The 66,200-nt window shown below is 34.8% G+C and overlaps 2 protein-coding genes and 1 pseudogene across 3 annotated transcripts; 2 read left to right on the forward strand and 1 right to left on the reverse strand.

Moving 5' to 3' along the window:
• The first annotated feature begins 9,075 nt into the window (after positions 1-9,075).
• On the forward strand, positions 9,076-23,346 carry LOC113732469 (crossover junction endonuclease MUS81-like). Of its 2 annotated transcripts, none has more exons than XM_027258245.2 (15): positions 9,076-9,466; positions 9,647-9,684; positions 9,791-9,869; positions 9,969-10,055; positions 10,143-10,268; positions 11,243-11,546; positions 11,825-12,005; positions 12,091-12,224; positions 12,567-12,703; positions 14,660-14,717; positions 16,721-16,879; positions 18,336-18,415; positions 21,108-21,339; positions 21,940-22,026; positions 22,872-23,346. In XM_027258245.2, exons 1-15 carry the CDS (start codon positions 9,273-9,275, stop codon positions 22,974-22,976), a joined length of 2,001 nt encoding a protein of 666 aa, XP_027114046.2. In that variant the 5' UTR covers positions 9,076-9,272; the 3' UTR covers positions 22,977-23,346. The 2 variants fall into 2 exon arrangements, with proteins under 2 accessions (XP_027114046.2, XP_027114045.2); XM_027258244.2 differs by having other exon boundaries at positions 9,077-9,466; positions 9,596-9,684.
• Positions 23,347-24,412: 1,066 nt separating this feature from the next.
• LOC113729236 (pumilio homolog 18-like) lies at positions 24,413-26,591 on the forward strand. Its single transcript, XM_027253558.2, has one exon. It carries the CDS (start codon positions 25,347-25,349, stop codon positions 26,424-26,426), a length of 1,080 nt encoding a protein of 359 aa, XP_027109359.2. The 5' UTR covers positions 24,413-25,346; the 3' UTR covers positions 26,427-26,591.
• Positions 26,592-29,945: 3,354 nt separating this feature from the next.
• LOC113728998 (probable inactive purple acid phosphatase 27) lies at positions 29,946-43,126 on the reverse strand (annotated as a pseudogene).
• Between the last annotated feature and the right edge of the window lie 23,074 nt (positions 43,127-66,200).

A 66,200-nucleotide genomic window follows, 5' to 3' on the forward strand; every position in this document is an offset into this window, starting at 1 on the left:
TTCTTATAATCCTGGTTCTCCTATTCAAAAGCAAAAACAATTAAGGCTTGCAATGTCATCATTAAAAACCAATGAATATTATTTGGGGGGACAACTATCAAACAAATTCCCATATTGGGGGTCCTAGCAAAGTTTATAACCACAAAATTTAATTCATATGAATTCATGTAAAGTGTTTTGAACTAGTAGTAGTATCTCCACATTTGGTATTAGCACAGAATAAGGTACATGGGTCATGAATTATAAAAAAGAGAGATAAAAAAATTAGTCGAAGGGTAAGCATGTGACAGGTACTGAGCTTGTGTAATAATAAAAACCTAACTACCACCAAGACAGTCAACAATCAATTCCAGGTACTGGAGTAGGAACTTTGGATGTGCAATGGATTACTTGATTCACCCTGACTCCGAAAAGTTTGTTTAATCTGATATACTAGAATGGACTAACTGACAGAAAATTATTAATTTGTAGACAGTGGCAAGCAGGGCCGTTTCCTTAGGGAATGGGCAAAATTCGTTCCTTTTCAAGTTAAGAAAATTTATGGGGATTTTGGAAAATTAATAGAACTTGTAAGGATCGAAGACACAACCTAAGAGGGGGGTGAATTAGGTTGATTAAAAATCTAATCAAGTTATGGGCACTTTTTTTGTTCAATATGAAATTTACCCTCTCATCTAAGTGATCACACAGTGAATCAATTAAAGGATGAACAAAATCATTTAAGAGAAGTAGAAGAGATAAGCAATTTAAAGATTACAAACCTAACAATAAGTAATAAAAAGGAAAGAATAGCAAATCAATTAACTACCCAACTCCTCTTGAGCTTGTAGATTAATTCAAACAAACTTTTTCAAATTGATGAATTACAATCACTCTTGTGTACAAAGGAAGGCTCACTTCCTCCTTACCCCAATCTCCACTCGGTCAAGTTAGGAAGTTTTACTATCTCTCAGGACAACTCTCACAGAGCCACACTCATAAAGTATTCACTCACAAATGAAAAGGTTACAATGAATCTCACACCACTAAGATTACAAATTTTTCTTGAAGAGTATTTTCACACTAAAATTACTCTAAATCTTTTGTATCTTCAGTGTGCAAAAGTTGTTTGAAATTTCTAACCAAGCACTACTTATATAGGGCCAAAAAAGTGCTTCATTAATGCTTCCAACGGATAGAAAGTAACTGAAGAGTCAACTAGCCGTTGGAGTATCGGACGTCCAGTACATCCGAAGTATGCGTCCGACAGCAAGTAGTGAGTTTGAAAATTCTTCTTCAATTCTATCGGACGTCTGGTGCTTGCGTCTGAAAGCAGACAATGAGTTAGAAAGAATATCTCAATTCTATTAGACGTCCAGTATTGTCTTTGTGAGCGTCCGACAACTTTCGTCGAGTTTGAAGAATCCTATAGGACGTCTGATGCATGCGTTCGATCGAGATCAGTGAGCCAGGGGGAATATCTTATTTCCTTCGGACGTCCGGTGGTGGAGTTTTTCATGCGTCCGAAGTTGCGCAATGATATCGGACATCCGATCCAAACGTCCGACAGCTTTCAGCAGCTTTTGTCCCTTTCAATTGCACTTGATATTTGAATTTGGTTTACTTCATAATTAAAAATATTTTTTGAAGAAATATTAGTATTATCCATTGTTTTGTAAATATCAAAAGATAGGGATCAAGATCAACATTCTCCCCCTTTTTGATGATGACAAAACAATGGATGGAAAGAAGGAAAATGAGGAGAAACTCCCCCTTACTCATAGCACTCCAAACCGGCATCAAATGAACTCTCCCTTACTAATAACATCCCAAATCACATCCATTTTATAATTTCTCCCCCTTTTTGTCATCATAAAAGTAAAGAGTAATTTTCATAAAAAGAACAGTAGCTACAACCATCATCAGTCAATAACAAGAAAATCACATCAAAAGAGACCAAAAAATAATAATGAACATCAATGAAACCAACATTCATACCCACATTCATATCAACCGAAATCCATTAATTATTAAAAACATCAAAAGAAACTCAGTTCAAAATATCAGAAACATTAAAAGAAAATTACAAAAGAACGTTATGAACAAAAATTTGATCATTCTTACCAACATCTCTTACTTTAATTTTTTGCTTTTATATCATCTCCAAATGTCACTTTGCCACTTGATTTTGGTTTGAATTTGATGAAATGTCATGGATCACCGGTCATGTGTCTTAAGTATCAACTGTCTACGAACTATTTTGATTCCTTAATGATGTTTACCAGGTTCACCTATTCAAGAGTTCAAGAACTAATATTTGGTACCCTTTAATTTTTGGGTCCTTAAGAGTTAGTATCATGTCTAACTATCTATATGCATTTCATACCTCTTCTCATGTTCTTCCTCACATAGCAATCACTTTTCATGTGATCTTTTTGACAACAAAAATTACACATAACCAAAGAGTTATGAACATGTTTAATGAATCTTAATTGTCTTCTTTTATAAATAGCAAATTCATTTTCACCAGAATTCAATTTCTTCTCATGAGTGTCAAGATGAGCCTTTGATTTATTACATTGAAAACAGTCTTATTTTTTATGTTGGAGCAATTTGTTTAAATTATTCATTCTACTTTTCATATCACCTTGTTCCTTTTTGAACATTTCACAAAATCTTATTTTTCTATCAAGCTTATTTTGTAAATCAATCTTATTCTTTTTTAAGAAATCATTTTCAAATTTCAGTTTTTTGTTTTCTTGAAGAAGATGTGCATTGTCTTGAAGAAGAAAACTAATTTTATGTTTTAATTTCTTGTTTCTAACATAAGATTCTTTTAAACTATCATGCAATTTTATAATGAAAGATTCAAAATTATCATCAGTTTCATCATCACTATCAAATTGAGAGTTACAAGTTGTTATCTCATCATCTCTAATGGTCATGAAAGTCAATTGAGCAGATTCTTCTTCCTCTTCAATTTCACCATCGGAGTTGCATTCATTCCATGTGAATTGAAAATTGTTGAATCTTGGTTTTCTTTCACATTTCCTCTTCTTCATTGGACACTCACTCATGTAGTGTCCAAGTTGGCCACATTTATAGCATTTGTCACCTTCCTTTTTGTTGGTCTCATATCTTCCTTTGTTTCTTGCATTATTGAATTGATTAGAATCTGAATTGTTAGGTCCTTCTCTTTTAAATCTCCTTTTGTTGAGAATCCTCTTGAAACTTCTTGTGATGAGAGTAAGATCACTGTCATCAACTTTCACATCTTCTCCATCCAAGGAGGCTGAATCATCTTCATCTTGACATGCTTTTAGAGCAGTGCTTCTTCTTACTTTTGCATCTTCTTTCTCTTGTACCTTAGTTTTAAGTTTCAGCTCATAAGAAGTCAGAGAATTAATAAGTGATTCAATAGGCATAGTATTCAAATCTTTAGTCTCCTCAATAGCAGTCACTTTATTTTTCCAATCTTTGGACAAGGCATTCAGAATTTTTCTATTTTTCTCACATAGAGAGTATTCCTTTTCCAACACTTCTAAATCTGTAATGAGATCATTGAATCTACAATACATTTGATCAATATTTTCATGAGATTCCATCTTAAACGACTCATATTTAGTAATTAAGATAGATTTCTTTTGTTCTCTAACATTCTCACTACCTTCATGAATTTCTTTCAGTTTGTCCCAAATTTCTTTAGCTGACTTGCAACCCTTAACTCTAATAGATTTATTTGAGTCTAAACCATTATATAACACATTCATGGCTTTTGCATTTAAGGTGAGATGAGCTCTATCAACTGCAGTCAATTCATTTCTAGTTTTTGGTCTTGATCTATGAGTAATTTCATCTACTATAGAGGCATCATATGGACCTTCATTAACAATAAATCACAATTCAATATCAATCGATTGCAAGAAGATAATCATTCTTTCTTTCCAACTCACATAATTCAATCCATTAAATATAGGTGGTCTAATCACAGATTGTCCTTCCAAAAACATGACATTGTTGGTTGTCATCTTTACTCCTAAGCCGCTTGAGTTTAATTTCTAGGAGACCAAACTCTGATAACAATTGTAAGGATAAAAAAAACCTAAGAGGGGGTGAATTAGGTTGATTAAAAATCTAATCAAATTATGGGCACTTTTTTTGTTAAATATGAAATTTACCCTCTTATCTAAGTGATCACACAGTGAATCAATTAAAGGATGAACAAAATCACTTAAGAGAAGTAGAAGAGATAAGCAATTTAAAGATTACAAACGTAACAATAAGTAAATAAAAAGGAAAGAATAGCAAACCAATTAACTACCCAACTCTTCTTGAACTTGTAGATTAATTCAAACAAACTTCTTCAAATTGATGAATTACAATCACTCTTGTGTACAAAGGAAGGCTCACTTCCTCCTTACTCCAATCTCTACTCGGTCAAATTAGGAAGTTTTACTATCTCTCAGAACAACCCTCACAGAGCTACACTCATGAAATATTCACTCACAAATGAAAAGTTTACAATGAATCTCACACCACTAAGATTACAATCTTTCTTGAAGAGTATTTTCACACTAAAATCACTCTAGATCTTTTGTATCTTCAGTGTACAAAAGTTGTTTGAAATTTCTGACCAAGCACTACTTATATAGGACCAAGAAAGTGTTTCATTAATGCTTCCAACGGATAGAAAGTAGCTGAAGAGTCAACTAGCCGTTGGAGTATTGGACGTTCGGTACATCCGAAGTATGCGCCCGACAGCAGGCAGTGAGTTTGAAAAATCTTCTTTAATTCTATCGGACGTTCGGTGCTTACGTCCGAAAGCAGACAATGAGTTAGAAAGAATTTCTCAATTCTATCGGATGTCCGGTATTGTCTTTGTGAGCGTTCGACAGCTTTCGTCGAGTTTGAACGATCCTATCGGACGTCTGATACTTGCGTTCGATCGAGGTCAGTGAGTCAGTGGGAATATCTTATTTCCTTCGGACGTCCGGTGGTGGAGTTCTTCATGCGTCCAAAGTTGCGCAATGAATATCGGACGTTCGATCCAAGCGTCCGACAGCTTTCAGCAGCCTTTGTCCCTTTCAATTGCACTTGATTTTTGAATCTGATTTATTTCATAATTAAAAATATTTCTTAAAGAAATATTAGTATTATCCATTGTTTTGTAAATATCAAAAGATAGGGATCAACATGAACAGAACTAAAAGAAAGTAATATATCCGAGCAATAAGAATGAGAGAAATAAGTAATGGTAAAAGCTCTAGCAAAAGATACACTTCAGAAATGGTTCATGCAACTGATTATGGATTTAAATATAATTCCAACATTCATTAATCAACAGGTTTTTAATTGCCGATATGATATGACAATCAGTTCCTCCGTACTGTTTCGATAGTCAAGGTACGACCATTGATTATTTTCCTAATTTAGAAATAACCCTAGGTACGACCATAGGATTTAATTTTCTAACTGCATTAGAAATTAGAGAAACCCTGTTCTAATTAATAAACATGCTACGAGAGTTTATTTAAATTAGCCTATATGTTTCCCTGATACAAATCCAATTATATTAGTTGTTACCGGGATGAGAGTAATCAAACAATTATGGATTCAACTACCCCAAATTAGCAAATAGACTACCTGAATAATTAAATATTGCGCAACTATTCAATCATACACAATAGTTATAGCCACTAAAAGCAGAAAACATATAAATACCAATGAATGAAAAAAATAATTAAAATAATTTAGATCCCATAGTTATCATTGAATCAAATCTTTAATTGTCCCCTTGACTAGAAATAAGAAGTTAGTTCTCCATTAATGGAGAACAATCCATGCGAAAAGAATCCCTTGAAAGCCTACAGCCGTTGTCCTCCCAAAATGTCCAAAGAAAAGCTAGCGAGAAAAAAGAATAAGACCCCTCTAATAAAAGACTAAGTTTCTTTTATATGGCCTTGCCGAAAAAGCTTTCTCCAAAATCCTCAGCCTAATCCCTTTTTTCTAGGGATAAGTTAACTAGTTGAATTGATGGTTTTCTATTACAAATCAATTTCTTCAAACTTTCCCAAACTGCTTGAGATTGACGTGGAGTGCCCAAAAGATAGGAAACCTCCATCAGCAATCAATTGTTTTGGAATTTGACTTGGATTAGGAAACTGTCTAAACTCTTTCTCGATTTTCTGGCCCACGTGCAAATCACTAGGAACTTTTAATTTAAGCACTTTCTGTTCCAATTCCTAAAATTAACACAAAATATCAATTGTGAGTAGAATCAATCAAGTAAGGCGATATTTGGTATAAATACAAGCGAAAATATAAGCAAATGTACCCTATCAGCATGTAGAGTGAAAATATAACTTATATACACGCTATAAGATGTCAAGCCAAAAAACATATAAACAAATTAGTTGTGTTACATATACAGTCATTAAAAAGATTAAGTAGGCATATCTCTGTAGCTACTCAACTTATTTGATCTTTCATGGCACAAACAGCAATAGTAATTCTATATGGTACACGAAACAGCAATCTCCTTGTGAAAGAGGCACAACAAGAAAAAATTAAAATGTTCATGGCTGGATAAGAAAGATGGGTATCTGAGTTATTACCATTTGCAAATTGTTCTACTGAGAATCTTCGGCCAAGAAACACCTCCTATTCTCGTCCCAACCAATACCAGTTTCGGACGAAAGTCACAAAACTTTTAACTTGGCAAAGGCACGCCAAATCTTCTTCAAGCATAGGAACTTAGAATGGTAGATGGTCTAGTTATACTGCTTTCCCCAGGTAGAATTAAGGTGTGAAGCAAGTTTCATCCAATTTGCATCTGATGCGATATTTGGATTCCACTCCTCACTCTTTTTCCATTCAACGTACGTCATACAAAACTGTATCTCCATGTTTTCATCCCAATACACCTTTGCAATGGTGTGGTTTCGAGGCATCTATAGAAGAAACCAAAAGGAGTTGCATGTTTAAAAGTTGGTTTACAAATTTGCACTAGTGTCTGCAACTTCGCCAGATTTGTAAGCTAATTTGGAATTTTTTGAATTACAGTAGCCTGCCTTCTTTGAATGGTCAAGCAGCTTGCAGACCTGAATTTAAGATTTAATAGCAAAAACCTGGCCTATCTAAATTGGTGCTCATATTTGTTCGTTGTCTGAATAACATATAAGCTAAGATGGCACCACTATAATACAATCTGGGTTTACAAGTGCCAGACATCCACTCCTTAACTTAATAACCACTACTTTCTTTTGTAACTCATGCCAATTGCTAGAAATTATTTGAGTAAACTACCTGTTTTGTTATTTTTTTTATAGGGCATAAGTGAAGAGGGTAGCCAATAATAGATGCCACGCCACAAATTCAAGGCAGATGTATGCAAGCAAGTTCCAATATAAGTTATACTAATATTGAACAATATAGAGTATAGGGGAAACCAAAAAAAATGTTCAATTAATCGTCTAAAGATGAATTAACAGAGGTACGTTTGCAAATATAAGTAGGGGCTAAATTTGTTAAAAGTATTAATTCTCACTATTAATAAAGGTTTTATTACAATCAAACAACAACTGTCATGGATGAGGATATTCACGGGACTTATTCTGAAGTAGTTAACTAAGGACTGGATGTAGTCGTTGGAGTCAGTGATGGAGTGTTCGGATGAATCCTCGGAAAGACGGGTGGGAGTAGTAGGACCGAACAGTGATCTCCTTCGCTTGTTGGGCATTTACTGGTCCTCAACATGTAAACAGCAGGTCATGACGAGCTAGACCTTACACAAGTGGGAGCCAAGCAAATTTGCGAATAAGCTGTCACAAATTTGCGTTGGAGATAGCGAGTGGTGAGTGAGACCTAAAATGTAAATCTTGGAGCCATTACTACTCCACGGGACAAGAAATTATCCAACAATGAGGAGAGGTAGCACCATGCCTATTTTGCCCAAAAGCAATTCATGTAGGTCACCAAATGGACAAGAGCAATTAGGGCTAATGGTAACATTACAGGGGGAAGAAGGTGATGTGAGCGGTGTAGAAAGAGGTCCGACTAACCTCTTTGTCAGACTGGGGAACCTTTTGGAGAGCAATTGTGACACCTGCCAATTTAGCTATGAATATAAGTTAATAGACTTCAATTTGCCGTTTAGCAAGCTACAAATCTGGTTAGCAAATTTGGCCGAGCAAATCTTCAAATTCGAAATCACGAAAGCTGGAAACCCAGATGTAGAAATGGCGAAAATAACTTCAGTCGACTTCAGCTTTTCAAACTCTGGGCGGCGCACTGATGTTGGCTCTTTTCATCGATAGCAGAATGCATTTTATGGAGTAAAAAATTACAGGAGGGTGGAGAGGTTGGCAGCACTTGTGCGGAAGAATTGTGAGCAAATTCGGTGCCGGACACTTTTAGTGAACTTCACTGCTCAGCTATCACAACGGAATGAAATCCATGACATTGCATGGGCGATTGGCCCGCAGCCCTTTATTTGATATTAGATAGCTTCCTGACCGTGAACAACTGATTTTAATAAAGTTTAGGGCAAAAAACCTCAACGGCCACTAAACTATTGGTCAGATTATATTTTGGTCATCAAACTAGTTTTCGTTAGTAATTGACCACTAAACAATTTAATCAGTAAACTCGTGACCATTTAGTCGGTAATTGCTCTTAATCTGTGAAATTAGCAGTACACGTGGCAAAGCGCGAGGTAATTTTGTCCAACAACTACGCGACCCTATTTAATAAATTAATTGATAATTTTATAAATTAAGAACAATTATCGACTAAATGGTCACGAGTTTACTGATTAAGTTGTTTAGTGGCTAATTACTGACGAAAAATTGTTTGATGGCCAAAACATAATCTGACCAATAGTTTAAAGGCTGTTGAAATTTTTTACCCTAAAGCTTATGTAGTAAAGTTGGTGGGGTACTCCCAACATTCTAACATATCGTTTTAAAAACCAAAAATGTTTGAAACCTGACATATCCAAACAAAGTTTTGAAAACTTTATTTTCTCAAAAACATTTTCACGGCTAAATTAGCCAAACCAAATATCCATTCCAAACACATCTATTCTCTTTTTATTATAGTATAGTTGAGAGATATGATAGATTAATATTCAAAAAGGAAATCCTGGCGCCATTTTTCGTAACAAAACGACGAAGAGTAGGAAACCCTAACCTTCTAATTCCCATCTCTACGCCTAGCCAAAATCCCAAAATTCTCCCCAAGGAACTGAAGAAAAACTGATTAATTCCATGAATTTCAGTTAATTCACCGGAAAAATGGATTTCCAGCTAAGAAGTGTGTGCCCGGAGAATGAAGATGTCGCAGCCTTCATGAAGAATAAATGGCAAGAAATGGCGGCAAATCCCAAAGGGATTTCTGACAATCTTAACAATACTTTTTATAAGGCTTATTCTAATGTATGTAATTCCAAAACTCCCATCAAATCCCTCCGAGACTTGGCAGAAATCAAGTAAGTAGGATAATTTTCTTCAAAATGAATGAATTTATTTTTGCCTTCGGTGTTTTTATATGGGAAAATATCTCTTTGTTCTTTATAAAGAAGCTCTTCCATTGTGAATTTAGTCATTTAGTGTCGCAGGGGAGTAGGAAAATGGATTCTGAAGCTAATGCAAGGGTTTTTTGATACCAGTTTGGGCGGTTCGGAGAACGAAGACGCGATTAAAAAAGGTGACATTTTGGTTTCATGTTTTACTTGATGTCTTAATAGTTTTTCCCCCCCAGTACCGATAAAGATAAAATTTTCCACCTTTTTTTTTGTTTGTAATAACTATAGGGAAGAGAAGTAAGGGTACTAGACGGTACGTGCCACAAAAAAATTCAGTAGCTTATGCCTTGTTAATTACTCTCTACAGGTAATCTTTGAATTCCATCTGTTTTAATTATTTCTTGGAGATGAATCTGTGAAAGGACTATTTTATTGTTGTTCTTTTTCTTTTTGTCCTGCGTATTAGAGGGACAACAAATGGGAGTGAATTCATGCGCAAGCAGGAGCTAATTGATGCTGCTGAAGCTAGTGGACTTTCTCGAGGGCCAATTGTGTATGCTATATAATCCTTTTTTAACTTTAGTTATTTGGATTGGATGTTATACGAGTGGTAGTGATTGCTTAGATAACTACACTTCAGGCCTGAAAAGGGGAAAGGGAAGCCTGGAAAATTTGGGAGCTCACCACGGGAATGGTATAGTGGATGGAGTTGCATGAAGACATTAATAACGAAAGGATTGGTTGTTAAGTCAAGCTGCCCTGCAAAGTATGTTCTTCTCCTTTTTCAATTATCCTTTGGCATGCTCTTCCTTTTCTATCTGTCACTGGGCTAAGTGGCTTAAGTATTTGCCTTATTATTGTCCATGAAACTTGTTTTCTCTGTCAGAAATTAATTATTGATTTTAGCTTGATCTACAAAATTTGGGAACATTAAACCTTTGTCTTAATATCAATGCGAAGTAGCTCTAGCCTCCAGATAAAAAAAATGGTATGCTGAATTTCATCGTACCAGATCCTGTTTAACAGACAGAATATGCGGAGTAGAACCAATTTTAAACTTAAAAAGTATCTTTTTTGGAGTGTAATAGAACAAAGGGAGCAAAAAATTGGTATTAAATGAGAATTAACTATAAGAATAAGGTACATGATGGAGGTAGTGCAAATTTTTTTATATTGCATATACATCAGATTTTTTTTTTCTTTGTTATGCTTAAAATTATTTACTTTATCAAACTGCAATATTTGTTGGCTTTTAGTACTTAATGGTGACAATCAGATCGATATATACGTAAACTTTTGATGAAGTTAGAGTATGACCTCAAGCTTTTACATCCGTTAGCCTGTAAATTGGCAAAACTTAACCTAAAATCCAGTAATAATTTCCCTTTAGAGGCGGCAGTTTTGATTGCAAGTGCCTGAAGCCTTTACATATAACTAGTCACCTTTATCTATAAATTAGTTTATTTTCCTCTCATTGAGAAATGACAATCTAGTGATGACAATGGAGTATTGAAATTGGCCTTTTAGAACTATTTAATCTGTTTTTTTAAGTTTTATTTGTTCAAACTTATTTATACTTACCATTGCACATTTTTGGCTCATTGAAGAACAATTGGAAGTATGCTTAAGCCATGAGAACTTCCATTAGGCATACATTACTTTATTCATATATAGCAGTTTGTTTTATACTGTATCAGCCTTATCAACGAATTTTAGATCCTCCTCAAATTGTTAGTGCAGGTACATGCTTACAGAAGAAGGCAAGGAAGCAGCAAAGGAATGTCTTTCTAGATCTGGGTTAGTTGATTGCAATGACAACTCAGCTATTGCGCACAGATCTTCGTGTATTGAGCCAAAGGAGTTAGACTCATCAGATATGCTGAGATTTTGTGGTCCTGAACCAAAGGATATAGACTCAACGGAAATAGACATGCCAGAGTTGGCTTCTGCTCAGGCTCGTTCATTAAACGAAGTTGCACTTACTTCTTTTGCTTCCAATAGTGAGAAGAAATCATTTCACATCCCTTCTGAATCTCTTGATAGGGTGTGTATCTTTGGCGCTGTTGCTTTACTTTTAATTTATTGCAATATTTTGTTTATAGAGCATGATAAGGAATATAGATTATGGTTATGCTAAAACTTTGATCTGTTTGTTGCTTTTTATGAGTTGTATTCTTGAAACAAAGTTTCTGCTAGACAAATATATGTATCTCAGTTTTTATGAAAATTTGGTTCTTTCAATAGTGTGTACTTTTTTGTGTTGATATTTAATTAGTGGAGAGATAATGTATTGTATCAACTAATTATTGTCTGCTCTTCTAGTTTGTTAAAATGGGGTATTCTAGGGAACAAACTACTCGTGCTTTTCTTAAGGCATCAGACGCATCGCAGACCCAGGACATGTCTTCACTCTGGCCGGCTGTTCTATGTCGTCTAAAAGAAGATCAAGTCTATGGCCTGCCTATTCAGCCTAATATTACAAGAGTGGATGATTTTGCTGTTGGTACGACACGTAAACATACAGAATCTTGTATTTATTGTTTATCAGATCAATTTGAGATACTAATGTGCATCGTTTTGCTGTCCAGGTAATTCTGTTTCTAACATACATGGTAATAGTTTTATCAATGGCACATGCAACGGGCCACTCGAGGGTGTAAAGTTGCCGCTTCTTGCTACTTCCGGTCAGATGGCTTGTCCTTTGAAAGCTTGCTCATTCACTGTAAGTTAGTATAGGATTTGAGGTCAATCACGCTAAAATTTAGACTTTGGAAAACTGCCATCATGCTAATATTTTTTCGAAAAAAAAAAATCCACCTTAAGTTTTTTCTGGAACTTACTGTTGAATTCCACCTTTCTGTAAAGACCTTTATTGAAGCAAGTAAAGTCTGTCCTCTCTCTCTCTCTCTCTCCCCCCCCCCCCCTTCTTCCTCTCTCCCTCAAGTTTTTATCACCTGTTGATTATGCAGAACCATGACAACATCATAAAGTTATTATGTCTCTGTTTAACTCAGTGTCCTTTGTTATGATACGGATGTGATTGTCCTTTTCTCACTGCAAGTAGGATAAGGAGGGGACAGAAGCTTTGGAATCTAAATCTCATGTATTAGCAATGCCGCCTTTGGATGTCGGAGAACGTTTTGAAGACACTTACGGTATAATCTTAGTACTGGATGACAGGGAACATTTTGCTAGCAAAGGGTGAGAATCTGACATGCTTAATTATTATCGAAACAGTTTGATATCATGGTGAAAGTTGCTTCATGTTTTGGTTATCTCTTTGTTTGAAAAGCTTCGTAACAAATGAGCCTCACCAATTTTGATCTGAATCTTTTTAATCTACCAAGGCCCGGCTATGGTTTTTCAGGATGCATATATAATTCATTTCCTTGGACCAAACTTGGGCAAGGTTGAATGAGAAAAACTGAAGTCACTGGTTCAGATGAGCTGTAACTAGCATGGATTGAGATTATTCTTAGTTTTAACAATAGAAAAGTAAAACTGGTACTTATGCAGCAGCTTTCATCCTGAACTGCATATTTCTGCATATTTTTTTCCTTTTTCATATTTTGAAAGTCCTCACATTAGCTGTTGTCTACCTAATGTTAGGGGTAAAAAGAAGGAAAAGAGATAACTTTTGACTTAATATACCAAAAGTTCAACAGATTACCCAAAAAGGTTACACTGGAAATGAATGGAATGTATTGCTTTGGCACTGAACGTGTCATCTTTATAAAAGTGTGATCATTAGGAATTTTATAATAATAGTAGTAATTTATATTCTAGATATGCCTTTTAGTGGCACCTAAGCACATTGTTTACTTATCATATAACTAATGCTACCTTCACAGCTATTACCACACCAAGACTAGCTATCTGTTTCTTAACTTATCGGTTTCTAATATATTGATTGAAAAAGGAGTCAGCAAATAAGTGGAGAGCAAAAAACACAAAAGAGGGCAAGAATAGCTGTACTAGGACATATTTAAGCAATTTGCTGGTCATGTTAGTGTTATTCAAATTTTGACATATTCAATACCATCTGGGTACCCCTGTTAGGCAGAGTTCATTCTGGTGCATGACACTTGAAGAGTTTAAAATTGATAATTCAGGTCAGATGAAAATAAAAGAAATACACACCTCACAGTGGTTTGTGACAACGCGTTTCAGTACCATCTGTTTTCCTGGGGCTTGGTGGATTATGTCCATGGCCAAGGAGATGCTTTAAGAGCTTGCTAATGTAGCTCATGTGTCCACTGCTGCTAGAGCTAATGATTTTCTTTTTTTTTTTTGTTCTACAATTGCTGTTACACCACTTCTATCCATTCCACATTCCACTTTGTAGGTGAAACTCATAAAATGATGGATATGCTGTGAGCACACAGAAAGATAGCAGTCATATCATCCACCGCTTTTGAGTTGAAAATTTTCTTTGTTGTACATCTAAAAAATTTTGTTTTTCAAATTTTTAATTGTTACGTTGAACTTCTCTGGTTTCTGCACAATTCATATACTCTAGGAGCGATGAATTGATCTAACCATAGTATATTGTTTTCAATGGAAGTGTAGGCGTCACATGCGCTGAGTGCAGTTTGCTTTGTTCCCCTAACAGCTATAACTTGAGAATTTGGTTTCTGGATGAAGACTGTAGAGGTTTCTTAAGTTGTGTTTTTTGTATTGGGTTTCTCTCTCAAAAGTAGTCTTGAGTTGAATACTTGTCTTAAAGTGCTAGCTTTCCAATTTTCTATTTTATCATGCTGGCGAGTTTTAATGGTGACTTAATACATTGTCAGTCTTTCTTTGTCACATCCTCTCCTTAAATGAGCTTGGATAGGAGATTATTTGGAATAATATTTTGAAAAAAATACTGTTTCATTTTTTTTTTGATGTGATGTATGTGAGATAAAAAGGTGGTTGAGAAGATAAAAAAAAGTTGTTAGAAAAGGTGTTTATGATGTAGTCAAAAAAATTTTTGCAAGTAAACCACTATCCAAACACACCCATTGTTATCTTGAATATCTATATATATAGAAATGCTTCCTTCTGTGGGTTGTTTTCTGGTTTCGAATATATTTATGGGTTAGCTTAGAAGAGTTTGTGTGTTCTTCCATTCATGGTGGCTGTGGTTGAGTTTTCACTCTAATGATTTTATTTCAGGTCCCAGTCTAGGAAGATTATTGACAACATAAGTTCTCAATTCAAAATTCAAATAGAGGTCAGGACAAAGTTCCAGTGTTTCAAGTACAAGTCTCTCTCTCTCTCTGCATACATCTCTGTGTGTACGTCTATATGGTTGCATGTATTATTTTAAAGCTCATTGTTTTCAAGCTAAAAATGGGTCAGCCCTGGCTGATACTTGGCTAGTAGAAAACTAGAAATGCAATATTGCAAACTCTTCTGGACTGGGGCTTGACATTCAGGGGAGCAATGGTAGGCTTATGGGTATGCAAACTATCCTTGTCTTATCACGATTTTGAACCTTTGTCTCCTTCCATGGATTGCTTGTGCAGTGGAACTTGTATATGTTGGCATCTCGTCACTAGAACCACTACTATAATGTAACTGCTGCTGAAATTATCTTCCAATTTCACCATTACCTTCAGATTCTGCTGTCTTGCCTTTTTAAACTTCCCTAAGATTTTTGGAACCTAAAGTTTTTTGCCAAGTTTGTCTGCTATAAGTTTTTTAAAAACTTTAGCTACAGTAATCTCAAAAAATTTCTCAAAGTTTTTAAGCTATACACTTCAAAATATTCAAAAATCCACATATTTTAAAAATTTTTTAAAAAACTTCTACAGGAAGCTACAGTAAAGTTTTAGACAAACTCCCAAAAAACTCACCTTCCAAACAGTTGCGTATTTTACAAAATTTTTAGTTACATGGAGCTTGATTTTCTATTGACCATGTATGCTTAAAGCACATGAATTATTTCAAGTCTTTGGGTCCCTAATTAACTTAGTAATGGTGCTTTTGGATTCAAGATTATTTGGGAAATTATCTTCAATTATCAACTCCATCATTTTTTGTAACATGATGCATGAAAGATAAAAGGGTGGCTGGAAAATGTGTTTTAGGGATATGAACTTTTTCCTAAAACATGACATATTCAAGGACACAGTTGTCTTTAAGTATTAATAAATACTTCTTTGGTTGGTTCCTTTTTCTGTTACACTAGCATTAAAGCTGCAAAATATCTGCCTGTACATAAGTGGATAATAGATACAAGTTGTGAATCAGAATACCTCAAGTAAGAAATAATATTCATTCAGGGGCTTTATGGGATGGGTGTAGCTGTTCTGCTTGTCTGAAAGCTACTTATGATATCCATGTAGTTTCCTTTTCCCTTCCTTTTTGTCATATGACATCACTGTCTAGAATTGGTATCCAGCATCTATCTAGAGAATGCACTTCAAGGCTTGCTTCGTTAGTCATGGGAAGAGCCTGAGTTCAAGAAAGAAATACGAGTGCAGTATAGTTAAACCGTTAAAACTTTAAAATAAGCGGCCAAGGATACTGGCACTACAAGGAAAGGAAATACTATTCATGAGCTGACCAGCCTTTACCATGAGTACAAGTAAAGACTGTTTGTAGAAATTGGGGCACTTGACTACAAACTATATTACAGTTCCAAGGGATTTTCCATTATCCTTTTGGAATAATGGAAGGAATCATTTCTTACAAGCATTAAGTAAAAGCAACATCTGGAAGATGAGAATCTGGAAGCCCTTTTATATCATAAGAATAAACTAAAAGCATACTCTGCAAAATAAGAGTCTGCATACGTCACATTGATAATATTGCACCAGAAAAGTCACATGTATTGTTACATCACTGCACACAGACTGTTAGGGACATCAAAGTCTTCTTGACATTTCATGTGAAGTTTTTTTTTGTCTTTTATGCTGCTCGTCTTGTCAATTGGTAATCTTCTTTTACTTGATTAATACCTATGTAAAATTTAGTGGGTAGCTGGTGAAATGAGAGATTTAAAGAAAGAAAAATAGGTTGGGGAGGTAGTTTAAGAAAGCTAGACTGTGCTTCCATGTGATTTGGTAACTGTTGGCTGCTAAACATGTCGTCCTATTTCCAAGCATAAAACACCAATATATACATGATTACCTGATTTTGAAAGCTGGTAAGTCGATCTATAATTTGCAAAACTATCGCATTCAAGTCTTTGATAACCATTTGGGAATTTACCTTTGATCATCTTCTCAGGTTAGAAGACTGCCTGTTGGGGATGCCATTTGGATAGCTCACCATAAACGTATTGGAACTGAATATGTTCTTGACTTTGTTGTTGAGCGGAAAAAAGTTGATGATTTGCGCTTGTCAATCAGAGATAATCGATATAAAGATCAGAAACTGCGACTTCTGGTATTGTTTCTTTTCATAGTTTCAGACACTTTTATATGTCTGTAATTGATTGCGAATAAATTATCACTAAAGTGGTCATTTGGGAGGTTTTAGAGAAGCAAAAAAAGGAGAGATGTACTTTATTTGCTTTTGAACATAAAAGTTTTCCAGCCTGAGTACCTTTTTCTTAGTAAGTTTTGCAAATGTCTGGGATACATTTGCTCAATTCATATTTAGATATACATATGCAAAAGTTTCTTGTATATCTGGAAAATTGACGTCATGCAGATGTACGTTATGCAAGTTCTTGTTATCTTTATTGCTGCGGGAGTGTATATCTATTGTTGTTTGCATATGCTGTAAGAAAATAAATAATGAATCACAAAATGGTAGCTAGAATAAACATCCCTCACACCTTGCTACTTAGCATTTAATGTATAATTCAAAGCCTGGCTCTTCATACTTTATTTTGCAAGTGTATAAGCATGTTTCCAATGTCTTCTGCATCTACTTGAATTTAATTTCGTCACTTAATTGCTAGATATTTGCTAATATTGAGTAACCTGATCACTGTAGAGCTGATAATTGAAACAGAGCTAAAAATTTGCAATTGAACTTTGCTTTCCAATGGGTTTAAAACATACCCAATATCAGGGGGGTCGGGTGGGAAGTACTTTTGATGAGGTCATGTGGTCATGGAAAAATTGAAGTTTCGGGTGAAGATACAGAAGATAAGTAAACTAATTAGTTGGTCTATTGCATCTTAAGGTATGGGTAAAAAGAATACTCCTTGGACATCTTCGTCTAAGGATTCTTTGTTGGAAGGAAACACTTGTTGGTCGGTTCCTCTTATTTCACTAACAAGACTATAAGCTTTGTCCCAGTGGTCTACAAAGAAATGTTTTGCTACCAACTTCTGTATATGTGGATTAGTAAAACTCCTTAGGCCATTTGAAGTCACTTTTCATTGACTAGATTGTGAAGCTACCCTGTGATGCTTTAAATGAGAAATCCTGAGGAAACACAACAGGCTGTTTACTCTCTAATCTCAGAGTGGAATCTCGGCTTACAAATGCCTAAACTGAACTGTCAATCCAATTCTTTGTTATCTGTTGGTTTAATTACAAATAATAAATATGGTTTTAAATTTCAAATCACACTTAAACCTTATCCAGCTTAGAATATCTGAACCACAAAAACTTTATGATGTGCTTGCGACTACCTGATGGAGAAGGTAATAATGTAGTCCAACTAAATTATAATTTTTTCCCACGTAAACATTTTTAGAGTTCATTTTTAGTCTATAGGCAATGGTTTATGATAGGTTGTGCTAAATTTCTATTGATTATTCTGGATCTTATGGTGTATATCCTATCAAGCTTTCATATTTCTCACATTAACATATGTGTGTCTATATAACTTGAACTGGTTATCTTAATTAGTGAGTCATTATTAACTTTCTTTTTTTAATTGTAAGAGGTGTGGACTCAAGAAGGTGATATATCTTGTTGAAGGTGACCCAAATTCGTGTGAAGCTGCTGAAAGTATTAAAACTGCGTAAGAAAAGTTTTTGCTATAACCTCCACTGATTCAATTCTTTGATATTCTTAATCAAGACTTTCTTTTTAATTTTCCTAATAGTATTTTTATACTTGTGTTTCTGAGTTTGACTTAGTTTTGAATTTTTGAACTCTATTATACGATTTGCATTTATTATGTAGTTTCTTCATTTAAAGTAAAAGTTGCAGTTTGACTACACAAATTATTCAAGCGGGAGAATGGAATTACATATATATGTTGAAAATGGAGCTTGAATTTGTTTTGGACTATATATGCATGTTTTAGTTAGTGGGTTAGAGAATGTTAGGCTGAATGCAGTGAAGCCTTTGGTGCTCCAGCACCATTGGAAAGGTAGGTATCACCTCTCCTTGGCTTCGGGATCAGTCTTTGGCTGACTTTGTTTCCTGCCCTTTCTTGAGTGTCAAAAATTGGTGGTCAAGTGGAAAAAGCTAGATACCAGTATTTTACTGAGTGTAGGCTGAAAAAGACTTTAAAAGTATAATATGAAGAAATAAAAAAACAAAAAGAAGTAAAACAAGAGGAGAAGGCTTAGGTTTCTCGACCATGAAAGTGGAGCCCATAATTAGAACTATGCTCCATTGCAAGCTGCCCAAGAAAGCTGTTACGCAGCACAATTATAGGGAAAATAATTTGGAAACCTAGATTTTTTGGTCTTAAGTCAAACTTGGTGACAAATTTGACAGCAGAGAGTTTAAAGCATATTTACAGCTGCTAAATTTATTGGCTTGTGAGAAGGCCTTCAGACTGGGGATATTGCTTTTCCAAATTTTCTGCTTAGTCTTTAGAGATTGTCCTATCCCAGCAATGCGCCAATATCATCTTCACTTTCTGCATTCTGGGATGTCTCTTGGGTTTTATGCTCATTTAGGAATCCTATGGTGAGATAATTGGTCGAGTTTGCATGTCTATTATATTGGATTGGCTCTTCTTCTCATCATTTCTCATTGTACATTTAATTCTCAATTCTGGTTTGGAGGCCACTTACGTTATTCTTCCTTGTAGTCGTACTGTTCCCCCACTGGTCATAGTCCTTTTCTTCTGGAAATGACAATTTGGAAGCCTTCAATTATGTCTTAGCAAAAGTAATATTAATTATCTGTAATGAGTGAGAATGGCTTATAAATACAGATATGTTTTTTTCATGCATTAGCAAGCAAATGAGCTTATGGTTACATTTTTTGTCAACTATTACATATTTCTCATAGATTATACTCTTAGAATTAGGTTTCCAAGTTGTGTTCAATCTTTAGGATGGAGCCAGTGTTCAAAAGATTTATTGCAACTTTCTTTCTGAAATATCTTATATCTGCAAACAGAGAATATGCAACCACTTGGGTTTATTTTGGTTTCCTATATTCTTTGGACTTTGGTACATATTGTTCTGTCTCCAAACGTTGTACTAGTCAATTTTGAAAGTGGTAGTTCACTCTTTATTTATTTATTTGGTTTTTAGAAACAAGGGGTAGTTTACTCTGTTTTTTCCTTTTATTTAATTGCCTCTGAGGATAGCTGAAATAAATTGTGCTTGTTTTTGTCTAAATTTGGGGGGAACTATGTCTTCTAAAGTAGGTGATCATTTAGTATTTATTCTTTCAGTACGTAAACAAATTTTGCATGAACAGCCTTGTGTGTTCTGATGTGTATATTCATTTGAGTTTAGAATGTTCTAACTGAGACTAATTGTGATCATATGCCTCAAATCAAAGAGGGAAAATGCTAACCTTATGCACCTTTTGAATGTCTTGACACTACACATATTCCACTGGAACACTGCTTTTAAGACCTTTGAGAAGTAGCCTCCATCTTAATATTTATGCGGTGGGGAGAAAAGATCATTCATTTTTGCAAACGAACTAGTCTATTGTTTGAACTCAAATTTTAAGACAGAGAACTCTTCTTCTTTGCAGAATATAGTACAAATGCATTCCATTTATGGAAGTTTGTCCATGGACGTATGATTTTGATAGTTTTAAGTATTGGATTGGTTAATTACACTGCTAGAATTGAATGTTGATTGTTCTTGGGCAATATTTGAAAGAATGATCTACAGTGATATATGAAAATTCATCCTTAGAACACTAATTTTCTCTTTGCCTTTGGCTATTTGATTGTGATTGTCAAGGAATGCAGTACTAGGGAATCCATAAATTCTAGTTTGTTCTACTCTTTCTTAGAGGTTTTGCAATAATCTTCCTATGAGTATCCCTTGTTGTCAATTGAGCATTTTCATCTCCTGTTGTCCTTTTTATAGTATCGTGAGAGCATGAAAATCTGCTTTATTTTTTAATTGTTTGGTTTTGCCGTCTATCCTGAGATATGTGTGTTGCTACTCATGTAGTGATATGTGCAAACCAAATCCGGATCTTGTTGAATACCTTGTGACTGTTTTCCATCCCTATATTTGTTTATTTGAGGGCCGATGCTTTTTTATGTTTATATCTCTTTGTGAAACTTGAAATTTTATTATGGAGGGATGCTGGTCTTCGGGTGGTGAATTGTAAGGTCTAGTTTCTATAAGCTAAATGGGTGAGAACACAAAAGTAGTCTCTCTCTCTCTCTCTCTCTCTCTCTTTCTCGTATTTCAGATTTCTTTATTATACATTCTAATATCACTTTGTTTCTATACAAATTTCCCTTGGCTCTGACTTATGTCATTGGATTATGACAGTTGTTTCACGACTGAAATATTGGAAGGTTTTGATGTACAAAGAACTAATGGCTTGGGAGAAACGTTAAGGAAATATGGTCATCTTACTCAGGCCATATACCAGTACTACAAGTCTTTGGATTCAGAGCATAAAAGCTCTAGGGTTTGCCCACAATATCGTGAATTCATTAGGAGATGTGAAGATTTAGACAAGCTGACTGTCAGTGATGTGTTTGCGATCCAATTAATGCAGGTTTGCTTTGTACTAGAAGCAAGTTTATCATATAGTGAAATTCTGATATATTAGTACACATCATAGTGGACAGCTTTGATATATACTGAAGCTCTTATATAGTCAAATGTCTGCTAAGTACGCAGCTTCTTTCTGTGAATGTACAATAAGCAGATTGACATGACCATAGATAAGCGTTTGAAGTCTAAAGTTAACTTTTAGTGATACGAGCACATTTTCATGTTTATAGACAGTTAGTAGTTCCAATTAAGTTTAATGCAGCTTGACATGACTTTGAAATACTTTGTTGAAGTTGCTTGTCCCAGCTCTTCTTATTCTTGATCCTTATTTAAAACTTTTCCCTTCTTGTTGTTCACTTTTGTCTTTTTGGTTTAGTCTCGTTTTGAGGGTTTCCAGAGTATCTTCTTCTTCTAACTATCTTGTTTCAGATATTAGACAGTACATTCATCATACATGTCAGATGTATCTTGTAATTCATGGCACAGAACTTGATTAAGATGCTAGCCCAGATAAAAAAACTTTATATAGTTGTTGCAGGCTTAGGCACCTTGTGGACTTCTTTATTTTTAGCTACTTATGTTCACTTTTTCGTCAATGTAGGTTCCACAAGTAACTGAGGAGGTTGCTATTGCTGTTCTAGAGATGTTCCCAACTTTGCGATCTCTTTCTCTGGCATACTCTGTGCTAGTAAGTTTTTCTATTATTCTACAAATTTTGTGTTGAAATAAATTAGGGGCACAAGTACACTGCCGTCGCCAATCAAATATGTATAAGATTCATCTTATATATTCGTCAATTCCAAAGAACTGGGTTTTTGCCTCTTAATTGTTGATCTGTTTAATGATTACTGCCCTGTTACTGGTTTACCAGGCTAGTTGTTCTAGGGGATTCAAAGGCCAGGGAGAATACCTTTTCCTGTTGAATTAAAAAAAAAAAATGGAATCCAAGGCCAAAAACTGAATGCCCATTAAACTAGAAAAGAGAAAAGATCATAGGCTATGCCAAAATCACAGGAGGGGGATGGAATGCCATGTCAAAGAAAAACTGAGGCTTATTTTAATTTGAAGAACATTTTGAAAATTGGGGACTTGCCAAGGCCAAAAATCACTGTAGCGTATATTATTCAGCATAATGTGATGGCCTTATTATGAACTAATCTTTAGGATAAACATTAGTGTCTTTCTTTATCCTGACGTGGTTCGGTATTAAATTTAGAACTGAAATCTTGGTGGATTTTTTTTTTCCTTTTTTGGTTTTTTTTTTTTGGGAAAGGATTGGGGGGGGGGGGGGGGTGGTTTTACTCGAGGCATTTAATATGAATTGCATGTGAACGAATCATCCGGACTTACTACCTCTAGTAAAGCGCTCTCATGAACTGCCTGAAAAGTTTGTCATGGTTTTGAGCCAGTCTTCTTGTGCAGGGGAAATTATCTTAATGGCCAGATAATTGCTTTTGAGTCAACTTACAGTTCCCGTTTTTCGGTTGATATCATTTGACCTCTAATTTGAGTCTTGTGTTTGATTTTGAGAAGGATGGTGACATTTGTGCTCAAGAGGATATGCTCAAGAAGCAGAGTAACAATTTGATTAGCAGTGCTGCTAGCAGAAACATCTTCCAACTGATTTGGGGCGGTTGACTTTGCATTGAAGTTTTTTCAAATGCTTGTTAGAGTTGATAGAAAGCAAGGATATGATATGGTTCTTAACTGCAATTTTTGCAGTCTGAGGATTGCATGCAAATATAGGATGTTGATGGACTTTCATTTCATATTCCAGTTTCCATTCACCCCCCCCTCCCCCCGCCCACCTCTAGGTATGTGTACTTTTGGTCTGTCTTCCCTGTATTTTGTGTGATTTTTCTACTTTTCTGGTCTATTTTTTTTTTTTTGGTGTTTGGCGGTCAAAATGGAATTTAATCCAATTCTGATTTAATTTACTTTCTTGTTCATGTACTTATTGGATGAAGCATAATGCTCCTACAAGTTAATGCAATTAGAGGTTTATGAAGGGTTTTTTTTTAATTATTTAATAATGCTCACGTGATTCAGTCTTTATCATTATTTACAGTATAACATCTAAATATGGGGAAAATGTTATGCTTTATTGCCTTGAGTGATAGAAAATAGTAATTGGCTATATTATCAATCCCTTCGGTCTATTTTATAAACTACAATTAATTGAAAGCAACATATTACTCTGCACTCTCAGCTTCCAGCAACATATTAATTGTAGTGGGCTGACCATTAGGCCTACTCCAATGGTCAAGTACAAGTTACTTTTGCAGCTCAAGTTTAATTGAAAAGAGATGCTTGAGTGCATAAAAAATATGTACCTTGATTAAGATTTTTGATAGGATTTTGCACCTATACTTCCTAAGAAAGAGCATTTTCATCCTAAGAAAGATTTTTTTGTGGTGAAGCTTGCGTATGTTGTTCATTTGTTAGTGAAATTTCTAAAGCAATGAAAAGCATTTTGAGTTGTAGATGCCAATTGTGTGATCATATTTATGTAAATGAGGAGAGGATTTTTATATTAAAAAAATTTAAGAAGTATTAAATGCTTATTTCTCATTCAGTATGTAGATTTTTCTCGTGATTTTTTGTAAATATTTTCTCTTGCGACTTTGAAGTTAAGGCCTAGAATCAAATCTTCTAATACTCTCTAATCATCTAACCTTTTTTGAGATATGAGAAGTTAGTATTCAAAATATAGTAGTTTCTAAGACTGGGAGTAAAGCTGTAAGGGCTTTGACAAAGAAACTAAAGATTTAAAAACGTCTGTGATATTTTCGTTTAACAAAAAAAACCTCTTTTTTCCCAAGATTTTGTAGTAGAAAAAGTATAGGCAAAATCCAATCTTTGAATAGTTCCTATGTCTCAGTACCAAGAATAAGCATGTCAAAGGTATTCACTTCCAGAACTAATTCATTGCATTAGCAATTTAATTACATCCCTTTTCACGTGTTTACATGTCAGAGATAAGTAATCGTAAGGCCAAAGATGCAAGCATAAAGAGGTTTTTTTTTTTTTTTTTTTTTTTTTTTTTGCGCTTGCTAATTTCCCCAGTCCTACTCGTATTTGGAAACGGTAAGGAGTTTTTTCTTGGAAGCAATTAGGGTTTGCAACGGCCAATACTTTCCTAAAGATTTTTTCATATTCCTTTTTGGTTCATTATTCCTAGTTCATGATCCGGATCCTATTCCTTTTCGGACTAGGCTTCCTATTTATGCTTATAACTGGACAACCCAATGTCGCTCTATTTATAACCAGCAATCGAATCCCTAGTCTTTAAATTGGACTAGATTTGTTCAACAAAGCTCTGTTTAAGTTCTCTCGCTTTCTCCATAAAATTCTTGTTCTTTCTTTCTTGTTTTCTTGAACAATTCAATCCATTCAATGGAGAGTTCAACTTCTGCAATGTCCCAGACAAGGTGCAGGAGTGTCAATGACATGACCAACAAGGAAAACCCAACCAACGTCGATGAAGATATTGCTACTATTTGTTTTGGCAGTTTGTGTTTAAACAGCAACAGCAATGTCTCGACTGATGCTGCTTCTTCTCCTTCTCCTCCAGCAATGTCTCAACAGTTTGTGTTTTGAAAAGGGTTGTCTTCAAATTTTGATAATTTGCGGGCTATTCAAGAATTCTTCCCTGGTGGAACAGAATGGCTATTATCAGGTTCGGTTCCTCGGAAAAATATCTGGGCATGTCATAGTTTGTACAATAGAGAACAGAATCCAGCGAAAAATAGGATCAATGGCCAAGGAAATTCAGTGACTTCTCTGAATTATCCGCATGTGAATTATGTACAAGATAATTCTTATGGAAGCCTAGGAGATCAAACAAGATTCAATCTTTTCCATGAGAATTCGCCATTGTATCGTTCACCAAATCAGTTTGGTGGCTTAAGCAATTTGGGAGCTGATGGGTTGAATGGTACAGGGAATTTCAGGCCAGTGACGGAGAATCATTTTTCAGGAAATATAGGTAGTGGGTACAACAATAGGATGGGTGGTTATAAGGCAATTTCCCCTTACTTTCAAGATCAGAGTATCTGGGGTCATGGTAGCCTGGTTGAAAGTTCATTGCCGGGATTCGACTTTTTTGCAATGGCTATGAACAGGGAGGGTTCGGAGCAATTGAAAAGGATTCTTCGACAGGGGAACTCTTGGTATACACAAGAAACATTCAAAGCTGTTTTTCCCCACATTTTTCAACTGATGAACGACTCCAACGGACATGTTATCTTTGACAGCCTGGTTGACAAATGTGAAAGTTGTCAGCTATGTGCAATCGTGATGAAGTTTCAGTGGGAAACTGACTTGTTTCTGGATTCAACGTTCAATGATATTGCGTCAAGGTCAATTCAGAGGCTAATCAAGAAGCTCAAAAAGACAGGATTGGAATCCATCATTACAGCAATGCTATCCAGAAGATGCTTGGAACTCATGACTCACAAGACAGCCTCTCATGTCATCCAACATTCTTTCACGTACTTGGGAGATGAAGCTAATGAGGTGTTGTATGACCACATATTATCCTATTTCCTGCTATTAGCCACGGATCGTGTCGGGTGCATAACAGTTAATGCTTGCATCGATAGCATTACTGGTCCGAGAAGAGCAGCTCTTCTCAAGCTGGTGGCAGACAATGCAAGTTACCTGTCAAATGATCCTTCAGGAAACTATGTTCTGCAGCGTGTTCTCGGACTAAAAGTTGATCCTGTAACACAGCAAATTTGCTATAGTCTTAGAGGCCAATATGTGGAGCTGGCTCAGAGGAAAAGTGGTAGTCATGTAGTCGAAAAATGCTTGGAATCATCAGAACTTGGGCTCTCTCTTGTGATTAAAGAAATTTTCAACAATGACAAAACACTTAGACTGCTAGCTCGAGATCAATTTGGGAACTATGTGATCCAGACAGCTTTAAGAATTGCAAAGCTTCACGCTAGACATCTGTATGAATCCATGGTTGAAGCCCTGAAGCCACACTATGCCAACCTGATGAATAAACCAATGGGAAGATATGTAAGCAACTTGATCAAAGCTGACCTTGAAGTGCAGCAGAGTGCAAAATCTGACCAGTGAAGACCAATGTTGAGATTATAGGTTGTTACTTTTTGTGAATTTTTCTTATGAATCTCACTTGTTTGTGAGGAGTTTTCTCCATTTGTTCTTAGAAGTAGTGCAAACTATGTATTAATACTCTTTTTGTAGTTGTCGATTAATTGATATGCTGAGACTTTTTCTATACCCATGTGATATGTGAATGTGCTTTGTTAAAGAGTTTGGCTCTTTTTTTTCCTTTTCTCCAGTATATATGGTTGTTTTTGGTAAATTTTCAAGCCCATTGGGTATCAGGTACTAGCATTCCTCATTTTCTACTTTAGATTTGGAGATAGAACAAATATGCAACTGAACAGATCAAGACGTTGGCATTTGAAAAAGAAAAGAAAAGGAAAAAAAACTTGTGCAGTTTGAAGGATATGTCCTTAACTAAAATCAGAACGTAGAAGACTTGGATTAATTCTTATTTTCGTTTAGATAGTTGAAGCAAAGCAAATATCACTCGACTAGTTATTCACCTGCGCAAATGCATCGGCGTCTTCTAATCTTCAAAAAAAAAAAAAAAAAAATTTTTTTTGAACAATTGTTGATACAAAATAACTAAAATCACTGTCTTGTCTCTATAAAGAGTAGTGATATACACTCTCCAATCCAGCAAGTTCTAACTAATTCGTGAGTTATTGAAAATCAGGGGTGGATATATGTTTAAAACTATGGATATATTTTTAAATTATTAGATATGTTTGAAATCTATGCTGCTACTATTTTTTTGGATTTATGTTTACGTTGCTCCGAAATCTGATTTCGGAATAAATATCACTTTCCTTTAAATTTAAGATGCCAAATATAAGAGAAAACATTGACAATAAGTAGAATAAAGAATAGTTAACTTACGAACAAATTAATGACTGTATCCATTGAATTTTATCCCGTGATTTCCTGTCAAATTTATCTTATCATACATATAATGTTTCCATCTAAATGCACGTAATAAATTGATGTGTCCACATAAACATACAATATAGATGTATTTGTACATATATACGTGTAGATAGATCTAGTGAACAAAAATGTACGCTTTGGTGAATATGTGTACGCAAGATGGTGCACATTTCAATTTATGTATGTGCATATTGTACACTCTAATGTGCACGCATGAGGATATGTTCATATAAGCATAAATTCATGATTTTTCAGCATCGTTCATTTATTTACAGCACACCCCACTTACAAACTTCCAAAAAATTTACCCCCATTCTAATGAAGTAAACCTTATTTGGGCTGAAAGCCTGGCGCCCATCTTAGAGATTGAATTGGAATAAGATAAGTCGACCTTGGACATGGGACAATCCTTTATCCTATTTGGGTTGTGTCCTGGGAACTCTAGTTAAAACCGTATTATAAAGTAAATAGAAGAATTGGAAAAAAGTTCAGGGATTACTTGAGCTAGTTACCCAAAAAATAAAAGTAAAATCCCTTCATGACTGACGATATGATGATTTTCTCCCCTTCATGATTGGGGTTGAATTATATGACTTAGATTCTATTTGATAACCCAATTTAGCAAATTTGATGAATTCAAATCTTAATATGTTCAGACACTTTTGATAACTAAAAATTGAACGTCTGAATTAATTAAGTAGCACTGAATTTTCTAGGTCAAACTTGCTCTAAAAAATAAGTGATAAACTAATCACTTATCACTTAATATAATATACTTTTAAATATATCAACAAATCAATAATTTAATGGATTTAGACTTCAGATTTTAGATTTTAGATTTTAGTTTTTAGACTTGAGTTTTATCAATCGCACTCTCAATATAAAGGATTATAATAGATTATGGCCAACCAATAAACTAATGATACATAGTCATTTCTTAATATTGAAGTTCAGTTAAGTTGGGTTAACCTCCTAATATAATTTGTTTATATGGCTAATAGAAACAAAAATTGTAGAGAATTTGTTTTGCTATGTTGGGCAAGTCATACATGTTTTGTTTGGGTTTAGGATCATTTCCATTAGATTTTTCTCCATTTTTTCTGTATTTATTGATATCTTAATTATTATAATATTATACAATCATCATATTATGTCATTATTTTCTTTTAATCTCTATATCAAAATGGAGCAAACTTAGAAAGCAAACTTAGTCAATTTTCTATAGAATTTTCTTACAAGTGATGAAATATATTACGAAAGGTGTTGATTTTTGAAAATAATTATAAATTAATTTGATTGAGGTGTAATGGAGAGAAAGTCTCTCCAATGCAATGGAGAGTAACTAGTCCATTTTATTTTGCATATTCTCATATATAGATTTCCTTGTATAGGGATTTCTTCTTGTAGGTTCTAGTCAAAAAAATATTAGAAGTAATAACTTCTCATATTAAACCTAGAATGATGTCACAAGAAAAAAAAAATGTAGCATTATGGTATTATTAAAGTAATTTGGTATGGGATAAGGAGTGGATTAGGTCATTCTCTTTAAAATGATTCACGTCCCTATAGAGTATTATCCAATGTAGCAGGTCTTATCACGTCATTTTTGGTAGAAAAATCTTTCATATGGTATATATTGTTAGAAAATATCCGTGGTCTAAGATAATTGGTACAAGAATCTATGTTGGAACTCATAGTTGTAGTTTCTAAAAATAGAGGTTACATTCTTGACATTAAATTCAATCATTACACAATTTTTTGTTAGAAAACATAATGGTATAGTTTAATTGTACAATCGGTCAAATTGATATCAATATAAAGGTTATAATCGCTATAGCCATTACATATTTATGAAGAACAAGTGTAACCGAAAAACTCACTAGATTATTTTCTTTGAGAGTTTTGTATTTTTTGATGATCCTGAAGCTATCTTCAACTTTTCTTGTACTTGAATTTGTATACTGCAAAGTGAAAGAAAAGAACAAATTAGACCACTTCAGCTAAGAGTCCCCTTCACAAAATTACTGTGATACTGTCTAAGGAATGTAAAAGTATTAGCAATGCAAGGTAAAGGAAACTAGTCTGCATTAGCATTAATGTCAAGTAGTCCAATATGCATACTACAATGGAGTCATGTTTTCACGATTATGTGGTCATTAAGTAAAGAATTTTCATCTTTCCAGTACAAAGGTCAATGCTTTTCGTTAGTGATTGACAATAAGACGACACACACCCCCCCCCCCCCCAAACACACACACACACACAAAACAAACTTGAATTGGGGCTGGATTGTAAGACTTGGCATGTACAATTTTATTATATGACTTTGCATGTAGAATTTTATTAGGTTATAGACAACCAATAAACTAATAAGAGATAGTCATTTCTAAATGAAGTTCAATTAAGTTTGTTGGCTTCTATGGTAGTGGAAACAAAAATTATGGAGATTTTGGTTTGCTATGTTGTGTAAGCGTGTATGTTCTATTTCGGGTATTCTCTTGTATAGATTTCCTTGTATAGGGATTTCTACCGATCCAAACACACACTTTTACAAAAAGATAAACTTTTGCTTGCTATATTATAAATGCTCAGTGATCTTTATGCTTTGATGATCCTGATGGTATCTTCGACTTTTCTTGTACTTGAATTTACATACTGCAAGGTTAAAGAAAAGAACATGTTAGACACTTCATCTAAGAGTCCTCTTCACTAAATTAACGTGGCACTGTCTAAGGAATGTAAAATTATTAATTAGAAATGCAAGGTAGAGAAAACTTGTCTGAATTAGCATTTTCAAGTAGTCAAATTATGCATACTACAATATAGTGATGTTTTTCATGATTATGTGCTCATCAAGTGAAGAGTTTTCATCTTTCCAGTACAAAATGTCAATGCCTAAGTATGAATATGGTTTCTAGGCAATATTTCTAAGTACACAATACTTGTCCACTCATTTACTTTATATCAAAACATTTTGCACACAAGTTATTGGTGAAGGGTGGTATGATTTTTGGATCACAAGTTGAGTTCTATCTTGTAAAAAGCGGTTCATGTAATTCTTATTATATTTGGTATAAACTCATATAATTTTAGTATTGTAGCTAACTTAAATTTTATAAGTTGACAAATTTAACTATACACTTATATAACACAAGTTTATACCAAAATTGATAAAAATTACATGCATCAATTTAAATTTTATAAAACTCAACTTGTGAGATCTCTAATCCTTGATTTTTGTAGCTTTACCTCAAGTTTCAATTCTTTCTGTGTTGCGTGGACTCTCACGTAACCAAACTCCGAGATACGAACTAAGCTCCAGCTATTCACCTGTTGATGATGAGACAAAAACATTAACATCCCTTCAATAGAATGCTAATGATGACAATTTTACACTCCAAAACTATTATCACATTCGGTTTAAAATTTGTAGTAAATACGAAATGAGATGCTTATATGTTGGTGATTAAAAATTCACGTTTGACAAAAACTATAGGAAATCACTTTAGACATCCCAATAATTTCTCACTACAATTGCCACAGATAGATTAAAATATATAGCCATTGACGGGATCTGAGCATAGTGATTTTCAATGTTCATATGTATATTGTGACATTTGTGATTGATGTAAATCATTCGGAGAAAGATGCAACTGTGCTAGTTGTTTATTTTTACCCTAGAAATGAGCTGATGGGGACAACCATTCTTGGCCCAAAACAATTTAAAAGAGGCTTTTCCTATGGAACAAGCATGAGGGTTGAAGAAGAATTGACATTGAAAAAAAATTCAATCTACTTACATCACTTGGGAATTTGTCTAATGTAAAGCCAGCCATCCCAATAACAGCATGAACTGGTGCAGTGTAGTTGGAATTGTCATACGTATCAATTCCACTTTCATCTTTCTTGGGCATAGCTTTGCAATCACCCTTGTACACAGCACATGTTCTCTCATAATAATGAACATGACCAAAAAGGGCTAGATCAACCTAGAAAGAGGGCAGTCAGGATTAGTACACGTTCATAAAATAAAGAACTATATCATCTGATAAATGGTTTGAACTCTGATCAGTTGCGTACCTCGTTTGCTAACAGCAATGGTTCCACGGCTTGGACAAAATTATTGTCCACATTTGGATTAAGGAGAAGGCCATGATTGGAGGAGTACATAGGTCTGTGTCTGTAATTCACAATGTTCCTTCACAGTTTGAAATACAAGGAAAAGCACATATGCTATAAAGTTGCATGTATGACTCTTTGGTCAACGACCTAGTTCCCTTGTCATAAAACAAAACTAATGCCGGTAGCCCCATCCATTTCACCATTTTTCTTTCCTCATTTCCCTTCCCATAAAGAAAACTTGTAAAATAGGATTTTCACGGGCATTGCAACTTTTAAAGTTGCAGACAACTCATATCCATTACTTTTCGCATTCTGATGTTATTTTATCCCTTATTCATATGTTATAGGTGGAGGAGTATATTCTCCTCTTGATTTGTAGATACTTTCCTATACCTTTGGCATCCCTAGTGATACAAAATTAATTAAATCAAGAATTGAGAGAGTTGTAAATTGTTTTGTGACTTTCACAGTTACAATGTCTGTCATGCTACTATAATGCAATAAATTTATGCACGCAATATTGGTCTTTCTACAAATATTTGCTAAATGACACAAATATGATGTTGCAATTCAGGTCACATTATGTTAGTATAAAATAAAAGGGCTTTCCGTATGCCTCTTCATCCTTGATTTTTTTTGGGTTATAAGACAAACTCTAGGAAATTAAATCCAAAAGGTAACATGGGGGAAGGCCAAAGTGTACATAGATGCAGGAACACGAAGAACATTGGTGATGCATTTCAGCAGGGATTTCATACCACTAAAGTACTAAACCAACAACCAAAAAAAAAAAAAAGAAAGAAGGAATAAAAAGGAGAAGAAGAATGTTGCAATGCTAAAGAAGATATTTACTTGCTCAGACTTTTCTGTCCAATCATGTTCGGTTGAAATAACGGTAAAGTGAACACTTCCTTGTTCTATAGAATACCATGGCTTATCTTTTTCTGCTGTTGGCATTGGAAAATAAGTTTCATAGGGCACACCACATTCTCCTCCAGAATCTGGAGTGATATACACTGATCCTGAGCTCACATAATCCCTGAAAATATTCCTTATTAATTCATATATAGCATGATAGGCAAAGTATATGTCCATGTAGAAGGACCACTGTAATTGTACCACAATCACTAACAAGACCTTGAAGGTTCTAAAACTACTTGTGTAAACAAATTTATGTATGTAAATTATTAGGTACATACCTATTGTGAAAATATCTAAGATGGTCAAGGGAATTGTGAAGATAATGGACCTACCTCTCATGATTTCCAATTGCTGTCATGTATGAAGTAGTAGAAGCCACAGGGTGGATGAGGTGAAGGAAGAAATCCCATTCCACTAGAAAACCTGTGGCATAGCTTATGTCTCCAATATGAAATATGGAGTCTATATATCCACTTGATACTTCATCAGCTATGGCCTCAATTACTGAAATTGATCCTGGCTGTATATGAAATAAAAAGAATTCCTTGAGTCATTTTGTCAGAGAAAAAATTGAAATGCCATTTTCTTTTGGTTGAACTAGTACGAGAACCCGTACTTTGTACGTCGTACATATTTGTTCTAGTGATATCGCGTACAAAGATAATCCTTTAAAGTTAGAAAGAATAATAGAAGTTTAACTATTTCTGATATTGTATTGCTGCCAACTTTTTCCTCTAATAGAACATATAGAACACTTCTTTACATTAAAAAAAATCTTATTGATTGTATATCGTAGCAGGGGAGCATAGGAAAGCAATAGGAAAGTAAAAAAAAAAAAAAAAAAAAAAGAGAAGTGAAAATTAGAGAATAAGACAATTACTTACTTTACCTCCAGTATTAGCAAAATCTTAAAAAAACATTTGTCAATTTCCAAAAGTTTCAACAGCTAAATACTCAAGCTAAAAGGTTTATTTTCAGAAAGAAAAAAAAAAGGAAATCTTATTAAGAAAAAATTACTATCACCTCACCTACTAATTTGCCTCATGTCTGTTTCCTTAATTGAATCTGATTTGCATGAGAATCAGGAATGGGTGATTCCCAATCACATGTTGAAACATTTATAAGCCTAAATCGGAGCTTAGATTACATATTATGCTGCTTTTTATCTTTTACTGAAGACTTCAACCTAAAGTTCAAACAAATTAAGTTACGTAATAGATATTCCAAAAATAACCTCAAAAGTCAGTAATATGTAAATATTCCCAGCAATAAGAAGTACATTCATCTTTGGCATTTCAAGAAAGTAACTAAAAATTATAATCAGGGACTCAGGGTAATCGACGAAAGAAATCTTAATTACTAAATTACTAAAGAAATTTCCCAAATTTACGCAGATAAAAATTTATATTTAGAGCAAAAATTGAAATATCATTTTGTCTTACCTGAATAAAGTGTTCAAGAGAAGGATCACGAGGGGCCTTGCCCATATCACCAAAGGCAATAAACATTAGTTCATCTGATCCCCCAGCTGGTGGTGTTCTAAATGTGATTCGACCACTCCAACCAGCTGAATCACTGCAACATGTAAGTATTAATGGTGAAATATCTGACAAGAAACTAAAAACAGCTTAAAATGGTAGTAAATGCCCATTGAATTTAGTCCAGAAGAAAGTATGTCTCAATTGTTACATTGTAGATTCATAACAAGAGCCCATCTACAATGCGAAATAGAGTTTATTCTTCCTAAGCTAGACTAGCTTTATTAAATGGGAGAATTTTATGGCACATTTTTATTTCACTTACCAAAATAAAAATAAAATATTCCCATCCTATCAATATTCAAGCTTCATTTCAACTGGAAAGTTAGGATTTTGATAGTTGATGGAGAGATGGATTAATTACCTGCCATATCTGTAAGTGAAATTGCTTGAAGGATAAAGTCCTGTCATCACTGCTGAATGAATGTAGCCTGGATCATGCCAGCCAAAATCACTTGCTGGACTCTTCAGAATTGAGCCTTTAATAATGAAAATAGAGTTTAATCTTGTATGTTTGAATTATACCGGTCTGCAATATTGAAAAAGAAAAATTCCAAGGACTAACAATAGTTCAAGCAGACATCAATCATTAACCTATTGAAACTGCACGTAAACCTCCTTTCCTTTGAAAAAAAAAAAAAAGTCGAAGAGAGGTTTCTTATGTTCTCTGTTCTTTGTTCTCTTTAGTGCTGATATCATCGAATTTTGCATTTATTGTCCATATTAAAGTTATATAGTGGTACAATTAGCAATGATGGATTGACAAGGAAATTTTGGAGGAATTAGTTGCCAAAAAAATAATTGGACGAAAAAAATGAAGTGCATATATGAAACGTTATCTTTCACACTGACACATGCATTAAAGGCTTATATTATTAGCACAAAAATTTCTACAAAACTCGAATTTAGGCCATCTCCAAAAATTTAAAAGACTGTAAATTACAGGGAACATGGAAGAAACATGCATAAACCTGTTGAGTGGAATGGTTTGCAAGCATCTGATACTTTTTCTTCCTAAACATTGCAAGTTGAGTACAAGCCTAACCATAAAATTTGAAGGCAGCTAAGAAGGTTATGGGCATTCAGTCACTTACTACACATGTCGTGTTGAGTAAATGTAGTCACTTGAGATGTTTGGGATTGCCCAAATCCATACTGAACTTCTTGTGGCTTGTCATCTCCACTTACCCATGTTACTCTCATCTGTATTCAAAAGACAACCAAAAAATTCTTTTGTATGTCCTCCTGTGCATAGATAATCTAGCTAAGATGTCTTCAACTAACCAAAAAAAAAAAAAAAAAAAAAGTAAAATTGTTAAATTTTGGAAATACTCCTATATTATTAGACTAATTTCACTTTGCACCCCCAAACTTGTATCATTTTTCCACTTTGCACCCTAAATTAAATTTTGGATGCTTTGCACTCTAAACTCTCAATTTTGGATATTTAATACCCTAAACTTTCAAATTTGACCCATTCAAGTCCAATCAAGGACAACATTATAAAAAGTAAGTGCAAATTAATGATAATGTATTATTTTGTTCTACCTATAATCCCTTGGCTCCTTTTGATGATTTTCAGCAAATTGTCATTGATTTATATGGTCCAAACCACTAATATTGTTAGGAAGATCAGCGAGATAAAAGATGATGCAAAATTATGAAAGTGTATATTTTTTTTAACTACGATATCTTGACTCTTTTTGACTACTTTTAGCAAGTTATCATCAGTTTATATAGTCCTCTATGTCATTAATTTTACTAAAATTGTTATTGATTGGACTTAAATACAACAGACTTAAGAATTTAAGGTGCAAAGTGAAAACGCGTACAAGTTTAGAGGTGTAAAATGGAGTTAGTCCTATATTATTTTCACAAATTATAATTTGCGCCAAATCATTTCATTTTTGACTAGACATGGTAAATCTTAGGCCTAACAAGCTATTTTTACTGCCAAACTTTTATTTTAGTACTCATTAAAAATCGGTTCATCACAAATCAACGATGATCTTATTACGAAAGGATAGAATTTCCACTATATGTATATGGCGGCGAGATTGTTGTATTATTGAGTAGCAATTTCCACTACTTGCAGATTAGTTTGTTAAATATTTGATTAATCATTTAATCGCACCATTTTGGCTTCCTTACAATCTTACGGAAAAAAAAGAGAATAAATTAACAATATACACTTCCTTCTTTCATTAGTATAAAAATCTAACAAGTCCTTAAAATGTATGGGGATTAGTTAATTTGTAGTGTTCTTAACTTGTAAATTTTACTAACTATGGATTAGTTTGTTGATTGTATTACTCATAGCATTATGGGTTCCTTATAGTCTTATAAAGAAAAAGGATAAGATAAAAATATACACCTCCATCTTTCGCCAAGTATAAAATCTCCCAAGTCCCTAAAATGCCAAAAGAAATTTAAGCATGCATGGTACTATCCAACCATAAAGTTTTTTTAGATAAAGTTTAGGAATGCAAATTAAGAATTAGTGAAAATATTCATGGTACCAAGTAAAACTAGTCCAACCAAAAAAGCCACTCTTTTTTTTATTATAATACATTATTTTTTTCAAAAAAAATCCTAATAATATTTGAAGCTTCAAAAGATATATAAGATTAGTGACTTACAGATGTTCCTGTTGAATCAATGCTGGAGAGATGTCCATATAAAGGTTTTTGGGGATTGACAAAGCTAGCAGAATCAGACATGGCCAAGATGCAAGGAGTCTCAAATCCACCAGCAAAGAAGACAAATTTTATGTCTGTTCTGATGTTAATAACATCAAATGATAGAGTGGCTCCACAGGTGCTAACTACGCACTCCCCATCCACATATTTTTTGCATTCATTTTTCTTGCAACTCAAATAATCTGGATCATTGCTTGCATATTGTGCCTGCATTATTGTCGTAAAGTTATAATTTCCATCCTTCATTTTCCTTTTTTTTTTGGTAATTTAGTATTAGGGCACAAAAAAAATGGAATTTAACAGCTAGCTGCTTTTGTTAGTTTTCCTGTAAAGATTAGTGTCTGTTCAATGTATTTGAGGTTTTGGCATCTTATAAATTTTACCTTCTGATTTTTTTTTTTGTTAATAAAATTGTTTGTTTGGATAAAAAAAAAAAGAGGGAACTGAATATCCCGGTTACAAATGTTTAAGTTTTGTTCTTTTAAATTACTTGCCTGTGAAAATAATTTAATTTCGCCGTATTCTTCATACATCCTATTGTTTAATTCTCTTATGTAAAAGTGGCAGAAGAAATTACTTAGTACTGACCGACTTGAATATTTTTGGATACTAAATTTCTATACAAGCTGGCAAGAAAAATTAATTGAAAAATAAAAAAGGAAAAAAAAGAAAAATATTTAGAGATAGAGAATTATTGGACAAAACTCTAGATCAGCAATATCTTAGCAATTAAATTTTCTCCAGCTTTGTACCTTGATCATAATGTCTTCGAAATAAAACAAAAATTATATTACTATGTTCAATCTGGTATGCTTTTGAAATACTATGGAAAAAAACTATTTTAATTTGTCTTTTAGCTAGAAACTTATACATATAAAGAATATTTTGGAAATTAAAAAACATACTCAAATAAATTTATCTTAAATTTATCAATTGTTATGGTGCAATTTCTCTGACAATAGCAGAGAATTCTAGTCCCAAAATTACTTTTTCTCATTACGAGAAAACAATATTACTTTCTTTGTCAATATTTTTTAAAAAAAAATCTGTATACTTTATTTAAAATCAAATAAAACTATTTTGCGCTTAACTAATTGTACTGACTCCGTAAGACATGGCGAGAGAATATTAGATAGAGCACCCAAGCGGGCCGTAATACATGGCGAGAGAATATGATACCACAATCTTACCGGTAAATGGATCCACTTTTGACGGATCTGGCACACCAGGCACCAGCGTATCTCTTACCTAAAGGCACAAAAGATTTTGTTGCGTGGCCCTTGTTATGACTGAAATATCTGCATACATTTTTTTCTTTTGATGGATTGTCAATGGAGCGGATCAGTCCGAGCTTGGCCCAAAAAAACCTCACCGAGCCTAAGGTTTAATTGCCTTGGGCAGAATTTGAATGTAATTATTAATGCCGAACTAAATGTGAGTTGAGTTTAAATTATATTAGATTCAGACCTGATTCAAGTTTAGTCTATATATGAGTATAATTATATATATAAAATATATACAATAATATCTATAATTTATAATTATCTATACTATGAATAAAGGGAGAAGAAGGGGTTTGGAGTAAAAAAAAAATTTCACTTTATATGCTTTCTAAACTACCCTTGATGATGAGGGAATTTTTGGTATAAACAAAAAGTTATCTATCTTTGATAACTAAACACTACCAATATGCTTTTTATTAAGTAATATGTATTTTTTCATATTCTATTTTTAACTTAATTAGTAAATCCTAATTTTAATTAGCAGCCACCAATTATAGTTATGAATAACTACCAAATAACTACTTTTTATAACTTTTATGTTGGTGAACTTTTTATGTATGTATTTTCAAAATATAAAACCAATTTTCTTGAAAATGATTTCAATAAATATACTCAAAATATTTCACAAATATTTTCCTATTAGTTGCACATACATTAGTGTGTGCCTTGACTACTAGTACATATTACGACATAAAATGTTAATAATTTATATGTAAAATTGTCTTAATTCATAATTATAAAATATATATTATATATAATTATGTATTTAATTATGAGTTTGGGGCAAACCTGATTTGAGCCCGAAGTTTATATAATAGTGTGAGTTGACTTCGAGGCTTTTTAATATGAGTCCGAGGTTTGAAAATTCATATAACTTGTGAGTCAAGTTTGGGATTGTTGGAACCCAACTCAAAAAACCTAATTAACACCCCTAAAAATTACCACATTTCTGAGGGATAAATACAAACATAGAAATACCTAAAATTAAGGAGATGGATTATCTTTTGATTTATTTCTATAAGTTGTATATTGCTTAATATAGGATTTCATTTCTTCTTTTTAGTGCTTTTATAAGGTTAAGGTGATGTTTGTTCACCCAAAAAAAAAGAGGAGTTCTCTCACTGTATAGGTAGTAAATCTGTAATGCAATACTAAGAAAATTGAATTGATCTATTAAGCTTATATTGTTAATATTTCACCATCTTCTTTTTTAACAAATAAATAACTATAATATATATACGGACATACATGGAACAAGAAAATTTGCTTTGAGGGATGAACTTCAGTTTTTCTAAAACTATATAACATACAATATTTTCAAGTTTTTGTGGCGGGAAAACCTTTAAACCTATAAAGAAATTTTTTTTTAAAATTATTTGTGGGAATATAGCTCTAAATCCTGGAACCAAGACGTAATCTTAATACAAAATTCGACGGAGTGTGAGAAATGTCTGAGTAACCTAGTTACAAGAAAAAAATAAGGGTAGACACATTTTACCCTTTTTGTGCGTAATTATGTTGTCATTACAGTAAGTTCTCATCCTAGCTAGAAAAAGAAAATGTATGAAATACTTATGTACTATTGTTATCTGGTTGGGGCGAATATATAGGTGAGTACCATGCCTAAGAGGCAAATGCTGTCCAATTAATGCAAATTCTTACTGGTAACTGAATAAAGGATTGGATAACTATGTTGATTGTCTTAGATTAAGTCCTAATGATTGTCAAAACTTCTACTTTGTATTGAAACTAGTTTTGTACCCATTCGTTGAATGGGAATTGTCTAAAAATAATAAATTATTTAGTGTAGTTCATAAAAATATTTTCATAAAATACAAACTTATTGTATAATCTATTATAACCTTTCTTAAATACATTGTTATTCAAAAATAGTCTTATAATGTAAATTTAAACATCTAATTCAGTGATTAATAATTCGAAATGCAAAAAAAAAAAATCGACAATATGATGACATTCAAAAACTTGAAAATAGGGAAGATCAAATCTTGGCTGATCTTATGTAAACAAAAGAATGGCCAACCCGTTACCAAAACATCAATTTTGGTACTTAACATAAATGGCTTAAAGGTTAATATAAAAAGAAAAGAAGCCGAATGAAATATTAATAAAAGATAAGAATTCAGAATCAATCAAGTCACAGGAACATAGCAACCTTCTAAATCTGTTCATGACTAATAGAAACCAAAACGAAAACATAAGATGTATTTTGCTATTAAGTCAAAAACATAAAAAATCTAAATAGTCTGATGTATATTGCATGACGTGAACTGCTGTATGACAATGAACTTGATGCCTTGCCATTTATGTAATCAATGACACCTTCTTGTTCTTTAGAAGCTTTCTATCAAAGTCTAAAAAAAAAACATTGAAAACTGCACAAAATTTTTTTAACCCCAAAAACCTAGAAAATAAAAAAATTTAATACGTTGTTGAAGACAATTAATAAATTGTCAAAGGCAATTAAAAAATCGTGTGAAAACACATAGTTTAAAAGGCCACTTTTAAATCACTAACCAAAAAAACAATATTTGTTCTACTTGAATTGAAGAGTACTAAACTGCAGTCAGGTTCTTAATATGATACGCTATCAAGGTTTTGGTAACTTATGGCTGGCAACTCACTTGGACGACATAAAAGACTTTTGCTCAATGTTTAGGAAATGCTCATTTGATAGTTTGCCTGTTGCTATGGATAGACTCAGTACTAAACTGAGTAGATTAGCTATGATTATACTTTGAGGATGAAATTTCAGTTCATCAGTGGCCTAGTCCACTTTTGTAAAGACCAATTTGAGCCCTTGCTCAACCTATGTAATTTTACTTCCTTATTATAATAAAATTCTATCGTTTCAGGAAAAAAAAAAAGAATTGAAGAGTGAATCCATAAATTGAAATAACAAATTAATTACAAAAACCTTGCCAGAAATAAAAACCAAACTGTAACTTTTGAAGACTTGAAAAATTCAAATTCAATGACCCAACTATGAAAAAGGTGTAGGAAATTACAGACCACATACAGCGAGCACAAACAAAGTCCAAATGCGGTCCTTGCATTGAAGGGAATAAAAATGAAGTTCCAAATCCGGTCCTTGCATTGAAAAAAAAAATTCCAAAAACATTGTGGAAAAGTGTAAACATCTGCATTGCTTGATAAAGTAATAAGTAATAGATCGATAACCATATATATGAGTAAAAATGTAGAGTATCTTCGATAGCGATAATCTGATAAAGATAATCTAATATTTGAATTGATATTTCGAACTTTTGAGTTGAAGATGAGAGAGAGTTAAAAACATAATTCAAAATTATTTATACTAATCCCCTAGAAATTTAGGCTTGACGATTAGGGTTAAGGGAAAAAAAGGTGAGAGAATGGAAGAGATAATTATGGAAGGATTATCTAGAATTGTAAAGTCAAGAGAAAAAAGAGGGATAGAATAGCATAAGTTATTAGGGGGTTGACTCATAGAGCGCGTTGCACCTACTTGCTATGTCGATAAGCCACATAGGAAAGAGATAAACTAAAAGGATATGGATGAGAATAAGACTTTATTATATATATATATATATATATATATATATATATATATATATATATATATGATTTATTAAGAATCCTATTAGGAAACTACCTGCCGTCTCGTTAAGCCACGTAGGAAAGAGAAAACATGAAGGGATAAGAATGAGGATACGACTTTATTATATATATATATATGATTTCAAGATTTTCACTGACCTATCCTATTATAATTGACCTATCTATATTTTTTTCTTAACTAGAGTAATTATGTGCTAAACTTTTTGCGTTTCATGTTGGTCCTTGTACAATAGAAAGCCAAATTCATAGACCTATAACAAAACTTCCAAGTAATTAAAATGTATTACCGATAATTTAAGACTGTGATTAACAAGTTCTTCTATTGGCAAGGCATATAGAATTGGATTAATCTTTTTTACAACGCTAAAGTATACATCAATTAATCTGAATGCATGTCACATTATTTGAATTCAAATTTGAACATTAAATTTTATACATGTGACATGTATCAAGATCCGATAGTGTATTTACTATTAGTATATAAAAAATTTACCCTATAAAATTTTGTCTAAAATTATAGCAAAATAAATTACGGCCTCTAGTACCTTCACGGGGTAATGGCAGAGAAGTGGAAGTTTACTTAGGTCCCCTGTCTGCTGATATTGAATTGCGTTCAAGGGACAGGCTGATATGCTGCAAGTTCAAAAGTTTATTGCTTAAACAAGAAAGAGAATATCAAGTGTCAAACCAAGCTCAAGTGCTTTATCTTTGAAACGATATTTCCCAAATTATTTCTAGTTTCGTGCCATGCCTTCATGCCAGATTTGAAATCTGCGAGAATCTTGGAATTGAGGGTCAACCATTTAGTCATTTATTGGTTTTCTGAACAATTTATTTAGATTTTGTATAACACTGGGTCAAGTGTTAAATTTTTGAAAAAGTAATGTTAATTCAGAAAGGTTTAATTCGGGGTAAGCTATGTGTGTCCTTTGACTAGTGGTGGATAATCCTTGTCGAGTTTTTCAGAAATAAAGTCAGAGGAAGCCTTAGTAATCTTTTCATTATGCAAAAGAAAACCTTTCAAAATCTGCATGTATGAAAAAACTTGATGCAAGTATCTATAGATGTGTTATAGCCAAAAAAAGATAATTATGTCTAAAACGCAAAAAAAAAAGTGTAAATTACATCAAACCTTAGAGAAAATCAATGCAAATTAACCTTTGGGAAAATGATAAATTATGAACTGGTACTCCCAGACAAGTGTCCGGTCGAATTAACGCTGCGAAATAAATTCAACAAAAACTTTCTTACTCGGCATAAGAAGGGGAGATCATAGCAACCCAATGATTCTCGGCCGGAAGTAAAACTCCACTAATATTAACCGTGACAAATTGATCATCCGAAAGCTGTGGGCCTGATGTAATGTTGATTTTAAGATATGGGTTTGAATTGGAACAATAAAAATTATTTTTCCGATTTAGTAATCGAAATTCAGATATTGCAGTGTAATTTCGCTATTCAAAGGTGATGTCCTCAAGTTCTCTTGAAGACATAGGTGAAGAAGAAGAAGAAGAAAATCCCAGAAAGATAGCAGAGACAGCTAAGAAAAGCTTCAAGAGAATGGATGATTCCATGAAAGATAGTGTTGAAGATAACATGGTTCTTGGTACTGTGTATATATGCATAACCTTATATAGTATATGTTAAAAGTGGCATTCTTTGAAACATTTAAAATGGTGACAAAAAAATTTTTTTTTTGTGTAATTAACAGCGCATCACTGCATTAATTTCTTGAGTCAACGATTTTGAAGATAGCCCTAATTAGTTTCTCTCTTTGATTATTTTTCTTTTAGATTAATCGCTGGAATGAAGTTGGAATATGCAGAGATTCTTTTATGTACTATTTTTACTTTCCATCTTCTTGGATATTAGTGTTCTTCAATTTAAATATTATAGTTTTATCACCTTCTTTCATTTTGTCGTAGAGGGAATATTATTATGTTCGTATGCATGTAAATCTAGAAATTGAAAAAATTTCTGGTAATATTATAGGATTAATTTTTCCTACATTGATAATGTATATACTGTCAATCTTGGATGAATGACAACTATGCAAAATTTGAATTTGAAATTCAACTTTTGCATATATATCATAAATCTAATATAATTAGGCAAAATTTTTGAATTTCTTTATTGTAATTGGTTGGCAATATTTGTATTGAATTATTACAAGGACAAGAATTATCATTCTTGAGTGCTTTTTCTGTTGGGCATGAGAAAATTTACAGCTCAGGTATTTCCAACTCAATCAATTTAATTGGGCTGCGTGTAATTACCAGGGATAGCCAAGTGACCAGAGGAGGACATTTAGAGTTTTTGTCACTATTAGGTTTAGTATTCAAGTTTTGTATCTGATAGTTGTGGATAGGAAACACAAGAAGGGTAGGAGGGAAAAAAAAATTTTAAAACTAGAGTGAAAAAAGATTGGGCTGCTGCGAAAAATGCTATCTTTAGGAAATACCTTCAGCCAGCACCAAACAAACCCCCCTCCTCCCCCCCCCCCAAAATATGTGGGTGTATGTTGTGTGTGTATATATATATATATATATATATATATATATATATATATATATATATATGAATGTATGTGTGTGTATGTATGTATATAACTATTGGGACTTGGTCCAATAGTCAAGAAAAGTTTCTTTAAAACTCTTTTCACCCCTTAAACCCTGAGCAAATTATCCAGGTAGTTACTAAATTTTTTTAATAGTCAATAGTTGGCCACTCAATTATTGGTAGTATGTTTTTACCCATTAAACTATTAAAAGTGTAAATTTTTGGGTCATTCCATCTAATTTTCACCAGTAACTTTATTAGATCTAAGGATCTGCACAATTTGCGAGACATACTATTAATAGTTAGAACTAATAGAATTAAAGGCAAAATTAGACGGAATGACGTAAAATTTACACATTTAATAATTTAGTGAGTAAAAACATACTATTAATAGTTGAATGGTCAAAACTCGATTATTTGAAAAGGTTAATGGCTATCGAGATAATTTGCTCCTCAAGCTCCATATAAGCCCATTTGGACTTCCTCCCCCATAGTGTAAGAGTAGGATGGATTGTTACTGTTTCGTAATAACCTAAATCTACAACTAGAATAAGGCGATTAAAAGATAGTCGTAAGCATAAATTGTTTTGTATGTCCCTGGATTTTTTTCAAAAGGTTCAATTCGAACTATCAATGGTTCACTTGGTTAAACGAAAGTCTTGGAATCTTTTGACATCAACATTTTTGGAAGGTTTGAGGGAAAACCTTTCATTCTGGAAAGAGACTAAGGCTCTGTTTGATAAAACTGAATCTGAATTCTGAACTCTGAATTCTGAATTCTGAATACTGAAACAATTAATTTGCTGAATATTAAGCACTGAAAAGAGATATATGAATATCTGAATCTTAATGCTGAACATATTTATACTGTTTGATAAACATTTATAACTTAATGCTTAATAAGCTAAATTGTACAATTTTGCCCTTCTATCTTTTAATCCAAAAAGGAAATAGAACCTATGATTTAATTAGCTTAAAATTGTTAGGTATGAAAATGACAATATTTATATTTAAATCAAAGTACTATAAAAGAAGAAATATATTATGGAAAGTCCAAATATCGGTGCAAATATATTTTTAAATCAAAGTTTGACAAGAAAAGTCCAAATATAAGCAAAAGGAAGCTGCAATAAACAAGTTTTAAATTCACACCAAATTATATAGAAATTTAATTACTTCAATGGAAAAATGTTGACGCAAAACAACAAATAATCAATTGGAAATAATGAATTTGAGATCGGTGAGTACGGTAGCAATAAAAAAAAATTGGGAGGAAAAAAATGACAAAATTATGAAAGAGTAGAAAGATGGAAAAAGATGAGGAGTAGACAGATATGAGGAGCATGAAGAAATTGTAAAAAAGTCATTAAATAGAGAGAAAATAGAAGTAGAAAGCCATTAGATAGAGAATGTCAGATTGTTTAATTAGATAAGGATTTTGAATGTAATTAACAAACAAGGATAGATTTGGTAGATAAGATAAAGTAGTTGAAGTAAATCTCTTGATTCTTATCAAATTAAGCATTCAGTTATGATTCTTGTGCTGAAAAAAATACATACAAATTCAGCACCACTTAATAAGTTCAGCAGAAAAATTTTTATTTATCAAACACCCAAAACATCTGAATGTCTGAATGAATCCAGTTTCAGCACTTTTTTATGTTATCAAACAGACACTAAGAAAAACATTTTCAAGTAACGGCTGAGAATAAAAGTACTTCAACTTTGCAAAATGCTTAATCCCTCTACTGTAACAGATAAGAATTTCCTCCTTGGGGGAAGGGGGAAAAAAATGAAGATAAGAATTTCTTCCTGAAAGTTAGGAGACTCATCTCTTTTTTGGTTTAAATTCCCACGTTAATTTTACTAGTTCTCAAACTCGGAACACTAGGATTGGATTATTTAGCTTTTTAAAATTCAACTCCTGAGGACAGCACAAGTACATTAATAACACCCAATCTAAACACTTAAAAAACACCCAACCAAAATCTCAAGACATATTATTACCTCCCTCCCCCTTAAAAAACACCCTACCCTTAAATTTTTTTTTCCTGTGCAAGTGAGGATTCTAAAGCAATATGACTTTTAACTCTATTCCTACCAGTTCAACAAACTTGCTGCGTACATTAATTTAAATTGTTAGGGGACTGCTTCTCGATTTGCCATGAGTTTTTAATGTTTCCACGATTGAAGACTATATGATGTTCCATACGCACCATGTACATTTTGTCAATAGAAAATTTCATATATATTTTGAGGCATGTGACTTGATTTACATGTCATGTGGGGTGTTTTCAAGAATCTGTGTAGAACAGCTTTCTGCCTTTCACGTTATTTTGAAATAAATATGACAACATATCGATATTTTCAAAAATCTTAACAAGATATGTAGAACAGCTTTCTGCCTTTCACGTTATTTTGAAATAAATATGACAACATACCGATATTTTCAAAAATCTTAACAAGATAAGTTTCTAGGCTTGCACATACGGTGTAGGCACTGCTCATGTGTTATTGATACTAATAAGAAAGGCACACCTTATGTGTATGCGTATTCAAAGAAAAATCGATAAATACTAATACAAGAAATATAGAAATTATTGGTAGATTATGATTTTGAAAAATTGAATATATACTTTTATTTTATAAATATGAGTTAATCTTATATACACTGATAATATATACACTATCATTGTTAGATGTATGATACATAAGCAAAATTTAGATTTCAAATTTAAATTCAGATGAGTTGTTATGCATATAATAATGATATGTATATACTGTCAATGTATATATAAGATTAATCCTATAAATATGTGTTGCAGCTATGAATTGTGATAGCCTTGTAGTAGTTCGTCATATGGGAGTAAAATAGGCGATCTACGAGGTGACAATTTCTTTTAACATCATATTGCTGCTTTATATGCAGATAGCTATGCCTAGACAGTTGATAAACATATACTAGTTAACTAGTCAAGGAATATAATCATCATGTTATCAATACGAAAAAAATTTTGATTTTCGAGGTTTTAAGTATCTAATCGATTTCACAGAATTAGAATAAGTCATTATGACAGCTTGAATCTTGTGTATGATTTAAGATAAGTTCAATATTTTATGGTACTTCCAGAATACTTGGAGTTCTCATATTAAATATTACTCCATGCCTGTGAGAATTATGATTAACAATTAGGACGTGTCCTTTCTAGTTTACTACATTTCTGTCTAACTGTTTCATGCCATTAATTAAGGTGACACTTAGAAAATTTATGAGATGTCATTATAAAGATTCTTTACTCCTGTACTTAAGAATGGCCACAACATCTTAGCTATTTGTTAAATAAATTTATAATAAATGTTTTCTTGTCATTGAATTCAAAATATCGTTGCTTGTACAACTCAACATATCGCATTCTAAAACTTATCATTCAAATTTGGTGCCTTGAAAATGCTCAGCTACCACAATTTTTTGCATTAAATAATAGAATTCTATATGTTAGCTTAATTTTCTTATACATATTGGACTCCTGAGGAGATATAATTTTTCTAAGAGTGAATGGCCCAAAAGGTCACTAAACTATTAAAAATGGCATCCTTTGGTCACTAAACTTTTTTTGTGGCCAAAAAGGTCACTAAACTCGCAAAAACTCTCCAGCGTTGTCATTTTACCGAATTTCAACGGTTTCTCATCCGGTGGCATGGGCAACGTGGAATGGAGGAATATAGTCAAAGGGCAAAAATGTCCAAAAGATTATTGAAACAGGTGGAGCCATAGATTGTCTCGTTCCCAAACCACTTTTGAACCCCTAAATTGACTTCGTCTTCTCCGGCGATAAAAATAGAGACTGTAATTTACAGATCTCAATCTAGCGACGGCATCTGGAACCACACAGCTGCCGCTGCCCTTCGGGCACGCCTCCTACGCTCTTGCAGCATGCCCTCTTCGGGCAATACGGTGTAATACGCGAAGCAGCTGAGCCATAGCTCTTCGATCGCTATATTCTTGCGATAGCGAAAACGTGGTTCATAGTCTAAGAAAGAGTGGTTCGAATCGAAGATCTTCCCGAGACGGCCCGAGGCAGTTCCTTGACCAACTCCGGGTCCAATAGAAGCAAGCCCAACTCTAATCCAGCAAGCATGTGAAGGTGGGAATAGATTCAATCGATCGCTCTCGCCTGCCAATAATAAGCTTGACCGGGCAAATGCAGAATCATCATAGGTAAGAAGCACAACACCATGTTCCCTCTTTCCTGTCGCAACTAGTCCCATTCTTCTGTGAGCTAGGTCCACGGTTGCTACTTCGATAGTCTCTGGAAAAGGGAACAAAAACAAAACTATATGGTCAGTCACTTCGGGCTACTTTTTGGGGATCGTGATACTCGGGCTTATGAATGGAAGGAAATCCCCTCTCCAAGTGTGTTACTCTTTAGGGGAAAATCCCGGCCTGGGGCCTTCTCGTCCGCCCTGTACTCTGCTTCAGCACTAGAACGAGCAACCAAACTCCGTTTTTGAAAGTAAAAAGAAGTGACGAGATTTCAACCCACCAACTGAACCCTTTGCGGTAGCCGGTGTTGGCTAGCAAGTTTTGGTAACACAGGTATGGCTCCGTCCGAGGATCAGTTATTGCGTAGGTAGTGAGTAGATGAATTGATGGTCCGACCCTTCATTCCAGCGAGGAGCGACTCATTGGAGCTTCGTTCACGTCAGGGTCCGGGGTAGGCGTCTATTTTTATCGAGATTGGGTTGGTGTTCAGTGTACTAAGGTTAAGGTTAAAGTACAAGATCGAAAAGAATGCATTGCATGAACATTGAGATGCCCAAGATCAAAGGAAGGAGGGGAAGAATCAACAAGAAAGAGAGAGGTAAGGCCCTGAGAAGAATCTTTTACCTTTACCTTTTAGGCTTTATTCATTTTCTTTTCTCTGAGAAGAATGGGATAGCATAGCACTCCCTTCAACGACTGCCCTCGGCAGCCCACTGGTGATGGGTGAGAGCACACGACTGCAGAAATACAAAAAAAAAAAAGTATCATTCTTTTCTTTTCTTTTTCTGTAAAAAAAAAAAAACATTTTTCTGGGTAAATATATATGTAGTGGAGTCACTCTTCTTTCTTTTTTTTTTGGCCGGGTGTAGTCATTAGAACTACCAAGACTCTTTCCAGCTCAGCTAGGTGGCCGGCGAAGGAAATCGAAGACTAAGCAAATAATGGGTATGGCTCGAAAGACCACGTTGAGAAAGCAGTGATGAAACTTGTGGGCTCAAAGGGGTCATCGTCGTCGGAGTTGGATGTGGGGTTGGGGTTAGTGGTGGGACGGATAGGGAGAGTGGGGAGGTCGGAAGTGACGAGACAGAGAGGAGAGTGAATCTCGGTCACAGCTAGTAAACTTCTGCACTGGGTCAAATTGGAAAGTGAAGTGTTCACAGCCAGTAAACTTCACCGGAGAAGACGAAGTGAATGTCGGTTGATTGGTCAACTTTGGGAACGAAACAGTCTGTGAGTTCACTTGCCCCAATAATCTTTTGGACATTTTTGCCCATATCAGAATATTTATTCAATTCAAGACCCTTGTAACCGGATGAGAAACCGCTGAAATTCGGTAAAATGACTCCGCTGAAAAATTTTTGCGAGTTTAGTGATCTTTTCGGCCATAAAAAAAGTTTGGTGACCAAAGGATGCCATTTTTAATAGTTTAGTGACCTTTTGGGCCATTCACTCTTTTTCTAAACGGGTAGCAGGAACAGATAAAATTACAATTATTTATAGGCAATAATGTAAAACAAAGGCAGAAGAAAAAGGAAACTTTACTGGAACTCATGCGTTTAAAGAGAAAGGTATAGTGAAAGAGGTAATTTTTACCAAGCATGTTTGCGTGAAACCTGGGCTGAATTCCGCTCTGAACCTTGAAACCATACACACACTCTCACTTTAGCTCTTAAACTTGAATTTTGAAATTTTTTTGGGTCTAATATCAATAATCTATTCTACTCTCTCCTATACCATAGGGGAAGGAGGGAGCCCAACTAAGTTTGTATGGAATTGGAGGTGAGCCTTTAGATCGAACAAGTGTACTACTGTATTTTTTGATGGAAAGAAACACTATACTTCCCCTTAATACACTAGGCAGGATTTGAACCCCGACCTGATGCAGGGAATGAATTTATATTTTAAAAGGTAAAGTGTTTAAAATTAAAATTTAAAAACTAAAGTGAGATGAATTTCATACTTTAGCAGGTAAAGTACCCAAAACTAAAGTTTATGGATTAAAATAAAATTGCGTTTATAGTTTAAGGATCCATTGTGAAATTTAGTCTAAAACCTGACTATAAAAGCAAATTACTGTACTCTACGATTTACCAAGCACCTGATGTTCGGAATGAATTTATGTTTTAGGCCTTTTGCCTATTGTAACCAAAAAGGACCATATTGAAATCTTGAAAGTTGACATGATGGTATAAAACACAATGTTAATTTTACCTTACTAATAACAAGAAGTAAGATATTATAGAGTTGATGCCACCATACAATTTTGGTTCCTCTGAATGCCAATGCTAGTGAAGTGGGAATATTGTTTGTCAACTTACATTTGAAACAATCCTACATAAGATTGTTGCTTATTTTATTGCATCCAAATTTGGTACTCCAATGCATTTTAGAGAAGAGGGTTCAAGATCAAAGAATATTCTGATTCAGTTTCTGAAATACGGGTCCAATATCAAAGGCATTTTCTGGATCCAAATTGTGTTCAAGTGGGAAAGATATCACTGTAATCTAGTAAATCTTTTTTTTTTTTTAAAGCAAAGAAAAAAATGATTAGAACAGCCATTTGATCCCCATCAAAATCTGCATTGAATCCCTTACAAACTAATGGATGTAAACAAATAGCACGCCCTTCTACTAAAACGGGCTGGAATGCCTGTATGCCTAATCTATGCAGAGTTGGTGCTCTATTCAGCAATACGGGATGCCCCTGCATAACTTCCTGAAGTATTTCCCATACAATGGGTATTGTGTACAATTGTTGTATGTACTTTTTGTTGTCTAATTATACTCTTTAGTCTTCGCTTGTGAACTAACTAATATTCTAATACTCCAAAATCAGCCAGAAAGAAAGTGCCTTGTGACCTAAACTCCCATATCACATGTCGGGTGAGGTCTTTTAAACATATATCTCGTCTAGTCAATTAACTTGTACTAGCACTTTGAGAGTAATTATAATAGCTGTCTTTGTTACTTCAATTATGCCAAACTCTAAACTTTTTCAGATTTAGTTAAAATTGCCACACACAACTAACCAAGATTTCACAATAGTAATTGATATAGACTTGCACACAAACTAAGTAAATTCAAATGCCAGAGAGAGAGAGAGAGGGAGGGGGGGAGGGGAAGAAAAGAATTTTGAAATGGCTCAGCCTTGCAGCCTAACTTTACTGCCAAAAATCTTTCTCCCTTAGAATTTTAAAATCATATCACTATTTTGATTGAGTCACCTTCTTTGCAATGGTGAAACTCCTTTTCCTTCTTTTATCGTTTTTCTAATGTTCAACCACTTCCTACTTTTGAGATGAATTCACTACCAAGCAAACCGTAATTTATTGTACAACTCGACTAATTGCCTGTATCCAAACATACTTTACTGAACTACTTGAACTCTCTAGACAATTTTGTAACACAACAGTTCTCGTTTTTACAACCAGAAACTCTGTTGGATGTGAACTTTTCTGCAACTTAAAAGGAAGAAAGACTTATTTGAACAAGTGTCGATTGGAAAGCAACAGGAAAGAAGCCAATTATTGATTTGGGCCAATGCTTTTTGCACTTCAATGAAAAGTTTTAAGCACTCCACATTCACTATTTTTTAACCAACTTCACAAAAAGGCATTTGGGCTAGAATCTAAACTAATAATATTGCCATTTTCATGATAGAAACTTTAATTAGATTTTGCTATAACTAAGAAAAATTTAATCTAACTACCTTATCACAAAAGTTATAACAAAACATAATAAAGAAAAGAAACACAGTTCAAGTTTAATCTTTCAATTCTTTGTGAGTTTTGTTCGTAGCATATATTGACTAGAAGAAGATATGAGCATTTTTGCGATGAAGAGGAAATATGAAACAAAAAAAAAGAAGTTAAAAACTAAAACTATTTTTAAAGTGAGGAACATAAGGACACTTTTAGTTTTAAATTTTCTACATGATTATTCTAACAATTTTTCCAAGTAATCACATGTCCAATTGGTAGTGAGTAAAAAGAACCTTCTACCCTGATTCTTTACATTTCAAATGGTGGAAAGGCTTAGATGTTGCAACGAACTTACCATTTGCGAGGGACCGATTGGTGGAGTGCTACTTTTGGATTTGGGGAGTGTATTTTGAGCCCAAATATTGCTTCGCTAGAGAAGTGCTAACAAAATTAATCTCCATCACTTCCATCATTGACTACATTTATGATGTCTATGCCACTCTGGATGAATTAATCATTTTCACAGATGCGATAGAACGGTACTTTTACTTTTTTGTCTATTTTTTACCCCTTTCAAATCCTCTTTAAGCTTTTCAATATGTATGTATGAAGTACGTATAGGCTTCAGTCCTAAGTCCCTTGCAATTTTTGTAACAATAATTTGGTGGCCTGAATGAATGATACCCAGGTGGCACAGCAATGAATTGGATCGATTACCATCTTATGTGAGACACTGTTACCGTGCCATGCTGGATGTTTACAAAGAATTCGAGGAAAACTTGGCCAAGGAAGGCAAACCAGATAGAGTCAATTATTCAAAATTAGAGGTAATATGCTTGGATTAACGCTTTTCTGGGCTAACTTGCAAATTCTGATGGATCGAGATTCCAAGGTAGATCATTTCACAATCATACATGTGAAGTTGTATTCCAATTTCCACATGTGGGATTCATTATGAGAGTCATATATTTGTTAGATGGTCTATTCGCAGAGTATATTACAAATTTGTCGTTTGATTATTAGAGTATCGTATGGAGATAGATTAACTCAAAAATTAATGTGATTTTTGTTCCATCTTCCAGATGAAAAAGTTAGTGAAGGGATATCTTCAAGAGGATATATGGTTTCACAATGGCTACGTCCCAATAGTTGAGGAGCACATGAAGGTTGCACTTGTCACAGGAGCATACATGATGCTAGCAACAACTTCCATGGTTGGAATGGGAGATTCTTTGACTACACAAACTTTTGATTGGGTAACAAACGAACCATTAATCGTTAGAGCTGCATCAGTCATTTGAAGATTAAAGGACGACATGGCGGGCCACGAGGTTTATATCAAATAATTTACGATTGTAAATTAATTGTCTGTTGTATACAGGTCTCACGAGTAATATCTTATGTGGTGCAGTTTGAGCAAGAAAGAAGTCATTTGGCCGGTTTTTTTTTTATAATTCTGGCTTTTGATTGAAAAAAGCATTATTGTTGTAAAACTAATAAACTACTATAGTATGAATGGAGATATTAGAGAAAGAATTAGAGAAATGGAGCATTATATTCTTACGTTCCAACAAATACAAAGTCATCCCAAAAGATGTCAATGTACCTCTATATATAGGTACTATAAGATTAAAGGTGCATCAATCCTATTAAAAATCCATTACTACAAGAATATGAAGAACCTTATGAAACGGTTTTTCCACTATATTAATAGATTTATGGATTGTTACTTCTATACATAATGAAGCAATGAATCAAGAATTAATCCTCTTGGAAATACAAAGGGACATCCACACTTTTAGTTATTTCCTAATACTCTCCCTTGGATGTCCATTACACAAAGAATATGTCTCGTTAAAATCTTACTAGGGAAAAATCCATCGGGACAAAAATCCTAGTGAAGGAAAAAGAGTACACTATTCTTGTGTATTAATTTCTTTCTCTGATGCAAACATCATTTGAGATCTTTTAATCGTCACATTCCAATATTCTTCACCAATTTGTCAAATGTTGCCGTTGGCAATGCCTTGGTAAATAAATCCGCCAAATTATTATCTGATAGGATTTGTTGCACATCAATTTCACCATTCTTTTGCAAATCATGAGTAAAAAAAAATTTGGTGAAATGTGTTTCGTTCTATCTCCTTTAATATATCCTCCTTTCAATTGGGCTATACAAGTTGCATTATCTTCATATAATATAGTTGGAGGATTTTCTTTTTTGGAGGATAAAAAAGAAGGATTTATCTTCAAACTTCAAGAACCATATGATCTTAAATCATGTGTACCACATGTTTGACATAATGCCTAAAGAGTAAAGTAACCTGGGATATGGTTTGCTAGCCAAAGGTAAGGTCCATCCCGGTTCAAAAGAAAACGATCTCTTTTCTTTTCATAATAGAAGGTAAGGTTTCGGTACTAAGGTTTTGAAGGAGTGGCTTGGGCAGGGTTGCAGCAGTCCATGGCTGCCCTCCGGCCACCTGATGGGGGGCATCCTGCCCCCCCTACTTTCAACGCAAATCCTTTTTAGAGTTGTTTACGAACAATTCACCGCAGCCGACGCTTGCCTTTGCGGCAGAGGAGGCTACACACAAAGGGGAACTTGTGCTGATTTTCCCACAGGCAGCGGTGGAAGCTATGGCCAGTCCGTTTCGTTTCGCATTGGTTGGGAAATTCTCCAAAGGTAGACCGAAGTTGGAGGAGGTGAGGAAGTTCGTTGCATCATTGGATTTGCGTGAGAACTCGTCGGTGGGCTTGTTGGACACACGACATGTGTTGATTCAGTTGCACAATGAAGTTGACTTCCATCGTGTATGGTTTAGGAGGATATGGTATGTATCTTTCTTTCCCATGAGAGTATTCAAATGGACCACGGACTTCCATGTTGACAGGGAATCGTCGATGGTTCCGCTGTGGCTCCAATTACCAAAACTTCCGATACACTTTTTCAATAAGGAGGTGATTTTCCAGATTGCTTCTATGGTGGGTAACCCTTTGTTGGTTGATGCGGCTACACTTGCAATGTCACGGCCAAGTGTGGCACGGGTGTGTGTTGAGATGGATTTATTGCGGCCAACGCCGTTGCGGGTTTGGATTGGCAATGGAAATCACGCTGGTTTCTAGATACTGCTCACATTGTTTCCGCCAAGGTCACGATGTGGAGACTTGCCATGTGTTGAAGCCCGAGTTGCGGAGAGTCTCCGGTCATCATGCCAAGAATACTGGAACAAGACAACTCCGTTTGGTAGAGACGGCGAATACAGAAATGCCTGATGGGCCTGCGGAGGGTAATGGGGAATTGCCATCAGTGTTGCTGCAAGAGGCAGCAGCGGTTGATGGAGCAAAGGGAGAAGTTACGGGGGCTGTAGCTGGCAACGATGATTACGGTCAATCACTAGGTGGTGTGTCTCACGGGCAGCGAGCAGGGATTGAGCAAGGGGACCAGGTACGGCAGACCTCTGTTCCTACTCCAGTGGAGCAAGAGAGGAAGACAGAGGCGAACTGTGGGACGGTGGCGGTGGAAGGTATTGAAGCGGTGCTGCGACATGAGGGAGGAGGAGGGGGGAAGGTTTTAAGGCTGCGGAGAGTGGGCTGCCCGCAAGGGTGGTGGTGCGTTCTGCTGAGGGGCAAGTGGAAGACATATAGAACATTCAACGAAGGGTGGGTAACCTCTCCCCTAGGAGAGAAGATCGTGTCTGAGGGGAGGTGTCACCACTAGAGACGGGGCATATAGAAAGGGGGCTATTTCTGATACCCTGGCGCAAGAAGAAGTGGTTCGTAAGGAGAAAATGGATGCAAGGTCGCGTGGTCTCCGGGCTGGTCTTCCGTCAGATAGAACACTACGCTCCATGGTTAGTTCTTCAACAAATTATTTTTCTGTCCTTTCTGATGATTAAGTTACTTTTTTGGAATATAAGAGGGGTAGCTCGTGCTCCTAACTTAAGACGGTTAAGGAAACTTATTAAACTGTATAATCTTCAATTGGTGATTGTTGTTGAACCTAAGTTGAGGGTGGAATCGATCACTGATATTAGAATTAAATTGGGGATGGATTGTTGCATGTCCAATCATTGGGGTTCTGTTTGGGTTTTCTATCGGTCGTTGTTTACGTATCAGACTGCCGGGGAGACTCCCCAACATTTAACTATTAGAGTGCAATCTCATCTTTTCCAAGACTTTATTTTTCTGTCTTGTATACATGTGAAGTGTATGGATCAGGAGAGGGAGGATTTGTGGAGTGCACTTTTGAGGGATAAACCTGCCTTGAACCCGTGATTTTTGGTGGGAGATTTCAATGTGGTCACAAAGACCGAGGAGAAGAGGGGTGGTTTGCCATTTAGACCGTCTGAGGGGTTAGACTTTTTGAATTTCATTGCAGTGGTTAGAGTCAGTGATGCGGGATTCTTTGGGTCAAGGTATACCTGGTGTAATAATCGATCCGGAACGATGCGGATTTGGAAGCGTTTGGATCGATTACTTCTGTGTGGGCGATCTTTGGAGCTTCCGTTCCAAGTCATGATACAACATTTAGGCCGTGACCCGTCGGATCATGCTCCTCTGTTGCTGTCGGTGGCTACTTGGCTAGACAACAAGCCCAGGCTGTTTCGTTTCTTAAACATCTAGACCACTCATCCTGGTTTACTGGGGGTTATTAAGGATTGTTGGGCTCAGCCAGTCAATGGCTCTCCTTTGCAAGTATTGGCCTCAAGGTTGAGGAATGTTAAAAATACCCTGAAGTAATGGTCTAGGATGACATTTAGGGATATTTTTTAGGGGGCCCGTAATGCAGAGCGTGTGGTAGCCGAGGCTGAGACGGAGTACGACCTGGATCCGACAGAGCAACGGCGGAGTGAGTTACATCATGCTCGGGCTCGGTTGAGACGTGCGCTTGTAGTTGAGGAAGGTTTTTGGAAACAAAAGGCGCGGGTTAAGTGGCTTTTGGACGGAGATAGGAACACCGAATACTTCCACTCTTTGTAAGGGTGCCGCTGGAGAGTGGATCGAAGGGGAGTCCCAGATTGGGGAGGCAGCGGTGGGATTCTTTCAGGAGCTGTTCACGACAGAGGGAGGCCTACCCTCCCATACTGGTTTGGAGGTAATATCGAAATTGGTAACGGAACAGGACAACTCACAGTTAACGGAGGTTCCATCTCTTACAGAAGTTAAAAACATAGTCTTTGCTATGGATGGGGAGAGCGCAGCAGGCCCGGACGGGTTTACAGGAAAATTCTTTACCTTTGCTTGGGAAGTGGTGGCATCGGATATATACCGGGCGATCATCAGTTTTTTCTGCGGGGCTGAGCTACCTAGGAGTATCACGGCTACCTCGATTGTGTTGTTGCCCAAGGTAGAGAATCCTCAAGATTTCATGCAGTTTCGGCCGATCAGTCTATGCAACTTTACTAACAAAATCATTTCCAAACTGTTATCGACAAGGTTGGCGACGATATTACCCCATATTATATCTCCACAGCAAAGCGGGTTTGTCCAATGGAGGCAGATTACAGATAATTTCTTGTTAGCTCAGGAGATAGTAGCGGATATCGGGAAATCAAATCGGGGTGGCAATGTGGTCATCAAGTTAGATATGATGAAGGCTTATGATAGAGTCTCATGGCCCTTTCTCCTACAGGTGATGCGGCATTTTGGGTTCAGTGAAACCTGGATAGACATGATCTGGCGCTTTATATCGAATGTGTGGTTCTCGGTATTGGTCAATGGTGGTCCGCACGGCTTTTCAGGTCGTCACAGGATTTACGGCAAGGAGATCCCATTTCACCGGCCTTATTCGTTATTGGAGCTGAGGTGTTGTCTCGAGCCCTCAATGAGCTACCCACACAGAGGGGCTTTACCCCGTTTAGAGTACCTCCTCGGTGTCCTATAGTTACGCATTTGGCATTCGCCGATGACGTGATTATCTTTTCAAGTGGGGGCAGGTGGTTCCTACGATTGATCAAATGGGTTCTGCAGGATTATAGTGTGGCTTTAGGTCAGCAGCTCAACCCTCAGAAGAGTTGTTTCCTTACTCATCCACGGACTCCCTCTCAAAGGATAGTGGTTGTTAGCCAGGTACTGGGGTATAATAGACGGGCTTTTTCGATAAGGTACCTTGGTTGCCCCTTGTATGCTGGAAGGAGCAAGAAGGTTTACTATGCGGATACATACAATGCAGTGGCGACCCGAATTCTATCTTGGAAGAACCAGATTTTGTCGCCAGAGGGCAGGATGGTGTTGATTCAGAGCGTGCTAGCCTCTATGCCAGTTCATTTGCTGGCAGCCGCGTCTCCTCCAAAGGGGATGTTGGTGGCACTGGAGAAATTGTTTGCCAAGTTCTTATGGGGGTATTCTGATTCGGGGGACAAGTTCCATTGGATGCGTTGGGCAGATTTGTGTTGGCCGAGGGATGAAGGGGGAGTGGGTCTGCAAGGGTTGAAGCAGGTCTACAACTCATTTTCCATTAAACTCTGGTGGAAATTTCAGCAACAACAATCACTATGGGCAATGTTTATGCCCCAGAAGTACTGCGCAGGACAGCACCCTTGTCTTGCTAATATTGGGCATCGAGGATCCCAGGCTTGGCGGAGGATGGTCACGATACAGCGTTTTGGGGAGGACAATATTACCTGGGTAATTCGTGAGGGTGCATTGGATTTTTGGCATGACAATTAGATGGGGTCAGGTGCACTTTACGACAAGGTGGAGGTCTTTCATGATCATTCGGTGGCTGATTTTGTCTATCGGAGGGCCTGGAATGTAGACATGCTCCGTCAATTCTTGGATGGAGAATTGGTCAAGCAGGTTTTGGAGCTTGACCCTCCTCCCGGTAGGGGCAATGATAGAATGGTATGGGCGCTTACAAACTCGGGCGTCTTTTCCACTGCATCGGCTTACTCACTGATCCGTCATTCCGGTAGCAGCTCTTGGCTCTTTGGTTGTATATGGCAGTAGGGTCTTCCAGTCAAGGTTTCTTTCTTTATGCTGAGATTACTACAGGGGAGGCTTCCTCTTATGGATCGCCTACAAAGATTTGGGGTTTGTGGCCCGTCTAGATGCTGGTGTTGTCAGAACCCCCAGGAGGAGGACTTGAATCATGTGTTTTGCTCAGGCAAGGGGGCACGATTGGTCTAGCGTCATTTCGAGAATACTGTTGGTGAGTTTAGTGGGGTACATACAGTGCGTCACATGGTATGGTCTTGCTGGTTAAGGAGGGGGACTAATGTTTATGTAAAGTTTGTGCAGAATATACTTCCTTCGGTGGTATGCTGGGTTTTGTGGAAGGCTAGGAATGAGGGTGTGTTTGAAGGTCGGAAGATAAGGGTCGGGGTTACGGTGAATCGGATTATCCAGCTTCAGCATGATTTCCTTCAGTCACGATTCCCGGAGGTACAATGTTCTGCCCCCACATGGGAAGGGATGCTTCGCGAGCTGGGTAGTCATCAAAGGCGGACGGTTATTAAGCCAGTTTACTGGGTAATTCCGTGAGAAGGATATAAGTTGAATTCAGATGGATGCTATCGAGGGAACCCAGGAAGGAGTGGGGGGGTGGGCTTGTGCGAGATAGTTGAGGAAATTTTTTGTTCGGATACGCGGAGCACTTCAAAGTCATAACTAGCATGCAGGCGGAACTTCGAGCGTTGCTATGGGGCGTTAGACTTTGTGTGGCTCGAGGGTGCTTGGAGTTAAACTTAGAGGCGGACTCTCTCACCCTGGTTCAAATTGTTCAAGGAACTAGTGCTTGTCCTTGGTGTCTGCAGAGAGATCTGGATGAGTTGATGATGTTCAAGCAGTATTTCCAATCGATCACACACTGCTACAGGGAGGCAAACGCACCGGCAGATCGTCTGGCAAATTTTGGTATTGATTCTAGCGCAGGACATGTGTTTAATAGATTTTCGGACTTGCCTCAATTGGTCAGGGGAACTATTAGATTGGATCGTTTAGGGTTTACTTCGTTTCGTACACGGTGTCTGGGACAATGACAGATTGAGTTGAAGTTGGTAATACGCAAAACCGGGAGGACATTTATTTGGTAGCTGCATCTTTACGCCAGCAAGCGAGAGGAGCTTTCCATCTTTATAGGATAGGAGTGGCATCTATTTGACAGATTAAAAGGCAATAGCATTAGATGCAGTATATAACTATCTTGTGATTATTTTCTTGAATTTGGGTTTGTTGACAGGGAGTTTCATCCATTTTATGGGGAAACTCTGCCAAAATTTTTATAAAATAAATAAAAATACTAATTGTCTTAAAAAAAATCCACAACTCTTCCGGATATAATGAGTCATTGATCTTAACCGAACACATTTTCGACTGGCCTCATGAATTGCAATTATTTCAGCATGATTCGATGAAGTGGCATCTAATAATTGTTTTGTAGATCGCCAAGAAATGACTGTACTTTCATATGTAAATAGATAACCAATATGAGATCTTGCTTTATGCGGGTCAGATAAATACCAAGTATCAGCATAACCAACCAATTCAGATTTGAATTTATTTGAATAAAATAAACCAAGATCAATTGTTCCTTGGAGATAGCAAAAAATATGTTTAATACCATTCCAATGTCGTCTTGTGGGCGAGGAACTAAATCTTGCTAATAAATTCACGCAAATGATATATCATGTCTTGTACAATTAGCAAGATACACTAGTACACCAATTGCACTGAGATATGGTACTTCAAGACTAAGTATCTCTTTATTTTCCTCTCGTGGTCTAAAAGGATTCTTATTAGGATCTAGTGATCTGATGACCATTGGAGTACTCAATGTATGTGATTTATTCATATAAAATCGCTTTAATACCTTCCTAGTATAAGTAGTTTGGTGGACAAAAATTTCACCTTTCAAATACTCAATTTGTAAATCAAGGTAGAATTTTATCTTTCCAAAATCTTTGATTTCAAATTCCTTTTTCAAATATTCAATAGCATTTTGAATCTCTTCAGGAGTTCAATTAAATTAAGATCAACAACATATACAGTAATTATCACAAAATTTGACCCATTTTTCTTGATAAAAACACATGGATATATTGGATCATTAGTATAACCTTGTTCAGTTAAACATTCACTGAGACGGTTATATCACATATATCCAGATTGTTTGAACCCATACAAAGAACTTTGTAATTTAATAGAATAAATATCTTTAGGATTTGATTTGCATGCTTCAGGCATATTGAATCCTTTGGGAATTCTCATATAAATATCATTTTCAAAATTTTTTCATATAAATATGTAGTAACAACGTCCATTAGATGCATATCTAGTATTTCATGTACTGCAAAACTCACAAGATATCTAAATGTGATAGTATCCACTACAGGTGAATACGTTTCATCATAATCAAACGTAGGCCTTTGTGAAAATTCTTGGGTTACAAGTCTTGATTCATATCTCACAATTTCATTTTTCTCATTTCATTTTCTCACAAATACTCATTTATATCCTACTAGCTTTACACCTTTAGGTGTTTGGACTAAAGGTCCAAAAACTTTTCTTTTAGTTAGTGAGTCCAATTCAGATTGGATCGCTTCTTTCTATTTTGGTCAATCATTTCTGCGTCAACATTCATCAACCAATCTAGGCTCATGATTCTCGTCCTCTGCCATAATATCAAGTGTTACATTATATGCAAAAATAATATCAATAATTATTTCTTTTCGGTTCCAACTTTTTCTTAAAATAGCAAAATTTATTGAATTTTCTATAATTTCATTCTCTTCAAGAATTAGCTCTTTAGAAGCGACCTTTTCAGGAAGCTGAATTTTGTTACTAATTGTTAATTCATCTACTTCTCTTTTCTTTTGAGAATTTTTATCTTTGGAACCAAGAGGTCTCTCACGCTTTAGGCGTACTTTAGACTTATTAACACTTGTAATTTGTCCTTCAGGAACATCGATTTTAATCGAAACATTTTCAGCAGAAATATGTGATTTAGTAACTCTTCTAGAGTCATTAAATGCATCTGGTAATTGATTTGTAATTTTTTGCAAATGTATAATTCTTTGAACTTCTAGTTCATATTCTTTAGTACAATAATCAAGGAAATCCAATAATATTTTCCAAGTGATTTCCTTTTTCGGTTGATTTTTATCTCCCCCTAATGTCGGAAAATGTGATTCATCAAAATGACAATATGCAAATCTCGCAATAAATAAATCACCTGTCAATGGTTCCATATACTTAATAATTGAAGGTGATTCATAACCGACATATATCCCCAATCTTCTTTGGGGGCCCAATTTATGATGTTGGGGTGGTGCAATTGAAACATTAACCGCACAACCAAATATTGGTAAATGAGAAATATTGGGCTCATAACCAAAAGTTAATTGTATGGGAGAATAAGTATGATAGCTTGTCGGCCTAATTCTCACAAGTATTGCTGCATGTAAAATAACATGTCCCCAAGCAGATGAAGGAAGTTTATACCTCATCAATAATGGTCTAGCAATTAATTGTAGCCGTTTAATAAATGATTCGGCTAGACCATTTTGTGTGTAAACATAAGCTATAGGATGTTCAACAGTTATTCCAATGGACATACAATAATCGTCAAAAGCATGTGACGAATATTTACTAGCATTATCTAAATGAATTTTCTTTCTTGGATAATCTAAAAATTGTGCTCGTAATTTAATTATTTGAGCAAGTAATCTCCCAAACGCCAGGTTGCGAGTAGATAATAAACATACATATGATCATCTAGTTGATGCATCAATTAGCACCATAAAATATCGAAACGATCCACATAGTGGATCTACAGGCCCATATATATCACCGTGAATTCGTTTTAGAAATGTTGGGGATTCAGTTCCAACTTTAACTTGTGATGGTCTAATAATTAATTTCCCTTGAGAACGAGTAACACAAGAGAATTCATTGGCTTTCAATACCTTTTGATTTTTCAATGAGTGGTCATGTGAATTCTCAATTATTTGTTCCATCATTATAGATTCGGGATGCCCGAGACGATCATGCCAAACCATAAAATTATTAGGATGAGTAGACTTCTGGTCTACTAGGTGATGAATTTCAATTGTACTAATTTGTGTATAATATAAGTCAGAAGAAAAAGAAAATAATTTTTCTACTACGCATTTTTGCCCAGAAATGATACTTGTGATTAATAAAAATTCACCATTTGTTTCAGTCATTGTTTCGATATGATATTTTTGCGGATATCTTTAAAACTGAATAAATTTTCTCGAGACTTGAGAGAGAGTAGTGCATTATTTACAACAATTTTAGTTCCTTCAGAGAGAAATAGAATGGCTCTTCCGGAACCTTCAATCAATTTTGCACTACCACTGATGATATTAACATTTGTTTCTTCTATTTTCAAGTAAGAAAAATATTTTTTATTTTTCAATATGGTGTGTGTAGTAGCACTATCAATGAGACAAATGTTATCATCACCATTATTTAATCCCAAATACTTAGCATCCATTTCTTCTTCAGGAAGAAATTTTTAAACAAAAATAAATATTAATAAAGATGCGAAAATAAATATTAAATGGAAAGAAAATTACATGAAAGATATAAAATATCATAAAATATCTAAAAACTCATATGGTATTTGTTGACATCTTCTGGATGCCCAAAGAAATCAGCTATATCGAGGTGTGTTATATCAGCATCATCACTATCATCATAATCATTCTTTTGATCAATGAAATTTGTTTCAACACTTTTGTCTTCTTTTTTCAATGATGCTTGATAGAGGTCAATAAGATGCTCAACCGTACGACAGGTACGGGACCAATGACCTTCCATACCACACCGGTAACATTTTTCTTCATAAACTTTCTTTTCTCCATTTTTCTGATCGTAGTTATTTTCTCTCTTTTGGAAAATATTTTGTTGTTTGCCACGATTATAATTTTCACCGGGCACAAATCTACTACGATCACCTCCACCACCACGGCCACCTCTACGGCCACGTCCATGACCTCGACCAGAATTTTGAAATTGAGTCGCATTCGCTTCAAGGAATGGACTTGCACCAGTTGGTCGGAATTCATGATTTTTTAGTAATAATTCATTATTTTGTTCAACCAAGAGAAGACATGCGATAAGTTCAAAATATTTTTTAAATCCATTTTCTCGATATTGCTGCTGCAGGAGCATATTAGAGACATGAAAAGTAGAAAATATTTTCTCTAATATATCTTCATCAGTGACTTGTTCGCTACACAATGATAATTGAGAGTTAATAGTAGATGTAACAAATATGTCTATCAATTGGGCTTGGTCGATTGGGTAAGGAACCCTAGGTCTTTTGTTTTGTCGAGTGGAGTGATATCTCCTCGACTAATCGGTATACTCGAGTGTATTACCATCAGTGTTTATTGAGGATTTTGGGCCCAGTAGCGGGTGTGAATGGTGGACGGAGAGTAGTGTAAGTAGTGCTCTACTGGATTGGTTACTTATTTGAAGGTTGACGGAGTATCAACTATTACTTGATCAAGCTCTGGTGATGCAATGGAAATTTGGCTCCTGAGAGCCATCCATATTCTTATACTTTGGAATGATTATTGCTTATTGGATTATTGTTTCTTCTGAAAAACTTTTACACTCGCTCACTTTGAGATTTGCTACTTGAAATATTATTGTTCACTTTTATGAACTCTTGATGCTCATTAATTTGCTACGATGATATTCGTACTTTTAAAAATGGTCAATTTGTTATTTGGAACCTCACTGGGTTTTTAGCTCATTCCACGCCATTTGTTTTCCTTACAGGGGTACGAGCATGGCGTGAGACGTGTACAGACTAGCGTAGTCTAGTTGTTTTAACTTTTGTAATTGTACTCGCACTAGTCGCTCGATTAGGGTTGAATGTACTAAGAACTTAACTCTTTTGATGTATTTGGGACTGCATGGATGGTTGAAATAGAAATGGATGTATTCGTATGTTCCAAACTTGGGAACTATTATTTCGTTTATTATTGAGATTGCATCTTATTTTATTTGATGTGAGTGAGTGAGTCCTGGCGAGAGTTGGGCAGGCGGTCCGCTAAACCCTAGGGTACGCCCAGGGGAAGGTGGGGCCGTCACACATAATTTGATATTTCCAAAAAATCTTTACAATTGTTTTTTTTTATCTTCTAGTTTATCAGAAAATGCTTGTATTTTTTCTAAAATATGTGGTTGCATTTGTATTCCTTCACCATTTATTTCTAAATCTAAAAATTCAATTTCTTTTAATCCTATTTTTGCTTTCTTTTCTGATAATCCAATTCCATGTTTTAGACATAGATCAAAAAATATATTTAAATGTTTTAAATGTTGTTCTATTGAATCTGATGCTATTAAGATATCATCAACATATACATATAAAAAAGGATAATCTTTGAAGATTTTATTCTTTTATTTTTGATATATTTGAGGGGCACTTTTTAATCCAAACGGCATACTAACCATTCTATTGTTCTTGAGGAATACTAAATACTATGTATTTAATACTGTCAGGATACATTTTTATTTGCCAAAAGTCACTTTTACAATCAAATTTAGAATATATTTTCTTTCTTTTACTCATATTTATGAGAGTCTCTTATTAAAGGTATTTCTAGTATTTCTTTAATATATTTCTGAATACATCTTGATCAATAGGATTAAACCTCATGGGTTTAACTCTAAGTATTTTATTTTTATCTTTGAGTTTTATTTCAACATAATCTTGGTTTTTATCCCAAAATTTTAGAGAATTTTCTATATAACTTAATTGTAACTTTTCTTTTATGTCTTTTAGGGTAGTAGATATGATTTTTAATTGTAGTTGTTTTAAATGTAATTGTCTTTTAAATTTTAATATAAGACTTTTTTTTGGTATTTTTTATTGTTTTGAATATCCAATATCACTAGGCTAACCTGCGCGAGAATTAAAGGTTATAGGAACTTTACGGGCATAAGCATGTTTAAGACGGGATACTACGATCCAATGGTTACAAGGAGTTTCAAAATGTATTTGAGATTGTAAAGTATCAAATAAAACTTTATGAAATAACTGAAGAAAATTATTTTCTAAGAGTATATCTAATCCTGTATCTAAGAAGTAAAATGGAGGACATTTAACAAGGAATGAACCAAGTAACATTTGAGATTTAGCTATTCCAGAATTTAAATTAATAGGGT

Source organism: Coffea arabica, chromosome 2e, assembly GCF_036785885.1.
Source record: "Coffea arabica cultivar ET-39 chromosome 2e, Coffea Arabica ET-39 HiFi, whole genome shotgun sequence".
In the NCBI taxonomy this organism is placed as follows: domain Eukaryota; kingdom Viridiplantae; phylum Streptophyta; class Magnoliopsida; order Gentianales; family Rubiaceae; genus Coffea; species Coffea arabica.

What these genes read in the sequence shown, in the direction of transcription:
- LOC113729236 (XM_027253558.2), top strand. Translation starts at nt 25,347, where the DNA reads ATGGGTGGTTATAAGGCAATTTCCCCTTACTTTCAAGATCAGAGTATC.
- LOC113732469 (XM_027258244.2), top strand. Translation starts at nt 9,273, where the DNA reads ATGGATTTCCAGCTAAGAAGTGTGTGCCCGGAGAATGAAGATGTCGCA. An exon ending in CTTCTGAATCTCTTGATAGG is followed by an intron (nt 11,547 to 11,824) that starts GTGTGTATCTTT and finishes CTGCTCTTCTAG; the next exon opens with TTTGTTAAAATGGGGTATTC. An exon ending in TGAAAGCTTGCTCATTCACT is followed by an intron (nt 12,225 to 12,566) that starts GTAAGTTAGTAT and finishes CACTGCAAGTAG; the next exon opens with GATAAGGAGGGGACAGAAGC.